The sequence below is a fragment of the Odocoileus virginianus genome, chromosome 1 (assembly GCF_023699985.2).
Source record: "Odocoileus virginianus isolate 20LAN1187 ecotype Illinois chromosome 1, Ovbor_1.2, whole genome shotgun sequence".
Taxonomy (NCBI): domain Eukaryota; kingdom Metazoa; phylum Chordata; class Mammalia; order Artiodactyla; family Cervidae; genus Odocoileus; species Odocoileus virginianus.
The window spans coordinates 63,046,405-63,118,493 of NC_069674.1; the positions used below are offsets into that span (position 1 = coordinate 63,046,405).

General features: G+C 35.9%; 1 long non-coding RNA gene across 1 annotated transcript; it reads right to left on the reverse strand.

Annotated features, from left to right (window-relative positions):
• Positions 1-13,458: 13,458 nt before the first annotated feature.
• LOC110145315 (uncharacterized) lies at positions 13,459-43,321 on the reverse strand. The gene is made up of 4 exons (XR_002316177.2): positions 43,174-43,321; positions 30,157-30,223; positions 14,461-14,671; positions 13,459-13,887 (listed from the first exon to the last, which is right to left on the reverse strand). It is a non-coding gene; the product is annotated as an uncharacterized lncRNA (long non-coding RNA).
• Positions 43,322-72,089: the final 28,768 nt, after the last annotated feature.

Below are 72,089 nucleotides of genomic sequence, written 5' to 3' on the forward strand. Positions count from 1 at the left end.
CATCTTAGAGACCCCATGACCCATTAGCCCATAGCAAATATCCTCATGGATGAAGCAATTCTCTCTCTCTTGCTCCCATATTATGACTATCATAGTAACTCTGCCTTCCTTGTCTTGGACAGTAAAACACCAGGATTCCATAACTCCCATTGAAATTAAGGAAGTAAGAACCATTAGAGGATGGGTGAGTGGACTTTACAGTATACACTCCTAGCCACCATTATATTTGGCTCCCTTCTTGAATATCACATCAGTTCAGTTCAGTTTAGTCGCTCAGTCATGTCCGACTTTTGCGACCCCATGGAAGGCAGCACACCAGGCCTCCCTGTCCATCACCAACTGCCAGAGTTTACTCAAACTCATGTCCACTGAGTCAGTGATGCCATCCAACCATCTTATCCTCTATTGTCCCCTTCTCCTCCCACCTTCAATCCTTCCCAGCAACAGGGTTTTTTCATATGAGTCATCTCTTAGCATCAGGTGGCCGAAGTATTGGAGTTTCAGCTTCAACATCAGTCCTTCCAATGAATATTCAGGACCAATTTCCATTAGGATGGACTGGTTGGATCTCCTTGCAGTCCAAAGGATTCTCAAGAGTCTTCTCCAACACCACAGTTCAAAAGCATCAATTCTTCAGTGCTCAGCTTTCTTGACAGTCCAACTCTCACATCCATACATGACTACTGGAAAAATCATGGCTTTGAGTAGATGGACCTTTGTTGGCAAAGTAATGTCTCTGCTTTTTAATATACTGTCTAGGTTGATCATAACTTTTCTTCTAAGGAGCGTCTTTTAATTTTATGGCTACAGTCACCACCTGCAGTGATTTTGGAGCCCCCCAAAATAAAATCTACCACATCAAGGAGCATTCATTTCATTCAGTGCAGACCACAGCTGAATTCTGCTTTTAGTTAACCAGCTAAGAAAATGCTAATTACTTAAGCTAGAACATTGAATGCAACACATTGGATAAATGCCTCCATGTTAACATATTTTGCCCTCTCTAAAAATCTGTTGCTTTCTGCATGGTCCATCTATCCCTGAAGAATCCACCTATATGTTCCCAAGGTTTTTAATTCCTTTTAATCTCAGATTTGAATTCTTTTGACATATAAGTTTACCATTCTTGGCTTTATTGGTGATTGTCTTCCTTGAGCATGCTGAGATTTAACTCTGGCTGGAAGATTGCAGGTTGTGAGGCACGGGCATGGTAGAACCTAAGGAGAGCTAGCAATAATCCTTACTAAAGTTAGTCTAAGCTTTACAAACAAAGTAAAACAGCCCCTCTTTAGACTGGAAAATGGAGCTACTTTTGCTCAATGCAGTTTGGAGTTTGGGTACTCAAGGTCATCTAAATCCTTCCAAATGTTGCTCTTTTAATTCTCAGAGCCTCATTTTTCAAATTGCAACCCTTAACCTCACATAAAAATGTAGCTATAATTCCCTCTATATTGTAAATTCTCCATCTTGTAGAATCAGACTCTGTATGTAAATTTGAGGTATAAGAGAAGAAATGTTCTTTCGCTCTGACACTGCCTTGAGCTGAGACCATAGAGTCCTTCCGAGCTTGTCATGTTCTTCCTTTGACCCAAGTACAGCTAAACACAGTAAGGCCAGCCAAAATTTTTGTATTCTTCATGCTTATCATTCTATGATATGACAGTTACCATGTGATCTGCCAAAGGTATACCTTTAACAGACACTTTTTTCTAGCCAGGCATTTCTTCTTAAGGAACTGGTTTGCCACTTCGTTGACAAAGACTACTGGTGTTCAGTATTCTACTTGTAAGTAGACCCTTGTGCCTTAAAATCCAGTCAGGTCAGATGAACTACTCTTCAGTAAATATTTGTTGAGGATCTATTATGTTTCAGACACATAACTATTAAGAAAAGGAATACGACCCCCAGCTCCACAGAACTTATATTCTTTTCTTGGAATATAGATAAAAAATAAATTTATAATACAATATGGTATGATAAGAGATATGGCATGATGTGATGCAATGTACCATAACAAATCATGTTATCAGGTAGTATGATAATTAAATGTGCTTTTGGATCCATTTTGCATCTAAGAATGTCAGGGAGACTATTTTTTAAATAGAAAAGATTCTATTCAAGGCAAAAAAAAAAAAAAAAAATTCCTGTCATTGCTGATTCTGTTTTACTTCCCTTTAAAAAAACTGACATTTATAAACCTTACTTATGTTGAATTGCTTAAACTAGTTCACAGTAAACTTAAAGCATGTTAGAGTGCTATAAAATGAAACGACTAAGCAGAAAATAAATATCAAAATTATAAAACAAATTAATAATTTACCTGTATTTCCTGTGAACTTAAATAGTTAATAATGCCCAAGACTCTATGCCTCATATTAGAAAGCCCATCCCCTTTTGAGAGGCTGGGATGGTCATACCACCCACACACTTTTGATCATTACCTAGATATGCAGTGGCCATGTCAGTAGCTAATTGCCCACGTTACCTTCTTCATTTTTCTTGTTAAAGAGAGATGTTTAAAATGAACTCAATATATCAGCCTTTTTAGCAGAATTATTAATAATACGTAACCCTCATTTATTATTTGTTTTTTTTTTCCTGAGCTCTTCCTTCTCTGATAAATCTGTAAAGCTTCCAAAAGACTGTTAGAAACCATTTTGTTCTCACATTACCTTGCTAACCCTTTTACCTAAAACTAGAACAAGTTCAATTTGTTCTTAGTTATTCTAGTTTGATGTTGGCCTAATTTTCCAAATTTATTCACTTGAATTTTAAACCTTAAAATAAAGCACATTTTGATTGTAAGCAGAAGAGGTAAAACTTTTTAAATGAGTGAAGTTTAAAACTGTGAAATAAAATAAAGGATTAGAATCAACAACAACCAAAAACTGCAGTGATTAAGTGGGAATGTGGCTATAAATTTCTAAAGCAAATGTTCAAGAAGGAGACAAAAACTTAAAAACAAAAATCATTTTCATTAAATTTCCCAAACAGACATTTTTCTTCTGGTGCTAAAATTTAAAATAACTTTTCCATTTAAGCCATTATATATGAACATTGAATAATATAAGTATGTGATTTTTATCAAGTGATTTAATCTTCCTACCTTATGTTCCTCATCTGCAAAATGGCTTAAATATTGTATATCTTGTATGTCTTCAAATGTTGGTGAGACAATGAAACACAAAGTTAATTTTTATTTCAACAAATGTTCACTGTGCTGCTTAGTATTTCTGGCACAGTTTTAGGTAGGAATATAAGCAGTAAACCAAACAATCAATGTCTGCCTTCATGAGTTTATGTTCTATAGGAAAAGGGAGAAAATAAACAATTGAACAGATTATAGCATTTTAGATAATGGTAAGTGCTTTGAAGAAAAACAGAGCAAAAGGGAAGATAGTTGTGCATTTTGAATAAGGAACTCAAGTAAAAACTCTTCAAGCAGGTAGCATTTGACCAGAGACTTGAATCAAATAAGGGAGTGCTTAGTCGCTCAGTCATTCCCAACTATTTGCAACCCCATGGGCTGTAGCCCTCTGTCTGTGGGATTTTCCAGGCAAGAATACTACAGTGGATTGCCATTTCCTCCTCCAGGGGATCTTCCCAACCCAAGGATTGACCCTGAGTCTTCTGTGTCTCCTGCATTGGCAGGTGGATTCTTTACCACTGAGCATGTGGGAAACTCCCAAATAGTGGAGAGAACCACATCAAGATCTGAGGAAGGAGAATTTCAGCAAGAGGGAATGGAATGAATCAAGAAGAGAGGACTGGACTAGGAAAGGAGTCAGAGATACAGGCAGGAATTAAATCAGGTAGACCTTGTTTGTCTATGGCAAGGAGTTTGGATTTTATTCAGAATACAATGGAAGTCACTGGTGGGCTTTGAGCTGTGACATGACTTCATTTCCTTTTTTTAAAAGGTCATTGGGCTGACTCTGTTGAGAACTGACTATAGCAGAGCAAGAAATGAACTGTGGGGTGTCAGTACATTAGCTTTCAGTGGAGTTTAATAGGTTTAGCCTGGGGAAGTTGACAGATTGTGGGAAGGGGTTGAGCTTATGCTGTATCTTGAGTGCAAATGTGAGATCTGATGTTGATGGGACACATGTGATGTATGATGGAAAAGATTCAATGAAGACTCCATGGAGAAGCAGTTTCCAAAGGGAAATCCACAGTTCAAGTTTGAAAGTGAAAGTGAGGTTGCTCAGTCGTGTCTGACTCTTTGCAACCCCATGGACTGTAAGCTACGAGGCGCCTCCATTCATGAAATTTTCCAGGCAAGAGTACTGGAGTGGGTTGCTATTTCCTTCTCCAAGGGATCTTCCCGACCCGAGGATCAAACTGAGGTCTCCCGCATCGTAGGCAGACGCTTTACCGTCTGAGCTACCAGAGAAGTCACAGTTCCAGTTTAGACATTTTAATTTAGGCATACCCATTATTCATTCACAGAGAAGGAAATGGCAACCCACTCCAGTGTTCTTGCCTAGAGAATCCTGGGACAGGGGAGCCTGGTGGGCTGCCGTCTATGGGGTCGCACAAAGTCGGACGCAACTGAAGCGACTTAGCATGCGTGCATGCACTGGAGAAGGAAATGGCAACCCACTCCAGTTTTCTTGCCTGGAGAATCCAAGGGAAGGCGGAGTCTGGTGGGCTGCCATCTATGGGGCTGCACAAGAGTCGGACATGACTGAAGTGACTTAGCAGCAGCAACATTATTCATTCATCGGAAGCCCTGGTGTTGAAGCAGAAGCTCCAATAGTTTGACCACCTGATGCAAAGAACCAACTCAGTGGAAAAGACCCTGATGCTGGAAAGATTGAGGGCAAAAGGGGAAGAGGGCAACAGAGGATGGGATGGTTGGATGGCATCACTGACTCAATGGACATGTGTTTGGGCAAACTCAGGGAGACAGTGAAGGACAGGGAAACAGTGTGCTGCAGTTCATGGGGTTGCAGAGTCAGACAAGACTTAGTGACTGAACAACAACAAGTTATTTATTCAAGTGCAGATAGCATGCAAGCAGTTGGATATTCTGATCTGGAGCTCAGAGAGGACTGAGAGCTGTAAATGACATCCCAAGCTGTAGGATTATGTAATATCAGCTAACGGATAAACATACATAGATAAGAGAAGAAGGCAAAGGTTTCAACATTAGACAACAACATTTAAGGGACAGAAGGAAAATGAGAAACCTGAACAAAAATAACTGAAAACTAATATTCATTATAACAAAAGAGTTAACCCTCTTGGAGTTAGATATCCTAGAAAACATGTGAAAAAGCTTAATTCAAGAACAAAGAAGGTGACCATTAATATCAAATGCTGTTGAGATCAAATAAATAAAAGTGAAGAACAGACCTTGGATTTGCCAGACAGAGACCACTAGTGACCTCAGTAGTAAAGTGATGAGGTTGAAAGCCTGAGTGAAGAACAAGGGGAAATGAGGAAATCGAGACACAAGGTATACGTAACTCTTATGAGCTTTACTGGAAAGATCTTCATATCTCACAGGTTTATCTATATGCCTTTTCCCCAGATTTCTTTGTTTCCGATCCTTTAATCCATCTCATTCTGGATCCCTGAACAACCAGCCAAGACACTCACGGCAGCCTGTGAGTCTATATATACATTCCCATTCATATCACATTATTTCCCAGACAAAGTAGATAACCAGCTACATCATCCGCAAAGTCCTAGCTATTGGGAGAAGTGTGGCTCTGCTCGCCTGATGTCACATGGACCATTTCTGTCTTACAATAAATTGCTGGGCCCTCTGTACCTTAAGTTTTGAAAAGTGCAACAGAGCCCAACTCATGATAGTCAGCTCTGGCCATGTGGTTAGTTCACGTCCCATGATCACATGCTCATTTACTGTTAGAGCTCAAGAGCACCAGTTGCTTTTTTTTTTTTTTTCCGACTGTACCACACAGCTTGTGAATTCTCAGTTCCCTGACCAGGGATTGAACCCAGACCCTGGCAATGAAAGCCCAAATCCTAACCAATAGGCCACCAGCAAACTCCCAGCTGCTATTTTTTCAGTGGAATAAAATTTTCTGCTGAAGATTTTGCTCGAGAAGTCAAGGGGCTTAAATTATGATTATTCTTGTGGGGTTTGCTATAAACTCCACATGGCTTATTTTCAACAACAGATACACCTAAAGCCAGTCCATAATCCTCATTTCAGAGGCTGCTTCCTAAAGAGCCCAACTGTAATAGGTATCTAATGTCTTTCATCTTTTGAGGAAGTTTTAAAATAACAGCTATGCTACAACAAAACTATTTTCTTTACATAGAAACTAGACAAGAAGTTGAAAGAACTTGCTAAATCAAATATAAACTGAATAAATGCAGCCTAACCCTGATAGTGTTAACTTGCTATTCTTTATCAGAAATATTACATCATTGAAACTTCATTAATATGTAGTATTTTAGGGGTATGAACAGATAGCTTATTCTGATGAATGATAATGGTGAACAGTAATAAATAGCTTGGGTGTACTCACTTTAGAACTACAAGAGTCAGATGCTTTATTGCATTGATTGCTGAGAAATAACAAATATGCTAGCATGCAGGTTTGGGATTATATCAACTTTTCTTTCCATTTTTAAATCACATAACCTCAAATCTAGAATCTGTCTATTCAGGAATTGAAAAAAGAGAGTTCTAGAAGCTGAACCCACAACTTGACATTTTCATATCTCTTTTGGATGGAAAACTATATAATTATGTCTTAAGTCAATTTATTTAACACAATATTATTTTGCTGTAAAATTCATGTGACATAAAAGAAATATTTACAGAATAAAGGACAGTCATTGAAAGTTTAATTATAATATCACTAGAAAATATAACTGCAAGACACAATTTAAAATCAAAAGTTTCCAAAAGAAAGAATTTTGCTTGAGTTATCTATAGAGCTAGCCCTGTGAATCTTTAAGTTCAGGATTAAAGAAAAACATTTCACTTCCAGTTAATCAGTTGATTACCAAGAGTAAAACTGCTAAGGATAACTTGAGCCCTAACATTGGATTTCTGTCATACCAACCAATGGTTTTCAAAACATGCCATAAAGAGAAGGTGAAAGTACATTGTTTACAGCCAAAGTCAACCACAGTTCTATCTAGTCTCTATCAACAAAACAACTCTGTTTTTGCCTACTTCATATTGTAGACTCCTGAAAAAGAGTACATTTGGAAGATAATCTCAGGGAGCAAAGGAGTAGCTGCATACCATCATCTTAAGTCTGCTGTACTATACATATAGCTGAGTCGATTTGTGCTGATATTGTAAATTTCTACAAACCTATTCTCCAAGGTCAAAAACCTATATTAAAGATTTGAGATTTATAATTAATGTCTCTATGCTAGTTAACCCTCTTGAATATATCGATGGGAATTTTTAGTGAAGGAAAAAAAGGGCATTCATAGGTGGGTTTTGTATGTGCCAAAGACTACTCAGAATTTCATTTGGGGAACTAAGGGCTATTATTCAACTTAAGAAGGTTGCACATTCAAAACTCCTGCTTTCCCCTAATAATTAAGTTCAAGTTGAAAATTTTAATATTGTATTTATGATACTGCAAATATTAATAAACTTTTTGAAGATGATTTTGAATAATATTTGGTCTTATTTACATATATATATGTTACACACATACACATATATATGTAACACAGAGATTTTGATGTATTTCAAATAGTATTTGTAAATATATACATTATTTTAAACTTTACATTTTAACCCAATTGATAAATCAGATCTTGCCAAATACTAAATATGATTTTATTAATTTAAAAATTAAACATAAATATGTTGTATGCTTTACATTTCTTGAAAGTACTTCCTCTTTAAAGAAACACAGTATGATTTCAACTTAAAATCATTTCTAAATAAATTGCTCAATTATACACTTTAGAGTTATAAGGCTTTACTTTAAATGCCAAGATTCTCTTAAATATCAGAGTAAATAAAACGTCAATCATGCACACATTTTTTTCTAACAAAATATTTATACAATGTTTTCATTTCCTTTTATAGTAGCTTTTGTTATGTGCTACTGTGGCAGATTATATTTTCCAAAAATGGTCACAGAAAAATTTCTGGTCATATCTCACTTCCCAGCAAGAGGCAGAGTCTATTTCTCTATCTCCTAAATCTGGGCAAGGTTTTTTCTACTGAGAAAAATAGAATGAAGAAAAGGCAATGTTGCCACCATGTTATGAGGAAGCCCAGCCACAGAGAGGCTGACAGCCCAAGTTCAGATCTTACCTGACTGCCAACAAAAACTACCACACATGTGAATGAGCTAGCCTTCAGATGATCTCAGTCCCTAGCCTTCAAGCTTTTGCTGTTGATGTTGAGCAGAAGAGAAAAGAGTTATCTTCATTGAACTTTACCTAAATTGCAAATCTGCAAGCATACTACTTGTCACTGTTTTAAGCCACTAAAACAGGAGGGAGGTTCGTTAAGCAGCAGTAGATAACGAATACAGTTGCTCAAAAACCCTGCTTTAGACTGTGGTACCTGTTTTCCCCAGCTGGTGAGAGTGTGGGCAGCTGATGAAAAGGTTTTCAGTCGAGTCACTCTCTGAAAACAGCCCTTAGCTAAAGAGATTTGCCCTACAGCATCATGAGTAATTTTCCCTCTTGGAGTCAGCTCACATCAAATGATATGTTGATGTAGGGGTGCTAACATCTTCCTGTGCCAAACACCATGAAGGTGGAAGAGTTTGAATTGCCCGAGCAATATGAGATCATGCGGACCTTCTTTGGGATATATCACACATCAACTCCTCTCTTTTCCAAATGCTACTTTCTTCACTGCTCCCCCCATCCACCCCACCACAGATGTTGATCCTGAAAGCATTCCCTAAAATTCCTATACACAAATTTGTGTTCCTATACACAAATCTCCATCTCACACTCTCTGTTTCTCTGGAATCCAATCTAAGATGTTTTTCCATATTAATATGTTTTTCCATATTAATTTAATATCTTCCCAGAGTTAAAAGATGCACTCTCACTATTGAAGACAACTATCCATGCTTTTAAATGAGAGACTGGATTCTTGTTGGCCATCCTGATATGACATACAGAACTCTATTTATATTTGTTGTGTCAATAATTTTATTACTTGAAGGAAATGACCATGTAGTCCAAATCCTTTGATTCAGTACTAATAGAAGTTTGCAAAATATATGCAGGTTCATCATTCAGGAGCCAACCAGGAGAAAGGAACCATGGTGGTTATTGAATTTAATAAAAATAATTGGTAACTAATAGAAGACGGGTGTAACAGGAAAAAGAAGACTCAGAAGTAACAGGTACAAAAGAACAACTGCTACCTCTAAGCTGACGGACTGTGGGCAATAAAACTAAAACAGTAACAAACAGAAATGTAAAAGACTAGGAGAGCCCTGACCTCAAGGCTGAGAATCAGAACTTTTTCAACAAGGTGAACAGAGACTACCCATGGCAAAGAAACTTGCTTAAGGATGGGAATGGGAGCTAGCCTGTAGAGAGAAAGAAAGAAAAGTCGCTCAGTCATGTCCAACTCTTTGCAACCCCATGGACTGTAGCTGACCAGGCTCCTTCGTCCTTGAGATTTTCCAGACAAGAATACTGGAGCGGGTTGCCATTTCCTTCTCCAGGGGATCTTCCCGTTCCAGGGATGGAACCCAGGTCTCCCGCACTGCAGGCAGACCCTTTACCCTCTGAGCCACCAGGGAAGCCCAGTCTGTAGAAGTGGACTGCAGCTACTATAGGGTGTGACCAGGACAGAGCTGATCACGAGTGGCCACTGGTAGGAGGTCATAACCAACGAGCATAGCTGGAGGCTTCTGGGCTCTCTCATTGAATAATAATAATGCACGACCAGAACCCCAGATGGAAGTTATCTTCCTCTGTTACAGGCCTGTAGCATCTCTCCATGGAGAAGGCAATGGCACCCCACTCCAGTATTCCTGCCTGGAAAATCCCATGGACGGAGGAGCCTGGTAGGCTGCAGTCCATGGGGTCGCGAAGAGTCGGCCACGACTGAGCGACTTCACTTTCATGCACTGGAGAAGGAAATGGCAACCCACTCCAGTGTTCTTGCCTGGAGAATCCCAGGGACGGGGAGCCTGGTGGGCTGCTGTCTATGGGGTGTACAGAGTCGGAGACGACTGAAGCGACTTAGCAGCAGCAGCAGCAGCATCTCTCTAGCGCCCTCTGCTGATGGTGACTAACATTTTGCCAGGTGCTAAAGCAGGTCAGGAAGCAACAGTTAGAACTGGACATGGAACAGACTGGTTTCCAATAGGAAAAGGTACGTCAAGGCTGTATATTGTCACCCTGCTTCTTTAACTTATATGCAGAGTACATCATGAGAAACGCTGGGCTGGAAGAAGCACAAGCTGGAATCAAGATTGCCGGGAGAAATATCAATAATCTCAGATATGCTGATGACACCACCCTTACGGCAGAAAGTGAAGATGAACTAAAGAGTCTCTTGATGAAAGTGAAAGAGGAGAGTTAAAAAGTTGGCTTAAAGCTTAACATTCAGAAAACTAAGATCATGGCATCTGGTCCCATCACCTCATGGGAAATAGATGGGGAGACAGTGGAAACAGTGTCAGACTTCATTTTTTTGGGCTCCAAAATCACTGCAGATGGTGACTGCAGCCATGAAATTAAAAAACGCTTACTCCTTGGAAGGAAATTTATGACCAACATACATAGCATATTAAAAAGCCAAGACATTACTTTGCCAACAAAGGTCCGTGTGGTCAAGGCTATGGTTTTTCCAGTGGTCATGTATGGATGTGAGAGTTGGACTGTGAAGAAAGCTGAGCGCCAAAAAATTGATGCTTTTGAACTGTGGTGTTGGAGAAGACTCTTGAGAGTCCCTTGGACTGCAAGGAGATCCAACCAGTCCATCCTGAAGGAGATAAGTCCTGGGTGTTCATTGGAAGGACTGATGCTGAAGCTGAAACTCCAATACTTTGGCCACCTCATGAGAAGAGTTGACTCATTGGAAAAGACCCTGATGCTGGGAGGGATTGGGGGTGGGAGGAGAAGGGGACGACAGAAAATGAGATAGCTGGATGGCATCACCGACTCGATGGACATGAGTTTGTGTAAACTCCCGGAGTTGGTGATGGACAGGGAGGCCTGGCGTGCTGCAATTCATGGGGTCGCAAAGAGTCGGACACAATTGAGCGACTGAACTGAAAACAAATACGTTAACAGGGTTCAGTTTTATTATCACAAACCATGGGAAAGAGATGCATTGGAGCTGAAAGAAAATAATTGATTACCGGCACACCAGGTTAAATATTTGATTGGATTCTGCATCTATTTTTCTCCTTATATCTAAAAGCTTAAAGACTTTTCAAATTTGACATAATTCTGCACAATTTCAAATTATCAGCATCGTATAATTCCAACTACATTTAAAATGTAATCTGATTGAATTCTGATTACCTCATATGACTTTTTATAACTGGCTTTTTGCACCAATTCAGCTTATAGTCATGCTACATAGTACAGTATTGTTACCTCAATTAATAGGAAATTTATATCAAGGAAGTACATGAGACTTAGTAATGAAATAAGAATCTTAGCCATGTGATCAGTCTTCATAAGAATGTAGGAAGAAGTTATATAGTTAGTTATCTCTGAAATCAGAACATATTTTCAATAGTAGAAGAATCCAATGTTGAGCTAATAACAGTATTACTGCACTGGCTTCCCAATGGTGGTATTGATTCACAGTGTAGTTTCTCAGGTGATCTCTCTCTTTTCTTCTGCACCTACCAACAAAATACTTCACTTTTACTCATTTTTCTAACTTAACATAATATTCTACTTTGGCCAACCAAATACTTCGTTTTTACTCATTTTCTAAATTAACGTAATATCCTACTTGGGAAATTATCCTTAAGTATAGCTTAAGGATATATCCTATATATATAGCTATATATCCTATATAGCTCTTCTACCTTCCAGCATATTTTGGGGGGGGGGGGGGAGACTCTTTTTCCAACAGAAAAAGCATGTTGCCTTTCTTTATAGGTCTTTTAGCTCCTGTTTCTGCTACTAACATGTTGATGTTTTCCCCATATCTCTAGTTCAAATTACAAAGAAATAGACTTTTATTGGCCAATTAATAATACCTCTTCTTGAAGATGACTAAATTTCAAGCCTCCTCCTGGCCATTCTTAAAGATTGACTCTCACTGACTTAACGGTCAATCCCTGATTCAATCACTTCTAATCAGTGCTTATGAGTCCACAAGATAGAGAATATAGTCACCACCTCTGTGTTGGAAATCAAATAGAGTTGCTCTTCTCAGCAAAGTACTGTCCACATGAAAGGGAGATATTTGAATGGTGGAGCAGACCAGAGACTTTGAAAGGTCCTCCCTAGTACAACACTCAGTCTAAAAATCCTGATTAAAGAGAGTTCCCCAAAGAAGTTCCAGTCAGTGGTTCCCAACAGTGGCTTTTATCGCTGTCTATCAGCACCATCAGCTGCTTCTGTTGACTGTGCTAACAATGATAGGGTCCCCCATGGGCTTCTCTTTTTTGACCGTGCCCTGTGTACCTGCCAACAGCTTGCAAACCCCTTGGAGAACGAAGAGTGCACGATGGCTCTCTCAGCACAGTTCACAGCTGAGGCATTGCTGAAGTACAGTCTTTTCAAGGTTATTCTATGTAGCCACCTAGTATTGCAATTGGAACTGGGCCATTTCTCTGAATCCTCCTTGGTTCACAGTCAGCTTACTGTCCATAAGTTACAATATGACTTTTAAAGGGGAGGATTTTGCTGTATGGAGTTCCTCCCAATATATGAATTATAAAGGATGAAAACTAGTGATAGAAGGGACATATTGGTTTAATGTAAATCCAACTAACGTGAATTTGCTTGGCTTTAATTCTTACCCTGGCATAAACTATAAAAATGGCAAATTAAACAGAGATGATGAGAGTTTGAAAGGCGCCTTTGGATTATGTGGTCAATACTTCTAATTTTATAGGTGGAGGAAAAAAAAAGAAAAAAAAGTTCAGAGAGTTATTCTCTGTTGTCGATAATTTGAGACTAGAACCCAGGCTCCTTGAAGCCACACTCCATTCCCTTTCTAGATATCATGCTGCCCCCTAGTGTCATCTAGATTTTCATAAGAACTCATGATTTCCTTCACAAGAACAAATTTCCATTAGTGTAAAGATTTGTAAACCTAGAATGCATGAGCTAAATTAAAATGATCCACAGAAGATCTAATATAAAACTCCTTTTCACAGTACTTTGTCATTTATTAGAATTACTGTGAATATTTGAATATATGTCTTATAATCTAAAATAAATCTTCCGATATTAAATTAAGACCCCAACAAGTTAAGAACAAAGTTGTGTATTGGAGCAGGGAAAGGGGACAGATTCACTTAGGGAAAAAAAGCAAAAAATAAACAAAAACAATCCAGCAATACTATCTTTAATTAAAACTCAATCTTTCTTAGTATATCAATCAGTCTTATACATAGCAATGATTTTGTGTAGTTATAGATAGGGTTAACTGGCATCCTACGAGAAAAACCACAAAATAAAAGGATCCAAGCACCACTTTTATAATAGGAGAAATTAAACACTGTGAAAAAAATACAGAGAAACCAAGAGAAATTAGAATATCATAGTAAGTTTTACCATATATTTTCATTCACCCCCTTCCAACAAAAGGATCAGTCAGTCAGCCAGTTCAGTCGCTCAGTCCTGTCCAACTCTGTGCAACTCCATGAATCGCAGCATGCCAGGCCTCCCTGTCCATACCAACTCCAAGAGTTTACTCAAACTCATGTCCATCGAGTCAGTGATGCCATCCAGTCATCTCATCCTCTGTTGTCCCCTTCTCTTAGATATTTACAAATAGAAGAGCAAAAAAAAATCAAATAGAAATAAGCAAATAAAAATATTGACTTGATACATTATGAGAAGAAAAAGAATTAAAAAGTGTGTAACAGATATATCAGGGCAAGACAGAAACAGAAGAGAAAATAGGACAACTAATAAATGAGAGGAAGCAAAGAATTAATTATTACACTAAGGAGGCTGATATACTGAGCTCATTTTAAAATGTCTTTAGAAAAGAATGAAGACAAAAAGTTTAAATAAAGGGGAACTAATGAAGACAATGAAAATTGTTAATAAAAATGTTGGGAGGGAATATGTGGAATATATTGTAAAATAGTGAATAGTGATTCAGAAGATCTTAAGTAGGATTATGAGATTCTTAAAAAGAAAACTGTATGATGGATACACAGTCAAACATATGAGCATCGTCTTGGGCTTAATATATTTAATTGAATTAACTATGAAATTCCAAAAACATTCAAATTAGAGTTTAAATTATGTATTATTCAAGAAAAATCTCACAAGAGATTCAGAAGCAGCACACTGAAAATTGTGTTTTCTTTTTCTTCTTACCTCTGAGTTTCCATCTGATCATCTTCGAAGAGACTTCTTGCATAAAATAGCATTTGTCCAGCACTTTCCAATGCAACTCATTCTTCTAAAACAGTTTTTGTCAGTCTAATATCACATACAATGGTGGAAACTTGAAAGATTTTCCTCTAAGATAAGGAAAAAGACCAGTATGATTATTCTTAGCGCTCTTTTCAACACAATCCTGGAAGTCCTAGCCAGAGAAATCAGGAAAGAAAAAGGAAAATAAAAAATCCAAATCAGAAAGGAAGAAGTAAAAATATCTGTATTTCCAGATGATATGACTTTATAAATAGAAAACCCTAAAGACTCTACCAATTAACTATTATAACTGATAAAGGAATTTAGTAAAGTGGCAGAATACAAAATCAACACACAAAATTCTATTGTATTTATATACACTAACAATGAACTAGAGAAAGAAGAAAATAATTTCATTTATAGTAAAAGCAAAAATGATAAAAATAATTAAAAATAAATTTCACCACAGAGGTGAAAGATCTCTACACTGCAAATGCTAAGACATTGATGAAAGAATTTGAAGAAGACAGAGGACACAGATAAATAGAAAGATATCTTGTGTTCATGATTTGAAAGAATATATATTATTGAAATGTCCATACTACTCCAAGCCATCTATAGATTCAATGCAATCCTTAACAAGAGTCCAAAGTTTATTTTTTATAAAAATAGAAAAAAAAATTCTAAAATTCATATGGAAACAATGCTGCTGCTACTGATAAGTCACTTCAGTTGTGTCCAACTCTGTGTGACCCCTTAGACGGCAGCCCACCAGGCTCCCCCGTCCCTGGGATTCTCCAGGCAAGAACACTGGAGTGGGTTGCCATTTCCTTCTCTAAGGTGTGAAGGTGAAAAGTGAAAGTGAAGTCGCTCAGTCCTGTCTGACTCGTAGCGGCCCCATGGACTGCAGCCCACCAGGCTCCTTCACCCATGGGATTCTCCAGGCAAGGGTACTGGAGTGGGTTGCCATTGCCTTCTCCAATATGGAACCATAAAAGACCCTAAATAGCCAAAGTAATATTGAAAAAGAAGATCAAAGATGGAGTCATCACACTTCTTGACTTCAAATATACTACAAAGCTATAGTAACTGAAAGAGTATGGTACTGGCATTTAAAAAGACACATAACAGGGGCTCTGGTATCTCCATGGTAAAGAATCTGCCTTCCAATGCAGAAGATATGGGTTCTATCCCTGATCTAGGATGATCCCACATGCCACAGAGCAACTAAGCCTATGCACCACAACTACTGATGTACTCTAGAGCCTGGGAACCACAACTGCTATGTCCAAGTGCCTCAACTACTGAAGCCCACATGCCCTAAAGCCTGTGCACTGCAAAAAGAGACATCACTTCAATGTTAAGTCCAAACACCACAACTCAATAGTAGCCCCTGCTTGTTGCAACCAGAGCCCACACAGTAATGAAGATCCATCCATCACAATCAAAAATAAATAAATAAATAAATAATTTTTAATGACACATAGAACGATGAAACAGAATCGAAAGCTTGGAAATAAACTCACACACATGGGCAACCAATCTATGACAAAGGAGACAAGACTATACAATGTATGATCTCCCTTATATGTGAAATCTACAAAAAAAAAAAAAAAAATCCAAACCCATAGAACAGAAAGTAGACTGTTGATTGCCAAGGGCAGGGGTGGAGTGGGGAAAATGTGTGAGGCTAGTCTAAGTGTACAATCTTCCAGTTATAAATGAAAAAGTTCTGGGGATGTAATGCATGTCATGGTGACTATAGTTAACAATGCTCTATTGTATGCTTGAAAGTAGCTAACAGGATAGTCCCAAAAGTTCTCATCAAATATGCAAAATAATGATAACTATATGAGTTGATGGATGTGTTAAGTAACCTTATTGTGATAATCATTTTACTATATATGTATACAACATTGTACATTTTAAACTTATGCCATGTTATGTATCAATTACACCTCAACAAGAATAAAAAGATGGAAGCTTATAAAAACTATCCTTCTCAAGATACTTTTTAAACAGAAAATGAGAAGCATTCTCTGTCAAAATTTGTAGTTAACTTTGACAGAGAATGTTAAATTAAATTAATCAATACCTTTAATTAAAACATAAGTGAAATAAGGTAGACAGAAATAAGGTAGACAGATAAGGATTTAGAATACTGAAAACTTTAGAATTCATCATTGAATTTATTACTGCATAAGTGTGTGTGTATGAGTGTGTGCAAGTGTGAGTGAGTTAGAAATGGAGAGCAGAAGAGAGAATTTTGAAGTATGAAAACATGGAGAAAGATGTCTTTCTTGGGCCATTCTCTACATGTTAGTTCTTTTTATCCAGGCAATAAGAATAGGGACCTATTAAACAATGGACTCTTTCATACCTATGTAGCAAAAAATACAGTGATCATCTATTGCTACTCAGGGTCCACTTCTTCTCTGAGGGAAGAATTGTTAGTTTTTTGTGAAACACTTGAGCCCTCCCCGAGTCCAAGCTTGTGTTTTGAATGGGAAACAATATGGCCTTACTGGCCTTATACATCAAAGCTGAAATGAACACCTGACTCAGACTAGGCCAGTCAGAGCCCTTCTCTGGAGGTTTTTACTTTGGACCATAGGTCATGTTACCCAGTACTTTCTAGATGTATAAGAAATATAAACCTGGAGGGGCTCATTACCATGTTCCCAAACTCTGCCATGTCAGTCTGAATCAAAAGAAGGTAAGGCCAACATAAAGAGGAAAGCAAGACAATGATAGACCAGTCGTCCTGGAGATTAGTCCTGAAGTTTCTTGAATTTGGTTATATAAGATATCTTGGTACCTTTCAAATAAATTTCTTTCTGCATTTAAGCTTATTCAAATCGGTTTCTTATACTTGCAACTGAAAGTTCTGGTGAAAACAATGTAAGAGCAAAATGCATGTTTTCAACAACCAGACCAACTCCACTGAATAATGGATGATTGGCGTGGCCAATTTAGACAAGAATGATAATCTAAACTGTGTGGTCAGAGAGGGTAACAAATACCAAGTAGATTTGCTACTTTAAGCCGGAATGGACTTGTTTAGGGACAATGTTTTCTATACATAACCATCAGACAGGGCTTCCCTGGCGGCTCAGTTGGTAAAGAATCCACCAGCAATGCAGGAGACTCTGATTCAATTCCTAGGTTAGGAAGTCCCACTGGAGAAGGGATAGACTACCCACTCCAGTATTCTTGGGCTTCCCTGGTGATTCAAATGGTAAAGAATATGTCTGCAATGCAGGATACCTGGGCTCGACACCTGGCTCAGGAAGATCCCCTGGAGAAGGGAATGGAAACCCACTCTAGTATTCTTGCCTGAAGAATCTCCATGGATGGAGGAGCCTGGCAGGCTATACAGTCCATAGGATGCAAAGAGTTGGACATGACTAAGCTCAGCACAGCACAACCATCAGACATCTGCATCATATACACTTAGCATGACTAACTGCTAACGTGTGCATTCCTGGGCCCCAGCCTGGACTCGTCAAAACCTCTGCTGAGTGAAAGAGACATCCTTAAAACAGCACCCCAGATGATTCCAATGTGGGTTAAAGATTAAGAGCCACTGCCTTAGAGGAATTGTTTTCATTATTAGGATGCTAATAAAATGCAGTGTTGAGAGGCAATACATGCACATTAAGGATCCAATTGTATAAAGTGAAGAAAATTCCAATGTAGGAGGCAAACCCAGGCAGTGTTTTTCTATTGCCAACATGTTACAATGACTGGAAATGGAGAAAGTACAGATAAAAGCATAGCACTACATATCAATAATAAAGCAGATTAAAGTTTTCTTTTTTATATACATGAAGGGAAAACATTGACCTGATTTTCTTACATATGAAAACAAAAATGATTTCTATACTTATTTATTGCTAGTATATGAATGTGTTTTGTGCCATTGAAAGTATGCATGAAAAATTAAAAATCTATTTGAAGCAATGAATTATTGGCCTATTGTAAAATAACCACCCCGGAATGTCTGTTCAATTTTCCCTCAACTGTATCAAATAAATTTGCCACTGAAATGGTGATTTCAGCTTCCATTAAGACTGCCCATCTGATTTAAACAAATGTTCTCACCTTGAAAAAGAAGTCATAATGATATGGCTTATACTGATTTGAAGAATCTTAAATCAGAGACCCAAATTCAGATAATTTTCAAAGGATAGTTATTTTCTCCAAGTAAATTTCAAATCAAATGAATAAAATATCAAATAGAGAGCCATCAAGTACAGGATCACTAGCTCAATGCAGTTCATTTTTGGAGCTAGCCAGCATGCATTTGTTTTTAAAAGAAACGCAGGAGTTAATGCCTCTGAGAAGAACAGCCACAATCTAACCATCTTGTCAAATCCATTCCCTGGAACCTCAGGGGTAGAGTCTTCCTACCAGCTTCAGGGAGGCCATATCAGCCTTTCCCTCCATTCCTCAGTCTTCCATCATCAGACAGTGTTGGTAATTGGTTTTTAATTGGTTCATTTACCCGAATGATTTATACTGCCTCAGGTAGACAAGATTTAATGACACCCATTACAGGGCTTTAGATTATTTCACAAATAGATATGCATTGTCCTTCAGGATTGAAGATCTGTGCATGTGAGTATTATCATTCATACATCTCTGATGTAGAAAAGTCCAATGCAAGGCTGACAGTGATGAAAATAATAGTTTATCAAGTGGGAACTATGGACCAGGCATTTTGCTAAGGGCTTTATATATGTTATCTTATTTAACAGGCATTTCCATAAAAATAGAAATAAACAGAAACAATGACCAAACAGTTGAATTTGTTTTGAACAGAGACTGTTTATGACTGTTTCTCCTTAACTTTCCAGATGATCAACTCCTTTGCTCAAAATTAGTCACTCTACTGAGTAGTAATAACGTACTTGGAAAATCACTAGGGAGATTAGGTAAGAAATATAGGCTTATTCTTGATTCTGATAATAATTGTAAGATTTTAATCGGTTACTTAATCTTTGGATTTAGGTTGGCTGTCCTGAAAGGACTCGTAGTTTTCAGATAATGTGACTCACTACCTATTCCTATTTCTCATTTTGATTGATTATCTGGGGTGCTAATCTTACATAGTATAACCTATGTTTGTACTTCAGTATTCTCTTGAAACATAATTTCTGCCTAAAAGGAGCTCAGTTAAATATTTTTAAAAGTTTCTTATAACTAATTTGTATATACACATATCATCACATTTGTATTGAGAACTATTGGTATTTAGATATAAAATCTAGTGTTATTTAGGTAGAACAGCAAATTCAATTGATTGAATTTTGGATTGATTGATTTTGGATAAGTTTAGACAGGCACTTTCTAGGATTGGTGATTGTTGTTCAGTCACTAAATTGTGTCCAGTTCTTTGCGACCCTGTGGACTGTAGCATACCAGGCTTCCCTGTTCTTCACTATCTTCTGGAGTTTGCTCAAACTCATGTCCACAATGGAGCAAACTCCAGGAGATAGTGAAGGACAAGGGGCTTTGTACAATTATAAAGATTTGCACAGAAATCATATAACAAATAATCGGGTATGTTATAAAGTATCTTTCTTTAACAAGAAATAGTCTTTGGCAAACCTAGATTTTTTTTCACAAGAATATTTATTACTACTTGGTTTAAAATCTTTAGTGTTTACTTTGTACTTATGGTCCTTGACAGACTTTTGTTAAATATTCATTCTTTTAACATGTACAATTTCTGAGGATAAGGTTGCAATTTTCTAATAGTTTCTCACAGTATCCCAAGTTTAGGGAAGCAGATTTACAAAGACTTTATTTAAGTGCTGTTGTGCCACAACTTTGGATTTGTGAAGGCATATTTAAATGTTATCAGATCTTTACTTGTACTAACATGTGCATTCCTTGATGCCTGAAGTGAATTCAACTCAGTTGTATATAAATGTAACTGGAAGAAAACAGAATGGGGTGCTTACCTCAGAATTTGTCTGTTCTAAGGATGAGAAAAGTAGTCTTAATGTGTCTACTGTATCCTTTTAAACCCAAATAATGAGTGCGTAGGGGCTGAAAGCTCTGTTGACTGGAGAGAATTTAGCAATAGATCTTTTATGTATTTAATGACATCTGTGTATTTCTCTTCTTTAATTGAGCTCTGTGCTGTCCAGTATAACAGCCAATAGCCACTTGTGGCTACCTAACACTAAAAATATGCCTAGGCTGAATTGAGAATGTGCTGTAAATTTAAACACACACCAGATTTGGAAGACCTGGCACATAGAAAAGAATATAAATTATACTTTTAATAACTTTTATATTGATCATGTATTGAAATCATAAATTTTTGTATATGGTGTTATATAAATATTTATTTAAAGTCATTTGTCTTTTTACTTTTTGAAATGTGGCTCTCAAAAATTAAAATTGTATTTGTGGTTCATATTATGTTCTGTTGGCCAGTGCAGATCTAGATTCAGGCTGCATTGTTTCTGACAATTATTCTTTGTCATTGACATATGTGTCTCAATGGTTTGGTGCAACCATTATCTGACAAAAGATTAGAAATAACACAGGATTTTGAGTTTATCCAGATCAGGAGGGTTCACCTACTCTGAACCATCTTGTTGAAACCATCCCTCACATCTTATCTTACCACCATCCCCTTCCCCACTCCCAATCACCATGATATCATTCTAAATTTAATAATTTAGACTTTGAGAAAATAAATTATGCACCACATCTAACACTATGTTCCAAGCATGGATCTCCACTCTTTCCATATCAATTTATTTAATTTTCACAGCAATTCTATGAAGTAGATTTTACTATAATTCTCATTTTATGGGTGAGGAAACTGAGGTACAGAAAGCCTAATAAACTTGCTCAAAGTTCACAGAGCTAATAAAAAGTAAAATTGAAGCATCCTGGAATCAAAGTCTGAATCTGAGCACATATTTTTTGCTCTCATTTGTTTTCATTGACCACAGCTTCTACACCCCTCCTACATGCCATTTTCTGGATTCTTCATGATTCAGGTTCTCCCAGGTCCCTCACTTCCTTCCAGAAATTTCAAAAAAGTATATGCCCTTAGAAGATAGCAGCATCTATAAATATTTGTGACTTTAAATGACATTTTGTTTCTCACCATTACACTTCTAAGGATTTTTTTGTGACAAATATTATCATTATGCAAATTAGTATATTGAGTCACAGAATGTTAATAACATTCCCAAGTTCACACAACCATCAAGGGGTAGTAAAGAGAACCCTGCCAAACAGAATTCATAGCTCACTGCACTAGTCTTGCCTGACATCTATTTACATCAAACTGGGTTCTTCTGTCCTGGGCCGTACCTCTGCCATAGCTCAAACCTTGGTCAATGTAGATGGTCAAAGATCTGTCTGCCATACATGAGTTATCACCACACTGCCACCAGCCTGAGGATGCCTGAACACCCCTTCCTGACAGCATGACATTGTGTTGCCCAAAAAGCTTTTAAGAACATCCCTTTCCCACCATCTATGTCACTGTCTTTCTCCAGGTTATATAAAAGGGATTTTTAGTCATGTTTTATGGCAAGCACAAATGTTGTTTTTGGTCAAAAACCTATGTATCTTAGAAAACAAAACAAAACAAAACTCCTCAGTCTATAATTGTTATCCCCTCATAGATAAAGGGAAGATGAAGTCAGGAAGTGCCATTTTCTCTCTGCTAAATAAGGAAATAAAAAATGCTTTCCAGACATAGGGAGATGGAAAAATTGAAGCTATTAGAAAAGAAATTATTAGTGGATCAAAAACAGTTAAAAGAAATGTGAGTGTTCAGAACTTGACTGGAGAGCAAACTAATCAGCCAATGAAACCGTTTAGAGTTAATAATGAATGTCTCATCTCAACTTGAAACAAATCTGTCTGCTCTATTGGAAACATATAATATCAAAGGAGAGGAAAGCTGCCCCATAAAGGCATGGTAGCATTTGAACATCAATTTGACAGGTAGTGTAATTTTCTTACTAAGGACCGTGAATATCATATTGAAGCCTACTACAGAAATACTACTCCAATTCTCCACATAAGTCATCTGAATAGAAAAAGTTTCAGCAGAAGTCAGAGGAGATATAGGAAAAAGGGCTGAGGCTGATGAATTTCACTTATGACCAAAAAACCATGACCTTGACTTATTTCCATTTAATACTAATCTATTATCTCTAAACCAGGAACGAGTGAAACTAAAATCAGTCAGAAGCCAGAGTTATTTCTGCTCCAGATTTACTCTAAGTAGTGCTATGTCATCTGAATACATTTGTATGCAAGTGACAAGACTTGGAGAATGTTCAGTTCTGATCTGTGCTTTTTCTACTATTTTAAGTCCCAGGGAAAGATGATTGGAACCTCTGTGTTTCCAGTATATAGCACAAGGGGCGTGCATGTAGAAGATGAGAAAAACATTTTCTTAATCTTCTCTCAGTGTTATCTTGTATAATATATTCAGCTTTTTATTACTCATATAGGAAAAAAGTTTTGAGAAATGTCAAGCTAAAATTTCAGTTGTTTTAAAATGTGTTTTTCCCTAGGCGTCCCAGAAGACTGTCACTGTGCAGAGTATGGGAAAATTTTGATTAGTTACGTCTTCTCATTTCAATGTGATTTACCAGAATGCAGGAAACATAACAGAAACTATGATGACATCCCAACTCCCAAATGGTCTCTGGATTCAGGTTTGGTTACAGTCAAGTCATGAAGTAAACTTCTTTAAATATTTTCTGAATGGTGTCCAAATCTTGGGCAAAACTTTATTCTGGTCAGACTAACATATGAATGTACTATGTGAAACTGAAAACATTTGTTGAATTTTATGTATGATTAGGTTTTTTTAAGTTTACAAGGAGCATCACTTCAACTAAAAGTCACAAACTAGGACTTGAGGTTATTTATGAAGCATACTTTTTTTTTTTTTTTTTTTTTTTCCAAAAAAGCCAATATTTTAAAATAAGCCTTTTTGTTAAAATGTGTGTTTTTGTACTCTTTTGCAAATTTTGAAGATCTTATATCTTGTGACCCAGCCTTTCTCACAGCAATAACTTGCAGTGTTATTTAACTTTCCAGTTCTTCAGAGTTCCATCTTTCCCAGGGGGCCAATGGCCAAGTGCCTCAAATTTTAGTTGCCTAGCAAATTCCTATAAGTATTTCACATTGTGACCTTGATCTAAAGAGTCCATGAAAATCCCCCATCAGAGCAAAACTGGTAAAATACAAAGTTCATGAGTGTATTCTCTGTTCCTGCTCTCAGCATGCAAACTACTGCAGAAAACCAGAGTTATGAAAATTGGAACTACTTTTGAGGTCAGAGCTTCCCACCTCCACAGGGTCCAGCAACAATTTTACTTTCTCTGGAAAAGTCCCTTTCACACTTTCTAGATAGCCTATTCCCAACATATATCCTATTCCTGAATTCTCTTTTTCCAGGTTCCTGTCTTTACAGAGAAAATAAAACTCATGGAAGAACTCACTTAACTTACTGTCCTTCTGCTCTACTTTCCTCATGCAGCTGTGTGATCTTAGGCAAACCTTTGAAGCTTTCCTAGCTTCTAATTTCTCATTAGGTCATTGAAGACCTTGTGCCTCACTCTTGATGTGCCAATAATTAAATCAGATCTGTGAATTAATAAGCATGGTGAATAGCAAAGAAATTGCTTTCCTCCATGGGACCACTTACCTTCTCTGTGCCTGTCGCAGAGGATGGAGATGTTTAATTCCCATCCGCCTTTTTCCAAGTTTTTCTTCCCAGACAGTCTGTCTCATTTCACGTCACATCCTTGAACTCCTAAAATATTGTTCATCCACAGGATCCTGTCTTTACTCCTTTTCTACTCCCATTCTACTTATTCTTCAAAGATTATCCCAGACATCCTCATGGATTCTAAACTACTTCCTCTATGCTAATGTCTCCTTGCCTGTACATCAATTTCCTTTTTCATATTTTGGTTATGAGTCTCACTCCTGTCCTTTCATCCTCCACTCTATTGCATAAATATCCCTTAAGGCAAAACTAGTCCTGCCAAAAGCATCTCTTTTAGTTTTTGGCTAACCTAAAGGATAAATTTTAAATTCTTTAGATCACCATACAAAGATCTTATAATAGGTACACACTCATTTTCTGTGCTATCTGTATCATTCCGCTAAAATACACTGTGCTAAACTAAATTTTTCACTTCTTCCTGATTATTTCAGCTACTTTCCCAACTTTGTACCTTTCACATGCTGTTTCTCTTTCCTGGTAATATTTCTCTCTCTGCCCTCTGATATGAATAATTTCATTTCTACTTTAAAATCTAGGTCAAAATGTACCTCAATCTAGAGAATTCTCCATCTCCACAATTAATGTGGATTCTCAAAGTAATTTTCACTTTATTGACATCATTGTACTGCTCCTCTCCTCTTCCACACTCAAAATAAATAATCCCATGCACTCCTTTGAGATTTAAGGGCAGGGATGACATTTCACACCCTAATACAGTACCTGTTGTATGACAGGATAGAGGAAATGATAATTTACTTCAACAAACTTTATTTTGTCCTGATTTAATGTGTTACTCCTCTTAATCCCTGCAGCAACCATATGAGTTACAGATTATTGATTAAGGTAGAGAAAAGTGAGGTCAGTGAAATTACTGGGTTAAATTAATAAATGACAAAACTAGAATATTAATCTCCAAGCTCCAAGCTTTATCTAATATATACACCTTACAGTTTTGTCACTAAATATTTGTTGAATTCGTGAATGATGCAAATAAATCAGTACAAGATGTCTGATAAATTTTTGCCAATCTTCACATAGTTAACTATCAGAATAGTCTGCACTATAGAACTCCTTAAACATTTAAGATATTTTAGCCTTTATTCATGGTGTATATGTACCACAGCTTCCTTATCCATTCGTCTGCTGATGGGCATCTAGGTTGCTTCCATGTCCTGGCTATTATAAACAGTGCTGTGATGAACATTGGGGTGCACGTGTCTCTTTCAGATCTGGCTTCCTTGGTGTGTATGCCCAGAAGTGGGATTGCTCGGTCATATGGCAGTTCTATTTATTCAACACTACATCTAACTAAATTCATTATCTTTTATTCTGCCAAATTAAATACACAATATTCGAAAACTACTTTCCAAAAAGGATCTTAAATTTACCTACTAAACAACATATTTCACCCCATTTCTTAAGTAACAAAGTTTCATTTGTATATGTTTTAATATACTATGAAACTTAATTTTTTTTAAAAGAAAGCTTAATTTTATGCCAAGTAAAACAAAGATATATAGATTGTTGTTATATATATCTCCTAAGATTATTGTTATAAGCTTAATTTAAATTTCAATTATTTTGCTGTAAAACAGGGTCATTGAAAATCCAGGCCATTATTAAAAATACTTTATGGGGATTAGTTTTAACAAGAGAAACTCCATTAATGTACTGTGTAGTAGCAAATGTGCGTTTGGTAATCACTTCAGATTTCACTTAGTTATAATCATATTCCAGTTTTAGCTGCATTATGAAATGCTAATAACAATACCATTAATTAATAATACATATTCATTGAAATTTAGTGACTTAAAATCTAGCTTCATATTTGTATTGTCCTTTGGGACACATATTCCAGACCTAGCATCATATCCAAATATAGTGAGAATAAGATGATCTAACAAGAATAATACTTTTACAACAGAGAAGATGAGGACCAGAAACGACACACATCCTTTGTCTAACATGGCCAAGTCAAGAGGATGACCAAGGACACAGCTCGGTCTGTAGACTCCTAACCTCATAACTATTTTTCTATTATAACTAAATCTATTTTCGGTAATGAAATGACAGAACAATGATCTGATTAAGTCAACTCATTCTATCCTAGATAAGGGATCTATTGTCTTGCTTTTCTTTCTAAGGTTACTCACTAGCCTTTACTACATTACTTTCACATATCCAGTATATCTATAAATTGATTTATTTAGTCAAAACTGTTTGAACAATTAACTTGACTAATTACATGACTAAATTACTGGGTAACAAGAGCAGCTAGTAAATCTATGCTAAAATCTAATCAAACTGGTTATTGCTTATAAATACATTCAGTGGTTGAGGACATATTTTATTCTTCCTTCTATTGATTTAACAGATTCAGCTTTTGAGCGAGGCCATATTCAATTGTTAAAGGTTGTAATAAACTGAAGACAACTTTTTTTACATGACATCAAATAATCACTTTGACTTGCTTTTCATCTTTTTTCTAGTAACTCTGGCATCATGTTTCCTAAGAAGGCAGTATGTTCTGGATTTCCTTAGTTCACTTCTGGAAATCATCATGAGGAAGAAAAGTTGGTATTGTTTGCCACCTGGGAACTCAGGACTGGAGGAGACAGAGGGAAATTGGGTTAATGGCTCACATGAGACAGTAAACAGACAAAGAACAGATACAAAAATTGTGCAAAAAAAGTAAGAAAAGAGAATTTGGTGAATGTGAAGTATCACTATTATATAATCGCAAAAAAAATTTCACTTAGTTACCTTGTTTGCTCCAAGGTTTAGAAACAATTTCAACAATAAAAACCTATTTTTGTTTCCATTTAAATGTTGACCTAATTCTATCTGTGTTAAACAATCATATCATATGAGGAAGTCAATGCCAAAACAAAGATATGTGTTACAGAAAAGAAACTCATAGCTTCTAACTAGTGTTTTATTCCTTTAAAATGTCCAGAAATTGTTATTAGTGAGTTGTCAATTCTCTCTGCTCCTCTATGGGGCTGCAGCTCCTCCACTTTATTTCAAATGCTCACTTCTCTGGAGATTATGTGACAAATGGGACTGGGGTGGATAAGAAGTGATTTAGCCACCTCTAAAGATTATTTTCTCTGGTGCATCCAAATTGTCTAAAATAATTTTTTCCTAGGAAATAGATTTGGGTTTATTTTATAAAGAGGAGGAAATTCTGGGGAAAAAAAAGAAGAAGAAAAGAGAAGCACATGTCAAAAGATAAAATAGTGCAGCAGAAGGATTCATTGCCTAGGTAACTTTTTTCTTCTCTCATTTTATTTTGCGATAAGTTCTCAATGGACTGATTCATTTAAGCTATGATTTTTATTCATATTTTTAAGCTGTTGGGCCTGATGTTGAAATCTCCCTTGTCACCAGTTAGACTTACTAGTTTTAATGATTTGGGTTTTAAATGAAGGTCATTATATAATATCCTGCATTGCATGCAGATTATAAAGTTCCTGCCGGCTTTGCCTTTTAATTAAATTATTCTTTCAAGTGGAATATAGGAATAGAAAAGTCCATCTTCTTTTTATATTGAGGAGACTCTATAGCCAAACTTTTATGCTTTATTACTAATGAATATTTAAAATAATGTTCTTGTATAAATGTCGATTGGATCTAAAAGAAGTATTTGTTTAATAAATCTTTTCCCCCACTCAATTCAATTACCTACATTATGCAGATAATGTTCTGCAACATATGACTCTCTTTTTACATACATATATAGATATTTATAAATATATATATATATATATATATATATATATATATATGTCTCCTGTATCTTGTCCTTCAATTTCTGACATATCTGATACATAGCTAAAGAAAAAAAGAACCGAGAGAGAGAATAGATTTAGCAGTAAATCTGCTGATTAACTCTCCAGAAAAACTGATGGACAAAAAGTCAGGGAAAAGGGGAGAGAAATGTTTACTGGAAAGAACAGAGTGATGGGAGAAATTCTGTGGGAAAAACCCATTGCCCTGGACAGAACCATTTCATCCAGCAGTTCATTTCCCTAAGACAGGTATCCACCATCTTAGGGAAGAAGAGGAGAAAGTCACCAGTTCTGGTTGGAAGGAGAGTATCTGACCATCAATGTGCTGAGACATGCAGAGCCAACAGTGATAGCCAACTTAAAGGGGCATAGAGTATTTCTGTATTTCTAACTCAGATCACTTTATTATGACCATCTCAGCAGACTGTGAGACCAGGAAGCCAGGTATGATATAGGGGAAACTAATAATTCTTGGGTTAGAAAGTAAACACAAAAAGCCAAAAATTGAACCATGATACCAGGAATAAAATGTCTAGAAAGTCACATTTTAGAGTCAAAAAAGTTAAAAACCCTGAATAGACCCATTGCTTTGAAGAATTGAAAGAAGGTTAAAAGGAGAATTAGAAAAGTGAATTTCTGGGAGAAAGTAGTACAGCAGAAAAAAAATCTTTTTTTTTTCCTCTTATCTATTGCCATCTTGAACTGTGTCATAAATCTTGACCAGAAATTTCAGGAGATGACATCTGAATGCTTTTTAAATCTTCCATTTCTGAAAGTTAGTGCTCTAACCTCTCTGGATGGTCTTTGCTATCTATTAATAGAATAATAAACAGTTGTTGGGTGGCACCCATAAGTCAATGGTCTGATTAGGCTATCAACTTGCCACGTCCCTGCAACTCTCTTAACACAATCTGCCACACTATAGGACTGACAGCCTGAGCTTTAGTCTAGGTATTGGGTACCTCTACAACCATTTGATGACTAATGATGCAGGGCCCCTTGTTTATTTGCTTTCTCTGAAATCCGATCCTGTATTTCATTGCCCCTTTCTAGGGCTGATATAGAACTAATTGTTGGCAGATGTGGCAAGTATTTTGAGCCAAGATATAGTATTTGTTTGCACTGTCTGAGTTTTCCGCCTGAACCAGTGTCAGCTCATTGCAGCTGGTTTCTATCAAGGCTCTGTATATCGTAGACCATCCACCTGACAAAACAAGATTTGCCCATGTGACCTTCACTTGAAAGCCTTAAGTACAAGAATTCCACCAAAGTAATAGGGAAATTTTGTTGGAAATTCCTAATCAAATTAATGAATGACTTAATTTAATTTTTATTTACATGTAAACGATGATCTTACAATATATAAGAAAATGTGTCCTTTAAAAACACCATAAGATTTGTGGTTTTAACCCATCATGAATATTAATTTTAGGCTTAAGATTATATTAAATCCTTATCCTCTGTATAAGCATCACATAAAACAAAGCGTACAAACAGCATTTTAGCTTTCATGAAAAAGAGCCATCTCACCTTCAAAATGACAGTAAACAACACAAGCTGAATCCAGCAAACTAATTTTGTCTTTACATTCCTTTCTTTACTGACAGGGTCTTCACTTTTCCCTTACATGCCAGAATCAGTATGGTGAATTATTTTCATGACCTTCCTCTCGTTGTTTTAAATAAATAAAAGATTAGCATTTCAGCCACCCTGTTTACATTAAACTACAAATTCCATAAGCCACAGTAGTGTTTGTGTTTTCAACTTTCATGCATACTTTTTTCAATGGGTGCATGAGTTCATTTGATTTGTTTCAACTACCCAAAATATTTTAAGAGCGCTGCACTGTAGAGAGTATTTATTTGAAGTAGCTGTGGATAATTTGCAAACTCTGTGATAATACAGTGGTCTTTACTAATGAAACAGAAAGGCTTTTATTCTGTAGTCTCCCTGACACTGCAGGAAATAAAATCTCAAAGAGACCTAAGCTTTTATTAAAATGATTTTAGTGTTGGATTATGTCTACTCCTTGGGTTGTAATGCATCTAACATAATGTGATTCAAAGGCAATTTTACCTGTTTTTATGCCATCTATGCAGGTACAAGATCCTTTACAGTATCGTGGAATAAAAGTTGTCCAAATCTGAAACAGTCCATTAAAAGATGTATAGTTAGAAAAGCACAAAGCAAAAGGAATCAATCTCACTTTGAGATTTGAAAAACGTTGAAAATAAATTTATTTAGGAAAGTTCAAGGTATCTTACCCTACCAAATATAAGATGATCATGAAATGTTTTTTCAGTCAATTTGAACAGATAAATACTTAGGGATGCAAGAGAGGTAGCCAAATGTCTACTGATAATATTAAACTAATTGTACTATTTATGCATATTTAAAACATGGAAAATAATAAAGTAATTATTAATATTGTTTTATTCACTCTAATTTCATGATTGTTTTTAAAAATTCTTCACTGCATTTTTTTACCTCAGTCTCTTAGTCATCACTAGAGAAAGTTTTAAAGTTTTTAAACAAAAATTTTCCAAAGAATATTATTTTTAGATTCACCTATGATTGTTTGTAATATAACACATTTTTTCATTCTTGTGTGAATTGTCCCTGAAAAGTATATTGCAAAAGATAAAGAACCCCTGAGCTTAATATTCAAACATGTTTCTCTTTGTTGTTTTGATCTCCAAACCATAAAGTACAGCATTTGTAAACCAGATTCAACAGCTATTAAGAAAAAAATCTTTATTAAATTTCTGTTTCTTTGTTTATAACAATCCCATCAGCTAACCTCTGAGGTCATGCAAAGACAGCATCGATCTTAGGAAAAAATAAAGTGACTTGGCAAAGAGAATGCTGATGTTCAAAATAAGATAACTGGAAAAGATATAGTGAGATATTTTATAATATTTTATAAATGCTTACATGTATATCAAGTAATTTTCTCCTTTAAAGAGATAACATAACAAGTTGGAATTTCTTCTTATTTTCAGGCATACACAGTGCATTCTTCCTCAAAATTATTCAAGTATCCAAGTATTATTTTAGTTTCCTAATTACTGTCAAGATAAATTACTTGAAATTTTGTTTAAATATGTATCTATTTATCAAATAGTCAACACATTCTCATATTTAATACTCAACAAGTATTTGAAGGTATATGACAAAAAGCCTCCCTCTCAGCCCATCTGCCCCATCTAGTGCTCTGTCCTGAAAGCAGCCAATGTTATGAATCTTTTTGTATTATTCCAAAGATATCTTATGTGTATCTGAACTGATATGTATGTATAATATCTTCTGTCCTTTTAAATACTAATGATCACAGTTTATGCATGTAAGGTTATACTTTACCCTTTTATTCATCATCATACTTTGGAAATAATTTCATGCTATAGCTGTTTCTAATATCTTGCTCTTAAAAACAATACTATAACTAAAAATAAGAGACAATAATCTTTTACATATGTTGTTTGCAGGTAAGTGTATATACCTGTAGTGTAAATTCTTGGAGGTAGAAATTCTGTGTTGGAAGGTAAGAACATTTGAATATTTGACAGAAATTGCCATAATGCATTTCCAATTAAGATTTTTTCCAATAAATATTCTCATCAACAATTTCAGTATCTTTTCCCTGCCCATGGTGTAGTTAAACATTTTTTTAAAGGATTAAGTGATAGCAGCTGCATTAAGTGCACATCAATAGATGAAGGGATAAAGAAGTGGTACATATACACAATGGAACATTACTCAGCCATAAAAAAATGGACTCTTTCTTTTCGACAAAATGGATGAGTCTATAGAATATTGTGATAAGTGAAATAAATTAGACAAAGACAAATGCTGCATGATTTTACTTATATGTGGAATCTAAAAACAAAACAAAAGAACAAATTATTAAATAATCAAACACAACAAATAGAAACAGAGTTTTAAGTACGGAGATCAAATAGGTGGTTACCAGGTCAGGGGAAGGAAAGAAATAAGTGAGGAAGATTACAAGGTACAAACTTCAGTTGTCAAATAAATGAGTTACGGCTATGAAATGTATACTGTGAGAAATAGAGTCAATAACTATGTAATGTGACACATCATAACTATACTTATTGTGGTGATCATTTTGAAACGTACAGAAATATAAAATCACTGTGTTGTATAACAGGAATTACCATAGTGTTGTAGGTCAATTATTCTTCAAAAACAAACTCATAGAAAAAGAGATGAGATTTGTGTTACCAGGTGTGGGAGGGTAGAGGGAGGGGGGAATTCATGAAGACAGTCAAAGAGAAGATAAGATAAATAATTATGAAGAATGTAATTTACATGATAAATGAAATTAACATTGCCATATTTTATATATGAAAGTTGCTAACAGAGTAAATCCACAGAGTTCTCATCACAAGGAAAAGATTTTTCTATTTAATTTTGTACCTATAGGAGATAATGGATGTTCAGTAAACTTAGTTGGGCAATAATTTCATGCTGTGTGTAAGTAAAATTATTATGTTGTTCTTAAACTTACACAATGCTGTATGTCAATTGTATCTCAATAAAACTAGAAGAAAAAATTAAATTAAACATAAATGAATCACAGAGGTGAAATTGGAGTGCGATATCTGGGGGGAAAAAACACTTCTTTGAATATTTAATAATTAAAAAATAACTTGAAATTATAAGACAACAGTGAGATAATCAAGAGGTGCAATGAGCATTGTCCAATAGGTTTTTGGTCAATAGTTTACTACAGGGAGAAATAACACTTGGAAAACATGAGTCAGAAAGTGAATGAAGCATCAGGCTAGATAAACAGCACTGTCCAAAGTTCAAATCTCATTTAATTATTCAGAATAAATTTAGAGTTTTCACATAGGTGGCACCATGGTTCACTGATATGATTTCTTAAAGCTTACCGAACCAACATCTATGTGACTAAAGATTCAAATTGTCTAATAGCATGAAATATTTGGAAACATCATTAATCCGAATACTGTTTACATTAGTTTCATTGTTAAAACGCTCACTGCAAAAGGTAATCTTTGAATTTCTACAAGTGTTTGATTCTTCTTAATATTATAATTTAATAGCATAGCTCATTATTGTTGCTGCTTACTCACTAGGTTGTGTCTGACTCTTTGTGACCCCATGGTCTGCAGCACACCAGGCTTCCCCGTCCTTCACTACCCCCCAGAGCTTACTCCAGCTCATGGCCATTGACCCGGTGATGCTGAGCAACCATTTGATCCTCTGTTGCTGCCTTCTCTTCCTCCCCTCAGTCTTTCCCAGCATCAGAGTCTTTTCCAATGAGTTGGCTCTTCTCACAGCTCATACATTATTTTATACAGATAACTGCAATCAAGTTACAGAAACTTATAGCTACTTGTGGTTTTACCTTCTTTCCCCCAAAATATAAATTCTAAGCAATTAATTTTCTAAAAATTCTCCTACTGTGAATACTACAATAGTCACATGATGAACAATAACATTTATGCACACATCTTATTCATACTTGTTGCATCGATGAATAAATTTAAGCTAGTAGTTAATCAGTTAGGTCTGTCATCATGCACAAACAGTTTATAACAGTTTACTCCAGAATGTTTCTATATGTTTGGAGAAAGTGAAAAAAAAAAAAAAAGGGAAGAATTTTGCTGTTTCCATGAAGAGGAAATAATCAGCTAACTGATGTATTCATCCTTTATCCAACTAGAGTTATAAAGAAACTATTTTGAAACATTGCAATTTGAAATCAGATCTTATTAAAATAGTAATAGAGCCTACTATACAGAATGATGTCAGAAAGTCAAATGTTGCATATTACACACATATCTGGAATCTAGAAAGGTGGTACTGAGGAACTTATTTGCAGGGCAGCAGTAGAGACACAGTGGCTAGCAAAGGAGATGGTTAGACAGCATCACTGACTCAATGGACATGAACTTGAGCAAACTTCAGGAGATAGTGCAGGCTTTTGCCTAATGTTATGTTTAGCCTTATTTGAGGAATTCTTTAAGCAGTCCCTTAACTGTCCTCCCATATTTATCTGTTCTGATCTTACAGAGGTCTGTGATGTGCATTCTTCAGTTTAAAAGTTGTATGCCCCTATCTCCAGAGGTCATCATACCACTTCTGCTGCAAACCAGAATTCTCCTAGGGGCTAAATTCTCAAACTCTGGAATTGTCCTTTGTGTATAGCTCCAGAAAGTGGGAAATTTATGCCATATAAGAATCCTCTACAGTAACACCAAAATTGCAGTTATTGGCTTGCAGCATTAAAATAAACAGATTAACTGGAATGCATGTATGCAATGTTTAATTTCTAAGATTGTATTCCATGGCCGATCAGTGTGGAAGTCTATGGCCTGTAGGTATTTAGGCAGAGACCACCATATTTTTTGCTACCATGGCCCCCAGGCTTCTTAAAAATCTCTCATTCAGAAGGAAGTTTCTTAGGCTTTTAAGAGTAGGCATTGGAGAAACCCAGCATACACAAAAGATAGAAGAAGTTAAAATCGCAAGTCAAAATTAAGGCAGAAAAATTAAAGTCCAATGTAGCCTTTGTATCAAAGAGTCTTGTCAACCTAAGATTAGTTGATGGGGCATGGCAATGTGATTTCTAAGCAGTGGTAAGATGCCACAACATTAGGTTAGTGAACAAGTCACAGAACAAAGAAGGTCATCCAAGGGTCAGATGAAGAAGCTACCGCCCAGACAATTAGCATAGAGTCAGACCCAGAGGCTGTGTCAAAAGGACCAGCCTCCAATAGTCCTGAATTGGAAGGAAATATGTAGTAAGGAAATATATAAGGAAATACGGACACAAGTTCAGATCTCTCTTACTAGTGGGAAGGACCTACAAGGTTGATAAGGGGTACCTGGAAGGGAAAGGGTACAGTTTGAGCTTTTAGGTAGCAAATCTTTATTGCTGAAAGCCAAGGCAGGGCCATGGCAGGTGGTAGTGGAAGATGATGAATTGGAAGTTTCATGGCACTTATCAGAGACTTTGATAAAGCATTGTTCAGCCCCCAGGAAGCAGTATGATGACCTCTGGAGATAGGGGCATAAAACTTTTGGGCTGAAAAATGCACATCACAGACCTCTGTAAAATCAGAATGGACAAAAATGAGATGACAGTTATAGAACTGCTAACTATCTTACATTCCTTGACTTCCTCAACTATCTTGCTAAAGATAACATTAGGCAAAAAGTCTCTGTTAGCTTATTTAGCCCATTGTGAAGTCTGATCCTTCACCTTTACTGCCTTTTTTTTTTTTTAACTTATTACCATTCTCAGTCTTTGTGGCTCAGCTGGTAAAGAATCTGCCAGCAATGCGAGAGACCTGGGTTTGATCCCTGTGTTGGGAAGATCCCCTGGAGAAGAGAAAGGCTACCCACTCCAGTATTCTGGCCTGGAGAATTCCATGGACTGTATAGTTCATGGGGTCACAAAGAGTCAGACACGACACAACTGAGTAACTTTCAATCAATCAATCCTCAGTCAGACCAGCATCCCTCTTCTCTTTGTTCTATCTCTTTTTTCTATTTCATCTATTTGTGTAAGTTCTGCTTATTACTTTTCTTTTGTGAGTAGCCTCTGCCTAGTCATACAAACTGAAATTGTAGTTTCCACCTCTGGTTGCCTGTCTTTCAACCTAGTCTCACTGCTTCTGATCTTATAAATTTAACACCTAGAACAGACCTTGGCTATGCCCCTCACATCAATTCTGACTTGGCCAAAATTTTCCGAACATTTAGGATTTTTGTTGTTAGGATTTCAGTCCTGTCAAACCCTTTGTGACCCCATGGACTGCAGCACTCCAGGCTTCCCTGTCCTTCACCATCTCCTGGAGCTTGCTCAAACTTATGTCCATTGAGTCAGTGACACCATCCAACCATCTCATCCTTTGTCATCCACTTCTCCCCCTGCCCTCAATCTTTCCCAGCATCAGGGTCTTTTTTAATAAGTCAGCTCTTTGCATCAGGTGGCCAAAGCATTGGAGCTTCAACTTCAGCCTCAGCCCTTCCAATGAATAATCAGGATTGATTTCCTTTAGGATTGACTTGTTTGATCTCCTTGCAGTCCAAGGGACTCTGAAGAGTCTTCTCCAGCACCAGAGTTCAAAAGTATCAATTCTTCAGTGCTCAGCCTTCTCTATGGTCCAACTCTTACATCCATACATGACTACTGGAAAAACCATAACTTTGACTAGACAGCCTTTTGTTGGCAAAGTAACATGAGGGATATATTAATAGTCCGGGCTCTCTATATTTGGAGGTAATTTAGCCTACTAATGGCAAAAAGAATATTCAAGGAAGAATAAAAGTTTGTCAATTTAGTTTTTTTTTTTAACTGGTATTTTGTTCAGATGATTTTTTAGTTCCTTTTTTTTTCAAATTAATAATTCTATTTATCAACCTGGGCTTCCCTGGTGCCTCAGACGAGGTAAAGAATATGTCTGCAATTCAGGATACCTGGGCTCAATACCTGGGTCAGGAAGATACCCTGGAGAAGGGAATGGAAACCCACTCCAGTATTCTCTTTTTTTTTTCCATTTATTTTTATTAGTTGGAGGCTAATTACTTTACAATATTGTAGTGATTTTTGCCATACATTGACATGAATCAGCCATGGGTTTACATGTGTTCCCCATCCCGATCCCCCCTCCCACCTCCCTCCCCACCCCATCCCTCTGGGTCTTCCCAGTACACCAGCCCTGAGCACTTGTCTCATGCATCCAACCTGGGCTGGTGATCTGTTTCACCCTTAATAATATACATGCTTTGATGCTGTTCTCTCGAAACATCCCACCCTTGCCTTCTCCCACAGAGTCCAAAAGTCTGTTCTGTACATCTGTGTCTCTTTTCTGTTTTGCATATAGGGTTATTGTTACCATCTTTCTAAATTCCACATATATGCATTAGTATACTGTATTGGTCTTTATCTTTCTGGCTTAATTCACTCTGTATAATAGGCTCCAGTTTCATCCATCTCATTAGAACTGATTCAAATGAATTCTTTTTAATGGCTGAGTAATATTCCATTGTGTATATGTACCACAGCTTCCTTATCCATTCGTCTGCTGATGGGCATCTAGGTTGCTTCCATGTCCTGGCTATTATAAACAGTGCTGCGATGAACATTGGGGTGCACGTGACTCTTTCAGATCTGGTTTCCTCGGTGTGTATGCCCAGAAGTGGGATTGCTGGGTTATATGGCAGTTCTATTTCTAGTTTTTTAAGATAGAAATATAGATCAATGGAACAGAATAGAAAGCCCAGAGATAAATCCACGAACCTATGGACGCCTTATCTTCGACAAAGGAGGCAAGAAAATACAATGGAAAAAAGACAACCTCTTTAACAAGTGGTGCTGGAAAAACTGGTCAACCACTTGTAAAAGAATGAAACTAGAACACTTTCTAACACCATACACAAAAATAAACGCATAATGGATTAAAGATCTAAATGTAAGACCAGAAACTATAAAACTCCTAGAGGAGAACATACGCAAAACACTCTCCGACATAAATCACAGCAGGATCCTCTATGACCCACCTCCCAGAATAATGGAAATAAAAGCAAAAATAAACAAATGGGACCTAATTAAACTTAAAAGCTTTTGCACAACAAAGGAAACTATAAGCAAGGTGAAAAGACAGCCCTCAGAATGGGAGAAAATAATAGCAAACGAAGCAACAGACAAAGGATTAATCTCAAAAATATACAAGCAACTCCTCCAGCTCAATTCCAGAAAAATAAATGACCCAATCAAAAAATGGGCCAAAGAACCCACTCCAGCATTCTTGCCTAGAGAATTCCATGGACAGAGGAGCCTGGCAGGCTACAGTCCACAGGGTTGCAGAGAGTTCAGTGACTGAGCGAGTAGGACTTTCACTTTAGTCAGTATTATTTTAACACAGCAGAAGCCATAGCTTTCAGGATATAGAACAGTTATGTAAGACTAGGTTCTGCAGAAAAATCAAATATTTGTATTGTTTTTTTTCTAAATATGTGGAGAAAGTGAGTCTAAGACTTTAAAAAACAAAATGTAGAAATATTTTTATAATAATCAATAGAAATTAAGAATTCTCAACCCTTTTCATTGCTTATCTCTTTGATGAAATTCTGCTAGGTTAGAAGTTCCACTGTGAATAAGAAGACATTCTGAGCGTTCAGAGGAGTGAACTACTAGATATTTTTTTCCTTTACTGTTTGGTCCAGGGTCCATAAAAAATTGATGTTCTCTTCTCAGGTAACATGCTTATTTTTATCTACATGAAACTCATTGATTTTCTTCCAATTTGGTGTTAGCCTCTTCATTCCACTATCATTCCCGAGATAACGAATGATATTTTCATAGGCATGGCTAGTAATCAATATAGACAAGCTCTGCTCATTGATTTGAGGAAGGCCTTTGATCTGGAAAATCACCAATTATGGCTATTTAAAGTAGATTCAATTGGATTAGGTAGAACAAAAAGAACTGGTATGTATGATATTCTTTAATAGTTTTAAAACCTAGATAGACACTAAGTTAAATATAAGGCCTCTTAAAGAATAGGGTTAATTTTCATTCTTTCAATTTTAAATGAAGATTTTCCTGCACAGACCACTTTATTTTTAAATTTTTTATGTCTGTATAATGTGATACTCCTATAAGGGACATCCCAGGTACAAGGTAATTGACGATTTGCAGTGTGTTTCTGACAACCTTCAAATCCTAATTAATAAAAATAGATTCAGCTTAAATATTGATATGCCAAGCATTAGTCTTATTTTAACTGAAAAAGGTGGACTTCTGGTCCCAGCAAATTAAGTCTTTAATGGTATGCAGGCTACCTGGTTGATTGATCTATTATTACATTTTTGAGTGGAACTTGAAGTTACTATTATTTTCAGGCTATGGCCAAATTTGAATTTGAAATGAGAATGTGGATTGTTTCTTGCCTACATGAGACTAAGTATTCCCCAGACCACAATCTATATTATTTAATGTACAATGATCTATATTGCTTTTGAAGATCATGAATCATGAAATATACTGGAAAAAAAAGAAGGCAGAGAGCCCAGCTGTGTTTTCCCTTCCATGTCCTCTCTCTGTGCAGTCCTGAATTCTGGCAGAAGACCTATCCTAAAGCTGTTTAATTTGTGATTTACAACAAAGGTTACGTAATAGAGACACCTGGATTCTGATGCCAACTCAAATCAATTAAATTTGCTGTGTATGCAACTTGAAAGATTATTTAATCCCTTTTTCTGTAGTTTCCTTGTATACAATAATAGCATCAACTGTATGGCTGCTGGCCTTGGATTTGGAAAAAGCACAGATGTGCATATGATGGCTCAGCAGTAAAGAACCTGCCTGCCAATGCAGGAGATGCAGGTTCGATCCCTGGGTAGGGAAGATCCCCTGGAGGAGGAAATGGCAACACACTCCAGTATTCTTGCCTAGAGAATCCCATGGACTGAGGAGTCTGGGAGGCTACAGTCCATGGGGTTGCAAAGAGTTGGACACGACTGAGCAACTAAACAACAACCTAGGTTTTGAGACTTAAAATTAATACTTAGTAACAGCAATACTTAATGCTTATAATTATTTACTTACCAATTACTTTGTGTAAGTAAATTTCTAAACATTTTAAGTTATTTAATCCTCCCAACAACCCTATGAATGACATATTCTTTCTCTCTCCATTTTATTGGTAAGGAAATGGTAACCATAGAGAGTTTAAAGCTATCTGCCCAAAGTCATAAGCTCATAAATTGTCAAGTGAGTATTAAAATACAAGTATTCTCATCTCAGGGCCTGTCCTCCTATTATTACTAGACACATGTAGATATTTAGGATAGAAATTAGCACACAGTAAGTTCTTAATAAATACTGAATGTTAACAAATGAAAATAATAATTGCCCCGAATTTCAGAAATCTGCCCCTTCAGATTTAAAGAAAAATAGTTTTAGATCTATATTTAAAATGACTTCTTATTTCTGTAGGTTTGGAGTCCTACAGAAAAGTCCAGAGGCTTCTCTCCTTTCAGTGCATGCTGTGTTACTGTAACCATGATAAGTCGCTCAGTCGTGTCCAACTCTTTGGGACACCATGGACTGTAGCCCGCCAGGCTCCTCTGTCCCATGGGATTTTCCAGACAAGAATACTGGAGGGGGTTGTCATTTCCTTCTTCAGGGGATCTTTCTGACCCATGGATTGAACCTGGGTCTCATGCATTGCAGGCAGATCCTTTAGCATCTGAGCCACCAGTGCTCACTATGGACATTCAATTTGTAAGTTAGGTTTTGTCTTTTATGCTCTTAACCATCTCCAACCACTATCCATTTCTTTTATCCACTCTTTTCTCCCCTAAATATTTACCTTCTTTCTAATGTTTGCCTTTTAGAGTTTAGATAGTTGTTGATAAATTATTAGGGGACATTTTTATTCTCAGCAATCATTTGCCTTTTTTGTTGTTTTGCTTTTTGTTTTTGAAACCTTGGTCAAACTTCCTTCTGAGAAAATATCTTCTCACTTTCTCTCAGTTTCTGGGCTCTTTCAGTTGGACTGACCACCCACCAGGGTCCAGGGATGACTTTGCGACTTCTCAGGGCAGATACATTACCCAAGTCAATGGAAGGTTCAGGGATGGGTATTTGAGGTAATCAAAGCCAATGAGATATTGCTGGAATATCTGGAAACAAATCAGTTTGATATTTTTCTTTTATTGGCCTTTAAGTTGTAAGAACATAAAATCAGGAGCTGCTGTGCCATGTGTAACCATCAAACAGGTGCTTTTCTGAGACTGGAGTTAACACAGAAGTAGAAATTGATAAGCAGGGCCCTGGTGGTGTCATTTAAGCCCCTGTCTCAAACTGTGCTTACTGTCTCCTATAGACATTTCCATAGTGTGATCCAATAAGTTCTCCTTTGGCTTAAGCCAGTTGGATTAAGTTATCTTTCACTTACAACTGCAAAGGTTTTATGTTAATAGAATATTCTTTAAGACTCAAAAGGATAAAGTGATTATACAATATTAGTATGTTAATAGTTGGTTTCGATAGTTTCAGGGGGTGCATGTTGGAGTCCTACAGGATGATTGCAGAGGTAGTAATAATAGATAATGAAATTATTCCTCCCTTTCTCCATCTTCCTTTTGCTTAGAACCCTTTTCAAGAATTTCTTCATATCAATAAGTAGTCCTTGCGGCTTCTGCGGGCTTTTTGTTATTGTTCCCCTGGGATTCAAGCAGTAATGAAAGAACAATTTTATCTTTGGTGATTTTACATCTTGCTCACTCATTCCCAGGGCTGGCACTTTTAAGTGAATATCTTTAAAGTATATCAAATGTCTCTCTTGATGCTATAGGCTAGCCATCCAGAAAACTTCATGTTTTTAGCCCAGAGAGTTTTCTCCCTCAGTATATTCCCTGGGCCTGGAATACAGACTGATTTAGAAGAAATCCTGCAGGTGCCTTAGAAAACATATGGGTAGGTGAAGAAAGACAATAAAGAAAAAAAAGAGAAAAAAAGCAAAAACTAGAGGTCAACTTATTGAGGACCGCAGAGGGAAGAGATGGGAATAATCTAGGTTCTTCCTGCGAGTGCTGAGCTAAAAAATTATCAACCTAAAACTCTTCATCCATTGGACTTCTGATTCTATGGGAGCAGTAGACAGCTGTCTCTGACTGTCAAATATTTCAATCCTTTTTCTCTACTAGGGTATCCTCCTCCTTATTAGGTAGAGCCAGCCCTACGTTATAAAATTTTAAAGTTGCCACACACTTACTTTCCCATTTTCCCTCGTAGGTCAGGCTACAAGCTAGACTCTGCCCTAGATCTTAACAGGAGCTAGGGACATGGAAGCATATGGACCATGAAGAGAGCACTTCAAACATGGGTAGTGGAACCAGCAGTGGATATGGTCACTTTGCAGGGGTAGCAGGCAGCATTACTGGCCTCAGTATCCCAAGGTAAGCTGTAGGGGTGCCAGTGGGGAAAGGTGGGCTGTCCACACCAAGGGCGATGACAGTGGCAGTTTCACAGGACAAGGTTTGCAAGATGATTTCAGTTTTGTCCTTGGCTATATGTAATCCCTATATCTATTTGTCTGATCATACCAGAGATTTTGAGAGCTGTATACTTGAGATTTATTTTTCTCTTAAATCATCTAGAGTTTATTTCTATCACCTACAACTAAGAAACTTCTATGATACAAAGAGGTAATATACTTTTAGTATTCTTTTCAATTGCTTTTTATTGTTAAGCAGTTGGCTTCCTGTTATTTTTGCAGCTAAATAGATTTTCTAAATGTATCAACTAATATCTCAACAAGCATGAGTCTCTAGTATCTAAAAGGCACATGCTATTGTAGCTACCAGGAATATAAAAGAGAGAATTTCTAATCAGGAAACAAACTTTCTAAATTTGGTAGAGATAAATAAATTTTAAAAGTACTAATTTCCCCATATAGACAGTCACCAGATTTACTTACATAATGGTATCTTAGGCAGAAGTTAAAACATATTTCTTGATACAGTGAAGAGTTATTTATTATCACTTTCTTTCAAAGTCTTATCTAACTAAGACTTAATGCTCCTGGTTATAACATGTCTTTAATGAGTTCTTTTATTTTATTCTAATTTTGAGGCACTGCACTCCCTGACTTAACCTGGGGCTAAAATTGAGTATCGAAATTCCGGTGTGGTTTCTGGTTCATCAGAAAACACACTGAGCTCCCCCCAAAGGCTCATTTCTCTATGTTTATAACAGAGGAGTGAGTGAATGCAGGATAAGCAGTACTCTCTGGTATCTTTTAATTATTAGAAGGCAGAGCCTAGCTTTGACGATGCCATTCCACAGCTGCAGCACTAGAGGTCTATGGGCCAGGACAAACCTAGCAGTGAAAAAGACTAATTGTCGCTCTCCACACTATCAGGAACATTGCTCATTTTCCTGAGCCTCACAATTCAAGTTCAGACTCTTCTTGTTAATACACCTTTCCCAACACAGAAATGCTCTATTTTCTCATCTTACTCTTTTTCCATATCATAACTTAACTGTCCTCATCATGTGGCTTAGAAAGCATGTGAGATAGTTACCTTGCCTCCAGAGTCTTGTATCTGGTATTTTCTGATGGAAGATGCCACTGGATAACTCAGTTAACTTTTTCTGTTCTTCCTTGGATTCAGCTCATTCTTTGCACTGTAAAAATATATGTAGAATATATTTCTCCAATTCAGAACTACACATTTCTTGCAAATGAGGAGCTCTCTTTAAAACCTGTAGGGACAGTATATCTTTAAAAGGAACAGTGCTTGGGACCACCTTGCCCATATTCTTTCCTTTTATGGATTGCTGCAATTTCATAAGTATTACTTATTGCTATAAACCAGCATGTTTCTTAATCTTTACAAGAGAGCTACAATTTCTTGTCAAAATTTGTTGTAATTAATAATATAATAATAATAATTAATAAAACTGGAGTTCAGAAATTCTTCCTTCATTGTCACTTTTTACTAAGTTCCTTTATTATTTTTTACCTAGGAAAAGGCCAGGAAAAAAATGGTAAATACGGTAATGTGAAATGAAGAAAAGAGCTTGCCATCTTTTACAGCTACATTGATTTAAAATGCATCACTGACAATATCACCATCATTCAAAGTACTGTACTTCATTCAGGTGGCAGGTACTATTTGCAAATGCACAGCTCATCAGAGAGGGCTTCTTTTTTAGTCCCATCAAACTCTTCTATTTCATTAAAACAATGAATTAGAAAAATTATGAAAAACAGCCTGAAGCTGCCTCTTTTCTTCTCTAATACACAGTACTTCTATTGAGAGTTTCAAATGGAATTTATTCATACTTTAGATGTATGGAATTGGACTAACCTCATTTTGAAAAGTTATATATTCTCATTACTCTTCTGCCTGTCTGAATGCTTTAACTTATATGTTGTTAGTTTGTATTGGATGAAATCTGATCAAAGCAGTTCTTATTCAAAACTTTTGTTTTCTTTTTCATATTACGCTGGTTTGAGATGAGCTATTATATTCATCCAGGGCCATTCCTTTTTAAGGTTAAAAGAAGCATTTTTGTCTTCCCCTTTGTCCTGTTTATTATGTAAATTCAATAAAAATAAAAGATACAGATGTGAGTTCCTTGAAATAGCTATGATGTTAGAAAGCATATATTTATAAAATAGTTCTTTTGGCTATGAAAGAATCATCTATACAAGTTTAAATATAATTTAAGATTTATACATATGACACACATGCAAAAAAAAAAGGTACAGGGGTTGTATATCATATATCTGACTTAGAGAAGTAAGAAACAAAACGCACCCCTATTTAACATTTTTCTACAAAAGATAAAAGGCCAAACTATTATTTCATTATCTGAAAATTGACTTAACTAGTACTGGGAATGAAAACTAAGGTCCACAGGCTTGTTACCTGTTTTGGTAAATACAGTTTGATCAGGACACAGCCATGGGATTTTTCTTTAGCTTTTCTATGGCTGCATTCACTTTACAAGGGTAGAAATGAATAGCTGCAACAGAAACCATAAGGCCTGAAAATCCTAAAATATTTATTGTCTGTCCATTTAAAGAAAAATTTTGCTGATCTCTGATCTAGCACATACATTGGTAGACCAACATTCCTCAGATTTAGAGGTTGAATGTGGTAGCTGTCACACTTTCTGAGGGTAAATTATAAATATATTTTATCTCCAGATTAGGAGGCATGAGACTCCGCAACAAGAGTCAACGTGTAAAAGAAAGGAACATATGTGTCAAATGCTCCACGTCCATGGTATAAACCTCAACCACTTGAGATAAATGCTAGGAAACTTTCTGTTAGACACTGAAGGAGCTATTCATCATCTCTACAAAAGATCTAACTTCATACAGTTGAGAGCACAAAGTGTCAGCCATTCCACCAAGAACCTTATTCTAATGTAAAAAGGCAAAAAGACCCCTGCAAGCTAATGGGAGGTCTAAAGACTGCTCTTTCATGAAACTCATTCTCTGGAGGGATGAGTCCAGAGAACCAAGGGAAAGTAAGGACATTTTTCAGTTAGTCTGCTTTTTACTTTCATATCTTGCTTTAGTTCTGCATTCATCCACGATGTCTTGAGCTTTTAAATTTTTTTAATTCATCAAGAGTTGTATACAACACCATTAAAATAATAGTTCACTATTTACAGTTCTTGAAAATAGTAATTTCACCCCTTGAAAAACCAGTTCTTTTAGTTATGATTTGACATTGCTTTGCTATCACTGTTCATTTGAAATATTATTCCATCACCTCCATCTATTTCACGTAATATTTTAGACTTCATTGTTTGGAATTGTTCAGATGTATGCATTTTTATCCTAATAGCCACTGACTTACATCCAGGTTACTTAACAGTTATTAATGGGCATAGTTGTTCTTTAAAAAAAGAAATCCTCTTTCAGTTAGGCACCTATGTCTCCAACAAGAGCATGAAATTTGCAAAAATGTGATATTGCTATTTTCAGTATGTAACAGTCTGCCCTGATTAAAGATCTAATCTCTGTGTTTCTTTGACCTCATAACCTTTTACCTCAACTTTGTGTCTGTGTTCCATTTAAAAATGTAAATATTATTAGTGCATATAGGAAAGATCATCTCTGTTTGAAAATTGCATATAAATAACTCCAGAGGACTGGAAAGAAGCCTATGCTAGAATCATTGCATAAGGATTAGAGCTGTATTACATTAACAGCAGAAAGAGGGAATTTCATATATTAACATATAGAGAACTAGGGAGGAGATTTGAGCCAAAATTTATAAACAACACAGAAATGAGTCAGACAATGAAGCTTATGTTGAAAGATCTTTTCTCCACCTTTGTCTCTCTGAATTTTAAGTATCATACTAGCTATTAAGTATCAATGCAGTCAAGTGATTAAAACAAAATGAAGGTTCTGCTTATGCTTTGGAATACTGTGATAGCTGGGTCTAATTTTCATCCTGCTACATGTCTTCTGAAATGACCAAAGGAATATAAAAATAGACACTAATCGCATCAGTTGAAGGACCAGAGAAGGGTCATCATTTCCATTGTCAGAAATAGCAGCGTCTTTCTGCTAGATTGAGTGCAGATGAAATGACAAGGCACCGAAGGCTGGTTCAAAATTCCTCTCCGGAGAAAATGGTTCAGACTCTCAGGAAGCAATCAGAGGATGGGCTGGCAGACCCCTGTCACCTCTTCAATTGGAGGCATGAACACTGGAGGCAAGGAGAGTCTATGGGGAAGATGGAGAGTTTAAGTTTGGGATCATTTTTACTGTTTTAGAGGAAAAGCATTTCCATTTAGTTGTTTGGGGGAGGCCTGGCATGGTCTTGTTTCCCAACAGAAATAATAATAATGTTTAATAATTATAGAGTTTATTATTTGTCAGATACTTTTCTAAAGTCTTAATATGAATTATCACAATTAATGCTTCTATTGACCCTGGAGGTAGGTATACTTATTAGATCAATTTCATGGGAAGGCAAACTAAAGCATAGAAAGCTTACGTAACTTATCCAAAGTAAAATAATAACTGAAAGAACCAAGGTGTACACCCTGGCAATCTGACTCAAAAATGATGCTTTCAGATATTTCATATTGTCTCCTAATAAGTCAATAATGCCACAAGCTATATTGACTTTCCAATGATACGCAGAGAATTCTGCTGGGACATGGTATGGCTAGGTTCACATGATGTGGCAAACAAAAAAACTATAGGATGCCCAGGAACATTTGTATTTTAGATGAACAATGTAAAACTGTTTACTACAATTTCATTTTCCAATGTGCTTTGGTATATATACTGAAACATAGTTGTTTTGTATGTGTATGCATCCAACTCTTTGCAACCCCATAGTCTGTAGCCTGCCAGCCCCCTCTGTCCATAGAATTCTCCAGGCAAGAATACTGGAGTGGGTTGCCATTTTCTCCTCCAGGGGATCTTCCTGACCCAAGGATTGAACCTGTGTCTCCTGGATCTTCTGCATTGGCAGGCGGATCCTTCACCACTAAGCCACTTGTTTATCTTACATTAAAATTTAACTGAGCCTTCTATATTTTATCAGTCAATCCTAGGCATGGATCTTGCATGACAAGGAAGCAGAAGGGCCAGGAGGAAGCACAGAAGCTACATGATACACCTGGCCAGGAGGTGGACAGAAAGACCAGACACTTTATTCTAGTGCACCGGCTTCACCAAATAGAAAAGAAACTCCACAAAAAGCTTCTTCTCTGCTGGAAAGTTCTGAATTTGAATTGCCATTTGCTTTTCTAGGGGAGGGTTTCCGTGGTGGCTCATAGGGTAAAGAATCTGCCTTCAACGCAGGAGACACGCAAGTTCAATCCCTGGGTTGGGAAGATCCCCTGGAGAAGCAAATGGATACCCACTCCAGTATTCTTGCCTGAAGAATTTCATGGACAGAGCAGCCTGGTGGGCTACAGTCCATGGAGTCACAAAGAGTTGGACATGACTGAGCAACTAGCACTTCTTATCTAGGCAAGCAAGGTTCTATACTGCTAATGCAAATTTGCATTTACAGTCCTCCAAGTGAACAACTAAATGCAGAAATCTGGGAACAACCAAGAAAATACAATAATACAGGTACCCAAGAAGAGAGGTTGTGTTTATGGGCAGACTTCCGGTTGGATTCACCTCTCTTCTTTTAAGAATAAGTGAATGAGTAAAAACCCAATGATGTGTCTATGTTTATCTTTTTTTAATCTTAGAGAAAGTAGAAGTAATGTTTGACACAGTCTACTTGAGCTATCAACAATTCAATGAAAACATGTATTAGTTGGTCTCCTAATATGGCCATGACGTGCTCTGGTGATATAAACTGAAACAAAGGCTTTCCGTCAAATAAATTTTGGTAAAATGAATTCTAATATAATGAATATAATGCCAAGGTTGTTGTGGAATAAACAAATGAACCAATTGATCAACAACCAGTAAACCAACCTAAAACAGGAGGAGTAACTCTGTGTAGAAGGGGGCCATAAACAGTATGCACTGGCTTTCTATATTCATCCTAAATCCCTCTTCTGTGCCTAGAAAGATGAAAACATCCCCCAGACTCTTTTGCAGCTTAAATTCTACTTTTGATTTATGCTTCAACAGTTAAATGGCCCTGAGTAAGATTTAAAGGCTAAAATTTGGCAATTGTCTCAATTTTATTGTCAGCAAGCCCGTAGAAGAGACATTTGGATTTCTGGCAACAATACTAGTAGATATTAGTAGACTAACAACATTAATAGACACCCTAGTGTCTTGATATTATCTTTGTGGCTATGACTTGCAGGAGTATTCATTGTCTTCAGGATGTCTAACAGTTCTATGAGCCACTTAAGATCTTATAATAAAACCTTTTGGCTTTAACTACCTAGAGTGCTATTCCATTTTCCACACTGTACTGTGATGGATGCTGGTACAAGAAACACTCAGAAAATTATAATATTTTATTGGTTTCCTGAAACAGTAAAACTGAAAGCAACAATGATCTTGTTAGCCTTAGAAGGGGACACATTAGTGGCCTAAAGTTACCTAAATAATCACCATCACTAATGAAAAACAAGAATCTTTGTTGCCGGTTGTGGGCCCTAAGTAACCTGTAAACCCACTGCCAGGTGGGGCAGTAAACGGGTCTACAGCCAGTTAACGGGACAGGTGGGTTATACTGGATTCCTCCTATATGGAAGAGGAAGCGGGTGTACTAACTAGTGAGTGCGCAGGCTGATTTTGGATACGGATTTGCCTTTACTGCCCCTTGTAAACAGCATTTTTGGACTTACTAAATAGTTTGCTTTTTAAATCATGGTATCATCACACAACATAACTCTTGACTGGCCATGACATTCATTATACAGAAGAAATAGGAGAGAAAGTGTGCCGATTGACTCCTGAGGCATTCATTCTTTTTAGCATATACTCAGAAACAGTGGCTCAGAGGGTAAAGTGTCTGCCTACAATGTGGGAGACCGGGTTCGATCCCTGGGTCAGGAAGATCCCCTGGAGAAGGAAATGGCAACCCACTCCAGTACTCTTGCCTGGAAAATTCCATGGACGGAGAAGCCTGGTAGGCTACAGTCCATAGCGTCACAAAGAGTCAGACATGACTGAACAACTTCACTTTCAGAAGCAATGGTCCTGTTATAAAGATAGAATAAACCACTGAAAACTGTAAGTCAGTACCTTGCTAAAATAGAATGCTTCCCTACAGGATGACACATACTTTTAGCCAGCAAGTGACGTGCGTTCCTTTTTCTCATATAGTTGGAACACACTTGTCTGGGCACTGAAGGCTGGAAGTACTAAGGGCACTTGTGCTTCAGTATGTTTAATGACCCAGTATTTTTGTTCCTCATTTCTGAGGCTTTTCTTCTGATGATTTAGAGGACTTGATACTCAAGAGGTGAATCCTCCCACCAGGAACACATCAATGATTTTTTTTAATTGAAACTTGAGACTTCCACCATTTAATACTGAGCTATGCGTGTCATTGGAGCAACAGAGAGAAAGAGGGTTATTGTGTTTTCTGAGGTGATTAATCCTTATTACAAAGGGGAAAAGGGGTTGCTGTTATCATGAGGGGCAGGGAGAAGCACACCTTCAACTCAGGAAATCCTCTAGAACACATTCTGGTTCCACCAAGTCCAGCTATAAAACTTAGTGAAATAGCATGCAAAATCAGTGAAGGCTCAGACTCCTCAGGTGTGAAAGTCTGGGTCACTCTACCATTAAAAATCTCAGCTTGTTACGTTGCCCAAGGAGAAAGAGACCTGAAAAAGGGTTTAGGAATGAAGAAAGTTATAAATAATAATTAAGACCTGGTGACCGTTTGCAGAAACAAGGACTAAAATAACTATTCATATTATCTTCTTTGTGTACTTATATCTATAGCATTTTTGCTGAATGATTTTATTTTCCTTATTTATTTTCTCTTATCATTTTATATAAGGCAAGCTGGTGTTAGTTTAGTTTGCAATTTTGTCCATATTTAAAGAATATCAAGATGGGACTATGATTGAATGTGGGAAATGACTATCACCAATTTGTGGATGTGGGGACTACTGGGATTTTAGGCCTCCTTTTTAAGACAGAAGGTGAAAGTATTTTCCTTTGTACATTAAAAGCTGCAGTACTGCAGAACATATTTTGCTGTTCTGTTGCTATTATCTGAAAGTTTAGGATTGAGCAGGAGGATTTGATCAAAGTTGAGTATCCAAAGCAGTGAACTGAGGTAGATACAGTGGCTCAGTATTCAACATCCAAATAAATGCCTCTCAAGGTTGTTTCTGATACTACAAAACTGAAAACCTTAATTTTTTCCCCCACTGAACCACAGCAGCTAAGTTGCTGGATATGAATGATTCCACTACTTAGATATTCTCTAACAAGAACTGGAAGGTAGAAGTGTTTTATTTTTCTGTTTCCACAGGCGAGGATGGTCAGAGCATGTGCTCTACTTTCTGCTGTGCCATCGGCAGAGGTCCCAGGGCCTTGGCACTAGATTTACGGATATCAAGGCCGGATGGATGGCATCTGTTTGGCCGTACTGACTGCAACATGGAAAGCATTGGTTTGGAGCTGGTAGTAAGACAGTTTCCTTATAGCAGTGCCTTAATGATTGATCACAGTGGTTTCTGGTTTGTTTTAGTGGCAACATAGTTCTGGAGCGGCAGCAGCCACGTTCCACATCGGAAGATCAAACAGGAAGTGTCATCTCCTGTGGTGACCAAGTTTTGTGATGTGGTTACAGAGTCACTCCTGAAATCTCAACCTGCAATTTACTTCTTCAGATATTCAGGCAAGTCTGTAAGACAGACACCCTATAATACATCCATTTTGACTAAAGCTAAGTAAAATGAATTCTGTTTTCTGTGACAGAAGCCTAAACTGGCAAAATGTTTGACCACAGAGGCTGAGATGAGAAACCAGGAGACATAAGAACAAGCTGAGAAAAGACCTGGAGAGAACATTAGGATCGGCAGGCTAAACATGAAATTTTACAGGTTTCAGTTCGTATTAAACGCAGTAAAGATCAGAACGGCCATCGCAGAGAAGTGAATAGTTGTGGCAGACAAACAAGAAATCCTCCTGAAAATAGAGAAAAAACAAGACACGAAGACAATGAAACAATGCAGTAGGCAGGGATGTCAGGAGATATTAAATACATGGATATTAAGCATTATATAAAGACAAATCATAACTAAAGAGATCCAGTAATAACTACCAATGGGATAAGAGGATGCAAACAAAAAAGGAAAATGTAATTCAGAAAACTGAAGACCTGAGTATATAGAACACAAGGTCTCCTCCATAGTCTCAGGTAAAATTTCCTGATGATATATTTGAATTTAAAGATGAATAAATACCCCGCGAACCTCCAACTCAAACAAAAACCATCTTCCAAATACCCCAAAAGAAATAAATCCTAGTGTATATAAGAAGACAAAATTATTTTTCTCTATAATATTCAGTAACAACACATGAAAAAATAATGTGTACAAAGTTTTGATGGAAACATTTTTATGAACTCAGAACTACAAACCTAACCAAATTGTGTAAAGTCAATAAAAGGAGATTGTGATATGTAAAAACTCAGAAGTATGCCACCCAAAGACCTCTTCTGTATCCTGAAAGCAATTATTTAATAATTTATGGCATTCAACCAAGAGGATCTAAAGTAAGTCAAAAAATGAAGACTATGATAGGTATAAAATAAAAGGATGGAGTATTGAGCATAAAAACCAAGATTACAAAATAGAAATTAAAGTTGTACAAAACTTTACTTAAAAGTAAAGAAAATAATGTAAAATCGTGGTTTAATTTGATGTTTATGTGTCCATAGAGTTAAGTGGAAAATATATTTATATATAAAGTTTGGTTCAATTTTATGTTCCCAAATCACCCTTTATTAGACCACATTGCCATAAATAAAAACTAAGTACTGACATGAAGGGGGGAGGGGAACTTTTAAATAACTCCTTGTACAAAGAGAGAAAATGAAAATTCTATTATATAATATTCAAAAAGAGAAGCAAAAATATTGCAAAACTAAAACATATATGGTCAAAAATATGTATAGAGATTAATCCATCAATTTCAAAGCTTTAATTAATTACTAAGAAAATAAAATAAGTAAACTGAACATTTTCCAGGGGATTAGATAAAATAAAACCAAAGTTAGAAAAAAAAAAAAACAGTTAAAAAAGTACAAAAGCAAAAATTACAAATTTACAAATGCAACAGTAGAACTGTCATCTACAAGTTGGCTCTAAAAGTAATACACAAACTCACAATAAATTATAAATATAGGTTTTTCCAGTTTTAAATTTCCTTTTAATCATAACTTTAGCTGTAGCCCATAAGTTCTTGTATGTGTTTTAGTTTCATTAATCTCAAAGTGTTTTATAATTTTCCTTTTAATTTGTTCTTTGATCAACTAATGACTTAGGAATATGTTGATTAATTTCCACATATTTGTAAAATTCCAAACTTTCCATGTGTTATTGATTTCTAATTTAATTCCATTATGTTCTGAGAACATGATTTTTATTATTTTAATCCTTTTAGATGTATTAAGACTTGTGTATAACCTAGAATATAGTCCATTCTGGAGAATGTCATGTGTTTGCTTAAAGAGTGTATATGTATTTTACTGTGCTTGAGTAGAATGTCCAATAGAAGTCTATTAGGTCTCTTTGGTTGATAATATTCATATCCTCTATATTCTCGATGATCTACTTATTTTGCTTTAATCTGTAATTAAAAGTGGGATATTGGATTCTCCAACAACTATTATGGAATTGCTTATTTTCCCTCTCAAATCTGTTTCTTTATGCTTCATGAATTTTGGAACTGTGTTTTAAGGTGTATATATGTGTATAATTGTTAGAGCTTCCTGATAGATTGAGACTTTTTCATTATAAAATGCCTTCCTTTATCTCTAGTAATATTCTTTTGTTGTTTTAAAGTCAATTTTGTCTGATGGTGTAGCCACTCCAGCTCTTTTATGGCTGTTGCTTGCATGACATATATATATTTCCATACTTTTATATTTACTCTACTTGCTTGTATGGTTGAATCTAAGCATGTAGCTGAATCTTCTTTTTTTCTTTAATTCAGTATAACAATCTCTGCCTCTTGACTGGATTGTTTAATTCATTTAATGTTATTATTGATATGGTTGGATTTATTTCTGGCATTTTACTATTTGTTTCTTTTATGCTTCATGCATTTTGTCCCTCTTTTTATCCTTTTCAATCTTCTCTTGCATTAATTGAATATTTTCTTGTGTAATATTTTAATTCCTCTAGTTTTTTTAATTTATTTTTTATTGAAGGATAATTGCTTCACAGAATTTTGTTGTTTTCTGTCAAACCACAGCATGAACCAGCCATGGGTATACATATATCTCCTCCCTTTTGAACCTCACTCCCACCTCCCTCCCCATTCCACCCCTCTAGGATGATGCAGAGCCTCTGTTTGAGTTTCCTGAGCCATACAGCAAACTCCTGTTGGCTATCTACTTTACACATGGTCCTCTAGTAATTTTTAACTGTATGTTTTCATTTATTTTTTAGTAGCTCATGTAGCATTTTAACATACACTTAATAGCATCTCTTCATATTCATACCAAATTAATTCCAGTAGATATAGAAATATTACTCCTCTATAACTCTATTCCCTCTTCCCCTTTTTCTGTTATTCCTGATATACATTTTATCTTTATGTATATCATAAACACAAAAAACATGGTATTTATTACTCTATATAAATTTTTGTTTATTAAAAATTGAGAGAGGAAAGAAAAGCAAGCATATACTTGCAGAATTTTATGTATTAGCTTTCTGGTTCTCTTCATTTGTTTCTATGGATTTAGTTACAATTGGTATCACTTTCTTATTTCAATATAGCTTTGTTCCCACCAAGCTTTTTTGTACTATTATTATCAAATGCATTGCCCTTCCATGCATTTTACACTCATTGATGAAATTATATATACTATTTTTGCATAATTTTAAGTCAGTTAAAAGAAGAATGAACATTTATACTATCATTTTTAATTATCTATTTACTGGTGATTTTGTGTGTGTATGTGTGTATAAATATATAATTTATTAATGAGAAATTACCACAGTATATGGAAGACATCCTAGTTTGTACTCGTGAATAAGATAATCTGAACTAAAATATAGCACAATGTCAAACGCTGTTACTTATGATTTGTATCAACTCAAAGTCTTATTCACATTTCTTCATATTTTAATGTTTTCTCATTTCTATAAAAGAATATGTTATTTTATAATAAATGTGTGAGCTTTGAAATCCAGATTCTAAAGTGGTAGATTCTTTTTTAGTGTCTCAAGTTTTCTCTGAATAGCCCATTCTACTCACTTAACTTTAGGAATATTGGTGAAAGCTGCAATGTCTCTGGACATAGTAGAATGTACACAGAACACCACAAAAATTCCATCATTTGTAATCATCCCAAAGAATTTACTTTCCTCAAAGAAAATTGCTTCATCTTGTTAAGAAAAAAATGTGAAAATGGGACAACAAACTAAATTGGAATAAGTCCCCTTATACATGAACAAAATTTTGAAAAACTTTCCTTCTTATTCTTGAATTTTTAGTTATAAAGATTTATTTCTGGAAAACAAAAATCAAGCATAAAAATTAAGACAAAAAAAAACAAAAATCAGAGAGCTAAGCTGGCATTCTCAGAGGTAAATGCCTAAAATGATGCTCAGGAAAGTGACAAAAACCATTTAGTTATACCACACTCAGGTTCCCTCACTTCTCCTAGGAATAAATAAGTGCAACTGAACACTGTACCCTAATAGGGGATAGAAGTATTTTAATTGTCTAGATATAATTTACTTTTTTAAGTGACACCTTAGACTTTTACCTTTGTATTGCTTTCATATATTCTAAAGGGTTTTTAAACAGGTCTTATTAGTGGATGAGCATTTTTTTTAAAACTCACCATATTTTCATTCATTTCTTAAACATATTACTATAGTTGTGTTTCAACAAAGACAGGTTAATAACATTTTACTGCTTTAATTATATTTTTTATCTTTTTTGAGTGGTTTTAACATGCAAACTAATAAACTGACCTTGAAACGTAGACCTCAAAATGAGAACACTGTCAATGAGAAGTCACATATGGCACAGAAACAATGGGGGAAACTGTTAAGATGATATAAGTATATACCCAATTATGGGGTTTATTTTTAAAAGAACCTTGGTATAAGGAAAACTGAAATCTCTCATCAGACCTCAAGTAAATTAGCCAACTTTAAAAAGACAGTAAGTGGAGTAAAAGTTAAGCATTTTGCTTTCCAAAATATTAATTTCATACTAAGTAATGACTTCATTGCTCTCTGATCATTGACAAAGGCAAGATGTGCATATTCTCTTTTTGAAAACTGTATTAATAAAATTGAAGGTTGTATGCTTTATGCAACGTATGTTCTGCAACATTTTGAAAGCTTAGCTGGGAATCCCTGTGGTGCTGACTGAAGGAAAAAAGGAAGCAAAGTCTTCTCCAGTTTTTAAAAACCAGAAGTATTTTTCAGAAGTCATGTATGAAATAAACTGCTTATGAGAAAATGCCTGTAATGCTCCTCAGTGTTCAGTGATAGAGGGATCTGTTTAAAACACTCTGACATAAAAAATAAGTCAGCTTTAACTTCAATTATCAAGCGCCAAAGTAGCATTCTTTGATAGAAGGGGGTGGATTTCTGGCATTTCAAAGATAAATATGTATGAAAAGAGTTGTGTCACCATGGAAACCAAACCTCACCATATCTTTTTAGACAAGGCAAATAGTAATATAGAAACTAGGGATCTCTAAAAACAATGTTGAAGACCAATCATCATTAGGTATGTTTCTGTAGTCCTAAGTTTTATCATTCCTTAGTTTTTAGCATTCTTTTAAAGTTCTGAGGAATACTTTGGGATTTTCATCAAGTCAATTTAGAAATTTCAAGCATTTTAATGAATATTCCTAAATAGGCATTAAGGCAACTGTCTACGTGGTTGCATTATTAACTAATGTGTTTTACAAACTTTGAACATCCCTCTGAAGAAATAAATTGTGTATTTCTTTAGAGCAACACAGCCTGTCCGGTAGCATTTTAAACAGATATCTTTTCTATTTCTCTTTACTATGAGAAATATAAATTTTGTTTTTTAATGAATGAATTTTGGACTAGAAGTGAAGATTAGTATCTGAATCCAACAATTTTACAAATACTTTTTGGAGTTTCTGATAGAGTGCCCCCTGGCTCTTTTAGTTGGGACTACCACCTGCTAAGAGCCAATACATTTCATATTCCCTCTTTCCCTAAAAGTACAGAGTTCAATTATTTTTAATGACTTAATTTTAAGTATATGTATATCTAAATGAAGTCTATGGTAGGCAATTCAAATATACCTTCTGATATAAGATCACAGGTTCAAGATATCTCAGTGTCGAAACCTAGTTCTATTTCTTTCATAGTAATCTGGCCTTGGAAAAGCCATCTCATCTCTCTGAGTCCTCATTTCTATATATCTACAATGGAACTCATTATACATACACATGATCAGGATAATTTTGAAAATCATTGTTTATTTGAAAAATCTTAAAAAAAAAACCTGAATTATATTTCAAGTGAAATTGTGTTTTATTGCAGATAAAAAGCATCTGGGCTAAATCTTGCATGTATGATAAACTAAGTTAAGCTCATAGCTCATAAAGTACATGTAGGTTGTGCTTATGTAACACCAAAATATCAGGCTCAAAAGTGAAAATTCATGCAAGATGTACTCTTGAAGAAAATTATACCTGCTACTTGCTTTCTGTATTTATTTTGTCAGCCATTGGAATTATTAGTGATTATGTCGTTACCAATGAGCAGCGCTGCTGTTGTTGTTCGGTCGTGTTCGGCTGGTTGTGACCCCATGGACGGCAGCACATCAGGCTTTCCCGTCCTTCACTATCTCCCAGAGTTTGCTCAAACTCATGTCCACTGAGTCAGTAATGCCACCAACCCTTCTCCTCCGGTCCTCCGTCTTTGCCAGCATCAGGTCAGGGGGCCCATGCCATGGCTTTCTGCATACCCCACACAGGGCATTGGAATGTTGTCACACTTTCACACTTAAAGGCACATTAAAACACAGACAGCACATTGTTTATCCTAGTAGAGTAACTGCTTTTTTCCCTGCATAAGGAATATTTTTCTTAAATAACATTCAAAATAATTCTTTTACTATCTTAGTACTGAGTGTGATTAAGTACTTGAAAAGCCTCAGAATTTTAACATGGTTAAGCACTAATTAGGAATCAGCTATACCCCAGTATAAAGCAAGTTTAAAGTTTGAAAAAAGAAGAAAAAAATAAAAAGCACTAATTAGGTATTATTCACAATCTTAGTGGGTACTAAAAAAATGTTTCTGGAACAGACCTCTACAAGAAACATGCTCATATCTCCAAATGGGATAACTAATCTTACAATACGTCATTTTTAACTTATTCTTATTTATTTCAATGGAGAGTATGTATTTAATAATTTATTAGCAAATTTATGCTTTTAAGTTCTTTATATCTTTAAATAAGTAATACAATTTCTGACTTCATAAGTATTCTCATATATTTTTTGAAAAATGGACATTTATTTTCAATAAAAAATAAAATTTCTTCTATGTTTTCTAGTATCAGAACCTATTTTAAACAAAGTTGTGGATTATTAAGAATACTTGAAAACAAGGACTGATGGAGTAACTTTTTATTGAGTGAGCGTGTGAGTTATTAATATAAAACTTTGTATCTATAACTCTCCATTTATTCCTTTAAATATTGACCCTATTTATTATAGGACTTCCCTGGTGGCTTAGTTGGCAAAGAATCCACCTACAATGGCAGGAGACCTCCTACAATTCAGGAGACCCAGGTTCGATCCCTGGTTTGGGAAGATCCCCTGGAGAAGGAAATGGCAACCACACCAGTATTTTTGCCGGGGAAATCCCATGGACAGAGGAGCCTGGCGGGCTGCAGTCCATGGGGTCACAAGAGTCAGGCACATCTTAGTGACTAAATCATCACATTTATTATAAAATTTTAAATTTCTGCCACTTTTAATGGCAAAAATAAGAAGATTTGGGGGCACATTCGCCCATTTTCACTATAAAAGACTGGGGCTGCCTGCCAATCCAGGAGACACAGAGATGCAGGTTTGATCCCTGGGTCAGGAAGATCCCCTAGAGTAGGAAATGGCAACCCACTCCAGTATTCTTGCCTGAAAATTCCATGGACAGAGGAGCCTGGCAGGCTACCATCCATCTGATTCAAAGAGTTGGACCTGACTGAGCATGCACACATGAAACTAGTCACTTAAGATGTATCTGCCTGAAGACAAAAAAAAAAAAAAAAAAACAGCAACAATGACAAAATACACAAAAGCATTTAGACAAAGCAAAAACAAATCAAAACTTTCCCAAATCCACATTATTCCTGGCACAATGATTAGCATCTTGAAATTTCTAATTACCTAGAACTATTTGTTTTACCAGTATCTTCAGATATCATACAGACACAGCAATCACTTAGTAAGATTCCACAAAGAGCGTCACTATCCAATATTGTTCCCCGCACTTCTAAAAGTGAAGTTCTTACTAGACGAGAAAGAGATTGGTCTCTGTTTTTTTCTCGACAAGTACAGATTTTAAAGCTTTATTTCAAAGTTACATACAATTTTCAGAATCTTATATTTTCCTGGGCAAAAAAAGCACTAATTTTTCTAATCAAGTTTGACCAATGCCATGTTTTCAAGCTAAGTTCTAATGATGATTCTCACAGTGATCTGGCAGCATGAATTTAAGAAAAGAGATTTTAACAGACTGAAATATCAGAAGGTAAGAAAGGGTTAACAGAAAGAAGAAAGGGTTAAACTTAAAAGACAAAGTTTAAAGAAGTTACATAGACCTATTTACTGACATTTTTAGGTGATAACTAATAAGTAGTGCGAGAAATAAAATTGCAAACCTTTTTCAAAAAAGAGAGTTTTAGACATGCTGTTGTTAAACTAAAAAGAAAACCTCATGTACATATGATTACTGATAACCTATTTACCACAAAATGTCTTCTTTATCCCTATCTCTTCTAGCTAGCTGTGTCTCATGTGTGAAACAATTTATCACAAGAGGTGAAAGATAAGATAAAATAAGGTGAAAATAAGACAATGAAAATCTATCATAAGTTAAAACCTTTTCTAAGAGACACTCAAAATAAACATATTTTGTATCAAAATATATTTTGATACTTAATATGCCAGCTACCTTCAGATGTAACAGAAGAAAAAGTGAATTAAACTCTATGAAATTATCTTTTATCAGTTATTAGCTACTTCTTTCAAAGTTGTATTTTAAAAATACCATACTACTTATAAAAACAACAAAAACCTCCCAAACCCCCAAAATACCATACTACTTATGATAATTGTTTATTATTTAATAAACATAGAGTTAAACTACTCAAATAGAGATCTAGCTTTTAATACTGTATGTGAAAATACACATATGTATGCAAGAGGGCTTTCCAGGTGGCTCAGTGGGTAAATAATCTGCCTGCAATGCAGGAGACATGGGAGATGCAGGTTTGAGCCCTGGGTTGGGAAGAGTCCCTGGAGGAGGGCTTGGCAACCGACCTCAGTATTTTTGCCTGGAGAGCCTCATGGACAGAGGAGCCCGGTGTCCACAGGGTCGCACAGAGTCAGACATGACTGAAGCAACTGAGCATGCACACACATACATATGCAAAATGAGCTCACACAAACTAATATATGGGTAAATAATTTGTAATATGAATTTAGGGACATGAAGTAGGTAAAATTTTTCTAAAATGTCAAAGACACATTTTTGTCCCATTTTATTTAACAATTTAATGGTCATTAAAATGATTTAAAAGCAGGATGAAAAGAGTGAGTGAGGTCAGGAAAAAATTATGTAAAGAAAGCAAGCATAAAAACACTGCGGGTTTGAGGCAGAAAGAAGGATATAAAAGAGGACTCTGAGGTCTTTCAAAATAAATTTTGGTAATTCCAAGCTCTTCTTAAACTTTACTGTCTCCTTCTCTTTCAAGAATTTATCTATACCCTTCTTAATATTGCACTTCATTTTACCTGCAACAAGTAAGGTTTACCTTCATTTATATGGAAAATACAACCACAGACATACTCTTTTACATGACTTAAGCTGTCAACCAATCCAGCTTTGGCATTCTGAGTTGAGAATTGGAAAACAGAAAACTAACCAAGCAGAGTTTCCATGGTCAGATTCACAGGAGTAGAGGATCAGCATAAAAGATAATACGAAAAGAAATTTTAATGAAAACTGTTTTGATGGAATTGAACTATAAAACTGCAACTGTTTGACAGCATCTATTGAATAAAAAGCTCAAAAATTTTTATTCATTAAGTTGTATATCTGAAGCTAACATGTTTCTTTCTTATTTTTTTAAGATATTGTTTTCTTCATTTATGAAACTTTCCAGAACACAAACTGCAACTTGTAAATAATTCTGACTTGGCAAGTCCTCATATGTACTCACAGATTACATACTGTTCTGATTAGGCACACCAAACATGCTGCTCAGTATGCAGACGTGTTTCAGCTCATGATGACAGTTGATACATGATTCACTGTGCTGACTGCTCAAGGCACTTGCACTAGTTCAATATTCTTATTTACTTTTGTCAAGACTTTGCTGTAAACAAAGCGATTGAAATGATGTATCAGATGGCTACTGACAAAGAGTTTTTTTAAAACTACTCCTACTTCAAAGGAGAAGGAAACCACATAAATAAGTCAAAGTCCTATGAAAATAAAGTAGCTCCTTTTAAAAGTAAAATAAAGCCAGTGACATTCCATCATTATGTTTCCCCCTACCATTTTAGTTATCTGCCAGACTGAAAGAACTGTCAATACGATGGCTTGAATCATTTGCTTCAGAAAACTAATTTCTCCACTAAGAAAGAGTCCTTTAAAGAAAGAAAAGGCAGATTCTCCTTTTAAGCTCACCCAAGTCAGAGCTAAATCCAATTGCCTGTTGCTCTTCCTACACAAACTTCTGCATGATTTAGTCAGTGAAAAGTCACTCCACTGGCAGAGTGAATTGCTATTTTACCTTTACAAGCAGCTATAAATCACTCCATCAAGTGAAACACTTGTTAAAAGCTTAATGGGCAGAGAAAAAAAACATGCAAATTTCCAAAAGGAAAACAAAAACCTATTCCGGGTTTATCTAATAAACGGCACCCACTCTCTGACCGACCACACAGGAAGAAGGCCCAACTTACTGCCTAGGCAGTAAAGCCAGTCGTCTCAGTGGAGGGAACACACTACTGATCCATATATTCTCAGCATTTTTATCTCCGATCAGGGATTACTACAACGTATAGTTTAAAACTGTAAGGGTGTACCTGAATAGTTCTATTCACATGGTAGACTCAAAAGTGTGGGGGGGAACCCATATATATATATATCAATTAAGAAGTACATCCTTTAAAAATCACCAAAATGAATTATGTTGCCTTCCAAATGGTTTTCATTGACCTCATGAAACTCATCCAGGATTTAAAATGGAAGTGGGAACAAAAGTTAAGCAAATAACTTTCTAAAATGTCAGAGGAGAATGAAACAGAAAGGGATTAAAAAAGGATTAAAAGATAGAGGGAGAAATAATGAAAGAGGAGGAAGAAATGAGAAAAGCATATGAGGGGGGTAATTCTAGGCTGTTCCCCCTCACTCAAAACATATTAAAAGTAAAGTCTTCTAATTATTAAGATTGCACTGAAGTTTGAACCAATCTAGTTCAAATCAATTGTATCCCTTGAGTTTCCCGGGTGCTTTTCGCTGGTAAAGCATCTGCGTGCAACGCAGGAGACCCTGGTTCCATCTTTGGGTCGGGAAGATCCCCTGGAGGAGGAAATGGCAACGAACTCCAGTACTCTTGCTTGGGAAAATCCCATGGGCAGAGGAGCCTGGTAAGCTACAGTTCATGGGGTCGCAAAGAGTTGGACACGACTGAGCGACTTCACTTTCACTTTCATAATTCCCTGGTAACTAATAGAATAAAAACATTGTTTTTATCTAATGGGCTACTAAGAAAAAACAATGAAATGTGACTTTTTACAGTTTGGAAATTGCTTATAATATTTTTCTTTTATAGTATATTCAACATCAGAATGTCAATAATCTGAATAAAAGTGATTTGACAAACACAGAGAAATATAGTTATCAACTACCTTGCTTAAGTAAATATGTGGGGAATAGGTCTCATAAAGATGCAATATCGTATTCTTCAAAGAGTGAGTCTGCTTTGTCCCTTCACTTCTAATTTCTATTGTAGAAATTTTTCAGCTTCTACATTTTAATGACAATTTATTTTGAAATCCTTTTTCCAAATTGCTCTTTGAAATGCACAAGTTTGACTGTGGAATAAACTCAGTGACAAACTGGCTTGGAAAGAGAAAAAGAAAAGAAATAAAAAAGGACCACTTATATAAAACCCTTCTTCATTGTTCTAATTTGGATGATTTTGTTGTTGGTTTTATTGGGTGTGGATTACTGGGTCAGTCTATCCTCTTACTAATTAGAATATTCTGAATTAAATAAAAAATAAAGACAATCTGCCTGAAACCAGAGATAATAGTTCATAAATTAGGAACAGAAACAGAAAAGAAATAATACATGTAGAGGCACAGTGTCCTCTGATAGATTAAAAACCCTCCTGCATTGAATGCCTAGCCTGAAAAACCATCTTTCTGAAAAACACCACTTATTTTCCATTCCTCTAAAATAAGCCAAAATATTCAAAAACAAGTTTTCCCATAATACAATGCTATTAAATTGTCCTTAACTCTCAAAGCTTTTACAATCTATATATCTCTGTAGTGTATACCCTCCGTCTATGACGCTACCAAGCTGCCATGTATTTGTCTTTCAACAAATTAGGTCTTTTTCTCAACTACCAGAATAATCCAGTCCTATAAGGGTCCGGGTCGTCAGCAGTCACTTATCCTCTTTGAACAGTCTCTTCAAATGTAAAATAAAAACCTGGCCTCTAAGACTTTTCCTGTTTGTCATGCCTATGCTATTATTTCAGCCATCTGAATAGCTCAGACTGATCACCTGCTTGGGCTTTTTTACTGAGGAGGGGGAGGCAGGTGAAGGGGAGGGCTGTCACTAACACAAAGAGACCAAAACTTCATCAAAATATCTGCTCAATCTAGCCACTTAAATTGAAAAATGTGCCAGTCAACCTCATATTTCACCAAATTTTTTTTGTTATTAATTGACTGGTAATTCATCTATAACAATATTGATTCTTATATCATCAATATAACATATCATTATGCTGTTGTCATATCAATGTCTGAACTGATGTTGAAAGAAAACATGTACTTTGGCTGCTTAATAAATTACAATTGGAGGAAAGGCTACCAGGTAAACTCAGGGTAGCAGAATAAAATTTCAATTAAGTAAATAAAGCATTATCTATTTTCTGCTTCTGCTACAGTGCAGGTTTTGATGCTCCAAACAGTTGTCTGAGAGGTCTGTGTTCTCCCGGCCAGGTGGGGGTACGTTTTTCAGCTTGTCAAATATCCTCACGCCCTTTTTCACCATATAGCATTGCTCTGCTTAGCCACTGTATCCGTGCACGCAGACACACTCTGCCTTCACTGTAACACTAAAATTGATTTGCTAGGCGCTCCTTTGCTTCTTCACATTTCACATCTTCCCATTGAATTTTTTGTGTCAGGAGCACAGTGCTATCTTTCTACTTCCATCCTCAGAAATCTGAACACTCTTTGGGTTTCCTGAATATTTAAGTGGCTTTGTGACTGATGTCAGTGTGTTTCATTCTATAGTACTGTTTAATGCAATTTTGTATTATTCTTTGAGAGTATTCAGGGTTCATTTTCATTCTAGATTCTTTCGGTTTTAATGCTGTTGAATCTTATTGGTCTTTTTGCATGAATTAATGACAGGAGAATTGGGGGGAAGAGTAAAAACAAAATTCTTAATTAGCATTTTTCCCAGAAAACATAAATTAAAAAGAAAATGTTCCCTTCATAATATAATATGGATATGTCCCAATAGTTTATTTTCTAGAAAAGGGCTATACAAGGAAACAGCAAAAACTAAATACCCCTATACAAATGAAAAAATATGTTTTCTTTTCTTGCAAAAGTGGAAGAAATGAATGTATGATGATTCAAACTTGCAATTATATGATCTAAGTTGGCACCAAAATCATTGATGTTCTCTGGAGAATTCGAAGTGTAACTGCTTAATGCTCGTTTGATAAGGCATATTCATTGTAGCACGTTATTTCAACTGGTCAAATTTTGAGACTTTTGGAAGCATTGGGTGAAAGTTCAAACTTCTTTACCCAGGTGTAGCCATGGTGTAATAAAATACCCAAGATAATTCATTCAGTCAACCTGATATCTACTCATCAAGGAGGAGAGCAAGCTGAGGAGGTATTATATCTTTCTCTAGCATAACATGCTAAGTGCAGCATTCCAATCTAAGAGGTAGAATTGTTCCTTTGAGTAAAATAATTAATGAGCCCAACAAAAGGAAAGCTGTTACGAGAGAGACCTCTAGTGGAAAAAAATGCAAGTGCCTTGGAAAGGGGTTTTATTGTTTACGCTTCATCTGAGAAACGGAACTTGCATACGCTGTTTAAGACCCCGTCTGCAAGACAACAACTAAATTCCTCTTTCATCCTGGGTATATGTGGTTTGTTCAAGCAAATAATGCTTTTCAGAAGGGAGCCAACAAAATGCTTGAGGGAGACTTAAGTTCTTTGACATTCAGTTTTGGAAAACGTGTTACAGGTATCTAAGAAATACAAGATTTGTAAAAGACAGCAACCACAGTTTGGAGGCATTGCATAAGCTATTTGTTTCTTGAATTATACTTTAGTCGTAGATAATTGTTTCACGTATAAAATATCAAAGCACTTTTCTATGGGTGGAGCAGGGATTGAGGATTTTCCGTTTTCTCACAAATCATAACTTTAACAATAAAACATTAATTCAGTGTTATTTTTAAAGAGAAAGAGCAAAGGGGGCTGGAAAATGCAGTGTAAGAAAGTACCCAAATACGAGTTACTTTAAGAAAAGAGTTGCCTCTGAATTAGTGTCTCATTCAACTAGTGCTCCTTAGTTTTAAAATTAGTTTCCTCTGCTCTTCATACAATTGCATTTAATTTGCTGTTTGATATATAGCTAATTTTAATCACTAATTATGATTTTCTACAAAAAACAATGGTAATAATAAATATGAAAATTAGAATATGTTTTCTAGTTAGAGATCTCGCCGTAAATCCCAGAGAAATCTGTATCTACTGACTGTGTTTACCAATTACGTAGTAATAAAACTTCTAATTTAAACTAGGACATCATTTTAAGTTCAGAGAAACAATGTGACCCAGAGATACATAATTTAAGAAAGAGCTTCAGGCATAAGGAAGAAAGTGAAAGAAGTTGATAATCCAAATGTATAGTATTAACTCAGCACTGAAATATGGTCACAGTTTTTAAGAAAAGTCTTATAGCTGTGAGCCAGTTGCTTACAGTAACAATTTCTGAAATTTGCTTCTATAATGACTGTTACATACACCTTTTTTAAAATTGAACCACAATAGAGCTTTAGGTTTTGTTACTGTTTAGATCTTCATCCAAATTTAGGAAAAGAGTTTTTTCGTGGGCTATTTTTTTACTTTCAATGTAGCCCCTAGTGTTCTTATCCATTTTTAATTCATCCTATTGTCTTTAATAAAACTCTCTTCAATTTCTCCTCAGGACAATGAAATTTTAGAGCCTATTTTCAAGGCAGGTTATTCACAGTCCTTGTATTCCTCGTGCTTATATATCTCAGTTAATGCTGAAGAGGATCTATCTTTCCATTCTTACCAGAGTCTGAACGTCCCATAAAACAGGACATCATAATTCCGAGGAAGCGTGCTTCATGAATCTTTTCAAATTTGGGCTGGTGGCTGGCAGCCAGTTAAATGACAATTGGTGGTAGGAGGTGGGGTGGGGGGTTTGATCGAGAGTGTCGCTCAAATTTTATTTCCCTAACTTTGTTTCCAATTTAGAGTGCCATTTTTTTTTTCAGAGGAAAAAAGTAGCTTCAAATTGTAAATAGGCTTTAAATAAGTTTTTTTTTTTAATTTAAAAAATAATTATAATGGCTAAAAATCATCCTAAGAGAGAAAAATATAAAGCAACATACTTGTCCTCCTTTTTGATTCTTCCCTCTCTAAAATAAAGCTATTCACATTCCTAGGTTGCTGTGTGTTCTTTGAATACAACTTCACATTTCCGTTTATAACTGTTTCCACTAACAATTCTGAACTCTGTTTCCATCAGTATGTGCACCTCATGAATGCTTCCCTTGCACTCTTTCTGATTGTAATAGGTCTCACCATTCATGTTCCACAAAAAGATAATTTCCACAAATACCTTAAGACTCGAGAAAGAGTGAAGATGGAAACAAACATCTTCCAAGTTTGTCAGAATTTTCATTGGAAAAGGAAAAGTCACAATTTGATCTGTCTGACCAAGGGGCTGAAGACACAAACCATTCTTCACTTACCACCTTATGCTTTTCTTGAAGATCACATTCATACACACACACACACACACACACACACACATCACATACACACACACATCACATACACAGTGACAAGAAAGAACTCTGCAAATACAATTTCATTATTTCAAGTTTATAACAGACCTTTGTCTTAATTATTAATTTTTACATACCTGCTATTGCTCTTTTTGCTTCTTTTTTGGATGCAAACAAGGCAGGGAATAAATAAGGAAAAGAAGGAAGGAAGAGAGTTAGGGTCCTTTCTGCCCTAAACGTGGGCATTATTTTTCATTTTACTTTTTAGTTTGAGACTGTGTTTTCATATACTTTTCTCAGACTGCAATAAAATGATCCAGAATTTATATGTCATCTTTACCCTTATTCTTATTCTAAAAACAGGAACCACCACATAGGTACCAGATGTCCTGTTCCAGAAAAGCATTCTAGCAAAAGACAAACACCCTTGGAATGGCACTCAGTTGACCCGATTTCTCATTTATGCAGCATTGGATGACTGTCACTGTACTGTTACTAAACAGGTCACCTTAGCAGGTCCTTAACTATTCTTTGGCTTCTCTATCCTCCACATAAAGACATCACTATTTCCCCTAATGGAATGTTGATATAAAGTGCTTGGAAGAAATACAAATACAAGGTAACATTATGCATCTGAAAATGAAGACAGCAGCTGCAGGATCCTGTTAGGAGAATTCCTCTGCTTAATAGATTTGGTGGCTATACTTGAAATTCTCCAGCTTAAATCCCATGCCCAATGCTTTGAGGCCTTACAAGAGCCACAAAAATGATGACGCTGAACTGGGGCTGAGACTAAGGCGGACTTTGAAGTGACCTGTGTGTGTTTCAGTCCCTTTGCCGATAAAGTAGCTGTGGCCAATTAGTGTTCAACACCCTCCTCCAGCCGAGAAGCGATTTCAGGTTCCAGATGCAACTGCATCACAGAGGGCTGGAGTATCTAGTCCCTGGTTGTTCTAGGCTTTTCATCCTCAAGGACTTTCAGAGGAAAGAAGGACCCAAGAGGTTATCTGGTTCATTCATACAGCAGGAATTATTTAAGTACCTACTAAGTAAGCAGAGCTTTCTCTGGTTTGTGAATAAGAACATTTCTGTTAGGAAATATCCTTGAGATGAAAGTTATTATAACCGACATCTTAATCAATTCAAGATTTTTCACTAGAGTTAAACATTACACTTACTTTCCCTTTATCATGAGAAATCACAAAGGTCAGTCAGTATAGATTTTCTGGAAGACATTGTTCCTACATCAAATATAGGGAAATAGGAAGCGGGGGTGTTCACCTATCTTTTTTGAAAGAGCATGCACATAATAAAGGCTTGCTTTCCTCACTAGATATGTTATCTAAAGTATTTTTTCCAGCTCTAAATGATTTTTTATCTTATTTTTATTTTTTCTTTTATTACTCTTTGCACATATGGTAAAATTTATAGTAATTTGGAAATAGCATATATCAGCATGAGCTGGAATTTGTGTTTGCATATTGTTCTGCAGATGTTTGCTCACAGAGAACAAGGAGTAGAGAAATTACCAGATGAGTAATTAACATAAAATTGCCGAGGTTGTGCAGGTTTAATTTTAAATTATGTTATAATATATTGGATATATTCACCTCCTTTGTTAGACTGTGAGTTGTCTGAGAGTAAGGATCAGAGGAAATTTTGTGGCTCTAATATCCTGAATTTATTCATTTGTGCATCCTTTCTACATTTATTGAGCACCTGGTATATGACAGGAATATTGTTAAGTGTAGAAATTTTTATAAAGATGAATAGATGATTCTAGTCCTAAAAGAGCTTACAGTCCAATGGAAATAAAATGATATTGTATTGCATGATTTTAGCAACTGTACAGTTTGAAAAGCACATTTATTTCCATGATATCCTTTGAACCTTAACAACCATTTGAGGTTGGTATAATTAGCCCCATTTTTACAGATGAGGAAAGCAAGTTTCTCTGAGGTTAATTATGTTGCTTCAGGTCACTCAACTAATCAATGGCAGATCACAGGCTCTAGGCTTCTTACTCCAAATCCTGTGGGTGCTTAACAAATACTAATCCAACAATACAAGATTGCATTATTGGATTATTAATATTCTTGGATTATTAGTTGTCTTCTTATTCTGATCAAATGCAAATATTTATAAAACCTCTTCCTAAACATCTGTCTTAAATCCATTCCATAAGTAAATTACATAGAATCAAAACCAAAACTCCTGATCTGACCAGATGAATTGTGAACACAGAATCTTTCAAAATAAATCAAAATATTCACATACCCTAAAAAATTTTAGTACCACAAATCTGATTCACTTCATTTCAACATTAAAAAAAACTGCTTTGGTGCATAAGGCATTGCATGCAATAGAAGGATACGTTAGTACTTGCCCTCATGGTTCCAGTTCAAAGAATTACTGTGCCAGAAGTTGTTTCCTCTGTTACGGGTCCAGGAAAATCTGATTCTTGTTAGTATCACTTCCTATACACGGGAAAAGTAGGAGAATGTTGCTTTGATTCAATCCAGTCTACACATAGCACTGTGCCTGCCAGGCTGGATTTGTGTTAAAAAGAGAAAAAAGAATATGTTACTCAAAAAGCTTCTGTGTTACAACCAGAGGGGTGGTGTGGCAGGGGGCTGGGGTGATGATGACATCCTGTATATACAGCAGAATTATTACAAAGAATCATTTAAGACAATCAGACCATATGATATGCATGTTAATCAGAGTAAACAGTAGATCAAACCAGGTACAACTGTATAAGGAAAAAACAACGGAGGAATCATTTGAACAGCTTTAAATGTTCTAAACATCAATATGACATATCTTGATTGGAATAAATGCAGAAAGTTCTGTGAATCTCATCCTGACTTTGGGTCTATTTTATTCTCAAGTATAGCAACACAGCCAGCAGTGGCACCTCTGTCCATAAACAAATCATGATCTTCCTCTTCTGTTTTTCTTTGAAATTTCCCCAAACCAAGGTTTGGAATAAAAGAATGGTTAAGATTTTTGAAAATACTGTGTCACAGAAAGTTTGAGTATTTCAGATGGAATAATAGCAAGCTGTAGATGACAAAATACAAATCATAATTCTGACAAAATATAATTCTGCTGCTATGTATCCTGTTTATTCATTCATTCATTCTATACATTTTTACTGACCATTTACCTTGGGGTTATAAAAATGATGAAGCATAGTTCTTTCCCTGAAGAAATCCAGCTTATTGAGGTAAGAAAGATAAATGCAATTATCTCTTTCAGTGAAAGTATATCAGTTAATGGAGAGGATGAGAGTCAAAATAAAGAAGAAGAAGGCCAAGTCATTTGATGAGGGTATAATGCCAAGGTAATTATTAGGCCTTAAAAGAAGGAGGCCCTGTATGGTTCATCTTCATCCGCACAGTACCTAGAGACATTTCTGATACAAGGGAAACAATAAATGTTCAGTGAACAAATGAATGAATGAGTGAACAAACATTACACTAAAAGAGCCGCAAAAACATCAGTTTTCTCGGCTCTTGTGAATAAATAAATGTGAAGTTAAGGGCATATGAAACATATACTGCAGACATGATATTCAAAATATCTAGAAGTGACCAATTTTCTTGCATGAGTAGCTTGACTCCACACTGTACTGTATTTTTCATTCTAATAATTTCATAAGATGGACTAAGTCAGAAATGAGAATAAGTTGGCCTTGTGACAGGTAAGTCACTCCCTGTTTTCTACAGGGGCCTAGCCTACTCGGTATGCTCCAGACAGTCTCAGTATAATATTTTGGTTTTAGGGCTCCTAGTGAGTCATTTTTTTACCCGCATACTGGAAACAATCTGTTTTAGTGTTTGCAGATGACATCACTCTGACATACTATAAACATGATAGCATATTTTATGGCATTGGAAAAATAAGCAAGGGAAGGAAATATCCTTCCTTCGTGCTTTGGTCAAATATATTTTATAGTTAACTAAACTTAGCACACATGGGGTTTCCAGAAACGTTGAGAAATGGACTTCCTACTTTGAATAAAGTTGATCTAATGAATGCAACTATTCACAGCAAAACTTAGAGATTCCTTGAAAATGTATTAATTCCTATTTCCAAAGATGTATTAGCTCTTCTACAGAAAGTCTTTACTATAATTCTAGTTCTAGGTCACTAATATTTGAAAAGCTTATGGCTCACTTTTAAGCTCTCAGAATGCAAATAAAGGACAAAAATCTGAAGGTTTTGATTTATCTTAAATTATTTCTTTTCCCCCTCACCTAGCAGTATCACAGCTACGGGTTCGATCTCATTTTTATTGAACAGTCATTAGGCAGAGGAGAAATGAGAATAAAACAGAAGAAATTAAGTTCAAGTAGAGGACACATGGAGAAAAAAGGGGTAGGAAGCAAACAGAAACAAAGCATTGAAAACAGGTTTGCTCTGAACTTCCTCTCCAGCAGAAGATCACGTTGGATCCAAGCTCTTAGAATGCACCTGATGCTTTCAGAGGCAGGCCTTATATTAATACTTGATATTTGAAAGGGCAGCAGGGTAAGAGGCTTATCATTTAAGTTTTCCAAAATCATACAAAAAGGTAGTATTTAGTCATTTCTTCAAGTATTATTCAAAAACTCAGGTTACAGCATCCCAGTTTTGTCTCAAATTATTTCCTGAATTTCAGTTTCCCTGAAAACAAGCAGTTGAAAATACCACTGGTGTGTGTTGCTTAAATAAATAGCCTCAACCTATCCTGTTAATGTAAGTTATCTTGGTAGAGAAGATTAAGTATTCAGATTATTTTCATTAGGTTTTAATGTGTGACTCATCTTAGCTAAGTTAATAGGATAAGGCATTTTGTTGATTTGTTTTTTTAAAAGTTAAGGAAAAAATATATAATTAAGTTCAACTTGTCCAATGTTTCTTAAAGATATAAAATATCAGGTTCATAGGTTGGCATATAAAAAAATGACATAAGAGAAAAAAAAAATCTCTATTGCCTAGAGGAAAAAAAAAAGCATAACTGGTTTGCTATCTGTCTTCCAGCAGACCCACACAGAGGAATTTTGCTCCATTATCTTGATGTAAACTGCTACTGGTAACATTATAAGCATAAGCTTTTTTGTTATTGTTGTTGTCCTGGCATTTATTAAGAGTATTTAAAACAATTTTGAGTTACTTCATCAGGTATTTATCGATGCACTTTATGCCTTTTGTTAGCTAAAATCACAGTCATTTTAGTACATAGATCCCTAATCTTTAAGTCTGTCAGTCCCATTTTGCATTACAAGTCATTTGTAG